The 70,002-nt window shown below is 46.1% G+C and overlaps 6 protein-coding genes, 1 long non-coding RNA gene, 1 other non-coding gene and 2 pseudogenes across 9 annotated transcripts; 4 read left to right on the forward strand and 6 right to left on the reverse strand.

The window, feature by feature from the left end:
• Window positions 1–7,401: 7,401 nt before the first annotated feature.
• On the reverse strand, window positions 7,402–10,450 carry LOC123068087 (uncharacterized). Its single transcript, XM_044490582.1, has 4 exons — window positions 10,439–10,450; window positions 8,715–8,993; window positions 7,796–7,863; window positions 7,402–7,702 (listed from the first exon to the last, which is right to left on the reverse strand). The coding sequence occupies exons 1-4, from the start codon at window positions 10,448–10,450 to the stop codon at window positions 7,645–7,647; spliced, it is 417 nt and encodes a 138-aa protein (XP_044346517.1). The 3' UTR covers window positions 7,402–7,644.
• Window positions 10,451–13,216: 2,766 nt separating this feature from the next.
• LOC123068088 (Werner Syndrome-like exonuclease) lies at window positions 13,217–13,902 on the reverse strand (annotated as a pseudogene).
• A 13,332-nt stretch (window positions 13,903–27,234) lies between these two features.
• On the reverse strand, window positions 27,235–28,963 carry LOC123066974 (uncharacterized). The gene is made up of 2 exons (XM_044489944.1): window positions 27,637–28,963; window positions 27,235–27,498 (listed from the first exon to the last, which is right to left on the reverse strand). Exons 1-2 carry the CDS (start codon window positions 28,947–28,949, stop codon window positions 27,429–27,431), a joined length of 1,383 nt encoding a protein of 460 aa, XP_044345879.1. The 5' UTR covers window positions 28,950–28,963; the 3' UTR covers window positions 27,235–27,428.
• Window positions 28,964–35,714: 6,751 nt separating this feature from the next.
• LOC123066975 (Werner syndrome ATP-dependent helicase homolog) lies at window positions 35,715–36,486 on the reverse strand. The gene has a single exon (XM_044489945.1). The coding sequence runs from the start codon at window positions 36,408–36,410 to the stop codon at window positions 35,727–35,729; it is 684 nt and encodes a 227-aa protein (XP_044345880.1). The 5' UTR covers window positions 36,411–36,486; the 3' UTR covers window positions 35,715–35,726.
• Window positions 36,487–36,940: 454 nt separating this feature from the next.
• On the forward strand, window positions 36,941–42,401 carry LOC123068089 (uncharacterized; annotated as a pseudogene).
• A 2,162-nt stretch (window positions 42,402–44,563) lies between these two features.
• LOC123066976 (Werner syndrome ATP-dependent helicase homolog) lies at window positions 44,564–45,408 on the forward strand. Its single transcript, XM_044489946.1, has one exon. The coding sequence runs from the start codon at window positions 44,607–44,609 to the stop codon at window positions 45,291–45,293; it is 687 nt and encodes a 228-aa protein (XP_044345881.1). The 5' UTR covers window positions 44,564–44,606; the 3' UTR covers window positions 45,294–45,408.
• Window positions 45,409–48,262: 2,854 nt separating this feature from the next.
• LOC123072799 (protein FLX-like 3) lies at window positions 48,263–50,462 on the forward strand. 2 transcript variants are annotated; one of them, XM_044496440.1, is made up of 5 exons: window positions 48,289–48,518; window positions 48,703–48,801; window positions 49,152–49,680; window positions 49,845–49,984; window positions 50,063–50,462. In XM_044496440.1, the coding sequence occupies exons 3-5, from the start codon at window positions 49,160–49,162 to the stop codon at window positions 50,203–50,205; spliced, it is 804 nt and encodes a 267-aa protein (XP_044352375.1). In that variant the 5' UTR covers window positions 48,289–48,518; window positions 48,703–48,801; window positions 49,152–49,159; the 3' UTR covers window positions 50,206–50,462. The 2 variants fall into 2 exon arrangements, with proteins under 2 accessions (XP_044352374.1, XP_044352375.1); XM_044496439.1 differs by lacking the exon at window positions 48,703–48,801 and having other exon boundaries at window positions 48,263–48,518.
• Window positions 50,463–52,100: 1,638 nt separating this feature from the next.
• On the reverse strand, window positions 52,101–55,512 carry LOC123066977 (uncharacterized). Its single transcript, XR_006431485.1, has 4 exons — window positions 55,346–55,512; window positions 54,299–54,822; window positions 53,739–54,188; window positions 52,101–53,641 (listed from the first exon to the last, which is right to left on the reverse strand). It is a non-coding gene; the product is annotated as an uncharacterized lncRNA (long non-coding RNA).
• A 1,149-nt stretch (window positions 55,513–56,661) lies between these two features.
• Window positions 56,662–56,732, forward strand: TRNAG-CCC (transfer RNA glycine (anticodon CCC)). The gene has a single exon. It is a non-coding gene; the product is annotated as a tRNA-Gly (tRNA).
• A 4,234-nt stretch (window positions 56,733–60,966) lies between these two features.
• Window positions 60,967–62,977, reverse strand: LOC123072801 (2-oxoglutarate-dependent dioxygenase 11). The gene is made up of 4 exons (XM_044496441.1): window positions 62,689–62,977; window positions 62,295–62,542; window positions 61,862–62,186; window positions 60,967–61,688 (listed from the first exon to the last, which is right to left on the reverse strand). Exons 1-4 carry the CDS (start codon window positions 62,920–62,922, stop codon window positions 61,446–61,448), a joined length of 1,050 nt encoding a protein of 349 aa, XP_044352376.1. The 5' UTR covers window positions 62,923–62,977; the 3' UTR covers window positions 60,967–61,445.
• Window positions 62,978–70,002: the final 7,025 nt, after the last annotated feature.

Here is a 70,002-nt window from a genome sequence, read left to right on the forward strand (position 1 = left end):
TGTGTAAGCCCGACCGAAACACAACCCGAGGCCTGAAATTTACTCCTTTTCGACACAACCACATGTAGGCCCGACCCAAACACAACCCAAAGCCTGAAAACTACTCCTTTTCAACACCACCACGTGTAAGCCCGACCCAAACACAATCCGAGGCCTGAAAATTACTCCCTTTATTCCAAAATAAATGACCCAACTTTGTACTAAAGTTAATACAAAGTTGAGTCATCTATTTTGGAACGGACGGAGTACTCCTTTTCGACACCTCAACATGTAAGACCGGCCTGAGGCCCAAAAATTACTCATTTTCGACATCTCCACATGTAAACCCAATCCAGACACAATCCGAGGCCTGAAAATTACTCCTTTTCGACACCACCACGTGTAAGCCCGACTATCGAGGCCTGAAAATTACTTATTTTCGACACCACTATGTGTAAGCTCGACCCAAACACAACTCGAGGCCTGAAAATTACTCCTTTTCGACACCACCACGTGTAAGGCCACCCCGGGGCCTGAAAATTACTCCTTTTCGACACCTCCACGCGTACGACCAGCCCGATGCCCAAAAATTACTCCTTTTCGACACGTCTATGTGTAAGCCCGACCCAAACACAACCCGAGGCCTAAAAATTGCTCCTTTTCGACACCACCACATGTAAGCCTGACCCAAACACAACCTGACTGGGTTTCTAAGTCATATACTTACCGGACAAGAAATAATTAACTTTTCTGCCCAGACATCAAAAAATAAAACGACAAAAGGATGCTACGCCCTGCAAGACAACAAACCTGACTTCGGCGAACCATTCACACGCATGTCGCGTGCGCGCGCCACCCCGACCCGAGCCAGGCCAGGCGAGCGAGCACGCACATGAGATCTTCTATTCTCTCCTTCACACATCATTAAGTGTGGTGTAGAGAACCCGCTATATAAGGAGGTCCAACTCTTCCTGAACGTCTCGGATGCCACTAAAGTTAGAGCCACCATTTGCTATTTTATTTATGGGCCATTACTTGAGATTTCAGAAATTGCTATGGGCCTAGCCCATTTATTTCTAACAATCCCCACCGGATCTTAAATACCCATTTAGAGATTTTCCTTTTTCTCGCCACTCATTTAATATACTAATGTTTCAGCCGATACTGTTAAGTTAAACTTCTACCTAGAACTTTAAGCTACATCCATCCAGAACCTGACAATAGACTATGCCTTGAATTGCTTTTTTTGTGTGAACATGTCTCACTCAAAGTCTTAACTAGTACTTGGCTGCCAGTAGGCCATCCCGCGGTTTGGAGCATATATATGGTACTTCCTAGTCTCTTTGTGTGCTTACTAGAGATCATCCAAGTCTCATAGAGTGCAACGTTCATAGCCAAAGCTCTATATAGGTCGTTCTTTTAAGACTGCTATGTAGGACAACATCTTTGCTAATCATAGTCAATAGAATTACATTAAGGCATGTTGCCAACCTACCTTACAGCTCTGAGAGTTTTGCATCTTCACCTAGAGACAGTCACATATTACTCTCCTCAGTTAACCAATAGTTTGTTCTTCCCAGGTCCTAATTCACGGGATCTCCAATCACAAATATTGGGTTACTAGTATCGTGTAACATATATGGGTCTCATACCCATCTCCCTCGATGCAATATCTATCACATTTCGTGATAGTCCCTTTGCAAAGGGATTTGACAGCTTTTTGTTTGTTTGAATATGCGTAATAATTATTATTCCAGAGTTTCTCAACTTCTTGACAGACTTCAAACGTCTCTTCACGTGTCTTGATGACTTTGCATTGTTATTAGAATTGTTCACTTTAATGATAACCATTTGGTTGTCACATTTTTTAAGAATAGCATGTATAGTTTTTTCAACCACGACAAACTTGATCAAGAGCTCACGCAGCCATTCTGCCTCAACAGTGGTTCTGTTTAAAGTTGTTAGTTCTATTTCCATAGTTGACCTCGTCAATATGGTCTGTTTGCAAGATCTCCATGACGCCGCGCCGCCTTCATGAGTAAATACATATCACTTGTGGCGTAGAGTACATCAACATCGGAGATCCAGTTCGAATCACTATATCCTTCTAGCACAGCAGGATGCCCTGAATAGTGAATTCCTTAACTCATAGTACTTCTCAGATAGCGCAAGACCCTTTCTAGTGCATGCCAATGATCATCTTAGACATGAACCTACTAAGTTTTCTCATAGCAAAAGAAATATATGGCCTTGTTGCACTAGCTAAATACATGAGTGAACCAACAATTTTAGAGTATTTTAATTGATCTCTGGTGGGCACCGGGACTTGAACCATGATGGGATGGGGATACCACTGTCCCTCTAACCATCCAACCACAAGTTAGTTCGCAACACCTGTAACTTTATTGATACTTATAAAAATTAAAGGTACACTGATTTGGATCTAAGATCCAAGAAAATATACTGTAACTCCTATCACTAAGAATTAAAATGAAATAACTTGTAAACATCTTCTTCGCGGTATCAATCTCTGCTCAAAGAAATACTCCAAAGACTTCGGTGAAGAGACTGCAATTAGACTGGAGCAACGTTGTTGTCACTCTTTCATCCGCGCGAACATTATCAATAATGATTTTTGAAAGTGTCTTGAGTCTCCCATTTAAAAAGATGGGAAGCCTTGATCGATGAACGTTCTTGGGCCGGGGATGATCCTTTAGAAGTGTTGGTCATCGAATCACTATATCTTCACCATAGTGTCGATGAAAGATTTCACCTCCACAAAGAATCAAACCAACAAAAAAGGTTTAACACAGAACATAAACTCATCATATCTGGATAACCGAATCTGCAAGGACAACCATGGTGTTTACCTTGAGTTTACGCTCCCATGATTGCCACGTAGATTTGTAATGTATACCTATCAACTTTACTTTGTGTTACCATTTCATTACTCAACCTTTTATGCTCTAACTATGGAGATTTGTTTTCCCTATATTGGTTTATGACATATCTCGCCCTTTTCAATGGTGTGATGAGTGATGACTGCCTTAGTGAAAAAATGATGTATGAAGGTTTTCTTTGTACTGGCATGCAAATAAACGAGTTACTGATGCTTCTTTAAACCATCATACAAATAATAGTAAAATCATACCATGGGCAATGTACCCATGCTAAAAAGGGTTATTTTTTATTTTTATTTTTTGTTACATTTATGTAGCAAATGTTCAAGCGGTAACACTGTTTCTTGGTAATGGTCATATATTTGCCTTTGATTCACATTCTTATTTGCTAACTTATATTATGAGATCCTTGGTGATTGCGGTCAATTTGTGACTCAAACACTTAACTGCACCAATGCCTTACTACTCTCCTGTATTTTAGTGTTTCAATATATAGTTTGTTTGTATTACAATAGTCATATTTTGCCTACAAATTCTAGATGTAATAAAAAGAGCGCAAAGAATGATATTTTCTTTGTCAGCATATATAGGTCTTAAGTAGAAAAGCTGGACATTATACATATTTTTGTTTTGCTTTGGATTTCAATTAACTTGGAACTGAGGGAGAAGTTATGCTTTTTGTTATTTGAGCCTAGCAAGTAATTCTCTACTTAGTCAAGGGGGGTCTTGCACCTTGTTAATATGCCTTCAAATATGTTATGGTATTTTTCTACTTAATTAGTTTGACGTTTCTGGTAGGCAAATATATTCCCACGGGCGTTTCCAATTCGAATTGGAGGAAAGGGTCAACTTACCTTATGATAAGGTATCATAACTATTCACTTGGCGAGAATATGGAAGGGTATATAGCAAGGCAAGTCTTGTTTGACAAGAATAATGAAAAACCAAGCGCAAAAGAAGATAAATGACGAATGAAGATACCATTTTTCGCTTGAGGGTGGGGATGTAAAGAATATGTGGTGCCGTTAAACAAAAATCATCTTGGTCACCATATAGAAAAATGATAGAAAAATGGAATAAACGTGTTGGTTGGACATGACACATTCATGGAACATATAATAATCCATCTAATTAGTCTCTCAATCTTTATTTTGCTATATTCCCTTCCATTCCCGATCTCCTTCCCACTGTCAGCCCAATATTCCTTTCCAAACCCGCCTCCACCTGATTTGGATCTTGAGGGATTGCCTCCTGTCCAGAGAGGAGGGAGAGCAGAGCAGTGTCATGCCCTTAATAAGAGCATCTATAGCAAGATGTGTGATGTGTGTGTCCGTTTTGAGCCTCTATTTTGTGCATGCATGCAACCATGCTCCTCATTTTCTTCCTTATATATCTGGTCACCTGCATGTGATTGGTGGATATGAAGAGAGAGAGAAAGAAAAAGGTGGTTCAGAGTAAGCCGCATTCTACACAACGGGCTAATCGGACGTGTTCTTGGGCCCTCATATCCTTCCCATATTTGGTGTCAATATGATGGTCCATGAACAGTGTAGACGTTTAGGGATGATATGAGGGGTCCAGTTGGGTCTCCTTTTTTCCTTCTCTCTCATGTCCAGTCAGTGATCGGTCGCGCCCGCGGACATTTGAGGAGGATTTGAGGGGACCGGATATAGATGCTCTAACATTATTGTGTTTGATAGTATGATGTGTGTTAGCTGATTGTCAAAAAAATGTATTAGCTGAGACAACATTATTATTAGTTATATTAGTTTGACGAGTACCATCTATTTTTTTTCAAAAATCCGTCGCAACGACACGGTCGTTCTACTAGTCTAGTGTAGTAAAGAACAAGGACACATGCAAACATTCTCGCCATACAAGACTTTGAAAACCGAAATAGCCACTTGCCACCAACAAAACACACACAACCTAATATTAATTCCTCTATTTGCTGCCTAGGCATGGCTGCGATTCTTCCTACCGCCTTTTCCCTTTCGCCTTCTTCTTCTTGCAGCTTCCCCTCCACTGGGAGATGAGAGTGTTAGTCAAGGATTCACCAACAAAATAAAAAAAACACAAGCAACACCCATATATCAATCAACCATGATAAGAAAAAAAAAGGAAAGGAAGACATATGTATAATCATGGGTAGCTATACCTGTCAGTACCAAGACGTGAAACGAAGAACGCCGGCCAGTCCATCTCTAAGAGCACGGCATCGAGAGGGCTGTTGGGGCGTGCGTAAGGCCCGTCAGCCACCTCCTTCATTGCTCCGGTCTCGAGGTCGGCGGTGTACACGCGCCCACGCCCATCCATGACAAGCAATTTGCCACACTTCTCTCCCAGTATGGAAAGTGTGTCTTTTACTTGGGTCGTCTTCTTCCATGGTTGTATCAGCTCGATCGTCTGAGGATGGAGCCATCGTGAGGAATCATAGAAACTCTCTTGGCCCTCTTGTCTCCATATCTGTAGCTGGGAACCTGTCTCTTGCATCTGTAGCACCGAGAGCGTGCCGTCGCTGTTCAGGCGAAGGCACGGGCGGTGATCTCGGTCAGGCAACATCTCAGCCGGGAGCCACATGAATGTGAGATAGTCGTGCTGGCCAATCATCAGTTTAACAATTCGGAAACACTGTTCTTTGTCATCACGAAATAGCCAGTACGCGACGCCGTGGCAGACGACGGCGTCGGTTTGACAGAATGACCCGAGGGTATTGCCCCACATACTTTGATGGGAGCGCGTTGTGCTCCAGCTCGGTTTCACAGTCGACAAGGTGTGGATATCAAACATAGTCCACTGTCCCTCATGACCGGCTGTGATGATTAACGCTTTGTGGAAGGGTGAGTTGCCCGGTGGCTGTTCGGGGCCGCCGCCGCCGGAGCGACAGTCGTCACCGGATAGAACGGCACAACAGTAGCATCCATAGTCACGGTACCCGACAGAGGTGGTGCGCATTAGAGGAGGGAGTTGGTGGCACGTGCCGAGGAGCAGGTTGCACACGGCCAGACGGAGGACCGTCTGGTCCAGGTCTGCCTCGTGGGGCGGGATGAGGCGCACGAGGAGCAGGCCGCGGCGCGAGGCCAGCGGCACCGCGCGGTCCGGCACGGTTGGCACGAAGGAGTGGAGGCTGCGGCAACGGCGGCCCAGCGGCGACCGTGGCGTCGGGACGAGCACCTTGGCCTCTTGATCACGGGCCCGGTTCTTGATAAAGAAGCCGGCGAGGGAGGGGCACGCGTCCTCCGGCCACCGGCGGCGGAGCAAGGTGCGATCGGCCACAAGGATCGCACCACTGCCTGCAAGCAGCGGCACATCGGAAGAGCGCGGTCGCGTCATCCACGCGGAGAAGGATGTCGAGGAGGAGGTCGTGCGGGAGCGAGGCCACCATGGCCGCCGCCGCCGTGTCTTTCGTTTGGACGATCTGATCTGAGGAGGAACCTCGAGTCGTCAGCGTAGGGTTTGGGACTTTGGGTTTCGAAACATACTGTATATGCTTGGAACTGGAAGTCGTCGTGATGTCCGTAATCCTAGATCAAAGGTCTCAGGGGATACCGGCCGTATCGGTATCGCATACTTTACGGCAACCAACGCTGGCGGGACATACATCATCAAACAGCAAACAACAAACGAGTTAGCCGAAAAAGGGATTCCCCCACTTTGTATTCCAAAGTAACCGACCGCAGCAGCACAGTCACGCCTTAGGTGGACGCGGTCCGGTCCGGTCCGGGCTTTGACCGAGCCAGCCTTTGGACCGGCCGCGGCCGGTCCGGTCCGGACCGGACCGAGGTGGCCAGCAAGCCAATTTTCCAGGACCGGACCAAGAGGAGCAAAGCTCGATCCGGTCCGGACCGGACCGAGGTGGCCAGCAAGCGTCAGCCTGACTGGACCGAACGGGACCGATGGCTGGGACTCTGTTTAACAGCCTGGGAATGCTTTGTTGGCCACTGTTTAGGCTGTTTTGACGTATTTAGACTGTAGCTGTCCCTGGGAGTGCTCTATTAAGCGTTTTGGCCATTATTTAGCAGTGCCCTGTTGCGCTTTCTTGCCACAATTTAGACTGTCCAAATTTAGTGAGTGCTCTGTTTTTGTATAATGACTAGTATGTCATAACTAAATTTGGACAGGATTTTATTTGTATTTTGGACATCAAAACAAATGATTTTGAGAGGAACAATATCACAAAAATCACATGCACAAACATTGATCAGTACAGTTTTTAGATAAGTTTCTTCACATAATTTTGGACCGAAACAGCAGGAATATCACATCCACAAACAACTAATTGGACAGCAAGCACATGACTAAATTTGGACAGCAAGAATAACTAAATTTGGACAGCATTTCCTTTGTTTTTTGGACATCCACAAACTGATTTTGACACGAAAGATGGCACAAATCAGGTTAAGCACAATATCACATCCACAAACATAAGGTCTTATCATCATTGAATGACACGATTACAAACTTGCTCTAACAATTCCAAGTCCATGGCAATTGACAAGTTGAACATAACACAAATGAGAGGTTCATCTCCAAGCTAGCAGTGACAATTCATAGTTCATGACTTGAAAGGTTTCAACATAACAGAAATGCAAAAGTAGCCTTCACATGAGAAAGATCATTTTGACATTCATCTCCAAAATAGCAAGATCAACATCCACATGATGAATGTCTACAAGTAAGATAAGCAACATTCACATAAATAATATTTGGTATTGTATGACAAGTGAAACATGTAGGAAGAATAGTTATCAATCGTTGATCTCCTTCACCACAGTGGGTAACTTGATGTTCTCAACATCATCCTCTTCATTCTCATCCCTCGGCTACAAGTGTGGAAGTTAGACAAATGCTCACATCACATACAACAAGACCAAAAAAGAAATAAAGAAAAGGTAAGGAAAAGATGGCAAACATACCAGCACCCTTTCGCATTATCCTTACCAGCACCCTTTCCCTTCTCATTCCCCTTCTCCTTCACCATTATCTACAAAAAACAGCACATAACTCAGATTATCAGGTTACAAAAAACAGCAAATAACTCAGACCATGGTACACATGTCACCAACAACTAAACCATTCGAGAAGTGGACAACATGCAGCCTTTACTGTACTAACAGTAACAGATCACAAATAAGCTGTGGACAGGATCATGTAGACATCGTTACGATCTGTACAGAACTCATCTACTCGCCATCACAGGGAACGAGTATGAACAAAATACGCACAAAATCAGGTTGCATCATACAAAAATGAACAGGAACAGGCTTTTGTAGCATAGAAAATCATCTACTAGTAGTGCAAATGAACATAATTATCTCCTGAATCCTGACCATTATCTAAAAAAAACAGCAGCACCAGGGGATCACTAGCGGCATTCTCGAACCTGCGGCTGCTGGTGTCTAAGAATTTAGCTGAAAAATATATCTCGTCACTGTGTCGTGCTTGCATTTTTTTTTGCTAGAGTTCGAGAGGGTGACTATTTTTGACACGTCCCTTTAATTAGCTCGAACTGGGTGCAGGAGCAGTCATTCCTTTATCAAAGCAAACCTCAGCAACCTTCTCCTAATCTGGGATGGAGAGGATAATGTGCTGGAAGCAGACATAATCACCCTTTGAGTGGTCACACCAGCATCCGCAGGTTCGAGAATGCCGCTAGTGATCCCCTTTGAGTGCAAATGAACACCAGCAACACATAATTCCCCTCTCATTCCCCTTCTCCTTCACCAATCACCATTATCTCCGGACCAAACACTACATCTCCAGATCTCCTATCTAAGTTTCTCTGAATCATCTCAGTTTGGCGAGGGCCGAGGGTTACAGGTTAGGGACACATACCTTTTCCTCTTCGTGGCGCTTGGTGAGGAACCAGGTAAGGACGGACCGACGGCGTGCTGGCCTTGCTGCCTCCCCGACGTAGATGTGCTCCTCCAGCTCGGACTCGGAAGAGATGGCGCCGTCGGTGAAGGGAGAGCCGCGGGCAACGGCACCATCGCCTTGGGTTAGGGTTAGGGATAGAGCAGAGGAGGAGGCGCCTCTATTTGTGAGGAGGGGGGGAATCGCGCGAGGGAGGGGATGGAACGAGGGGAAGGGGTGCTCGGCAGGGCCTCGATCGATCTGTTACATTAGATGGGCTGGGCCTTGCGCCATCGGTCCGCTCGGTCGGCCCGGTTAGAAACCGGACCGGACCGAACTTTTTTTGGTCTGCTTTTCTGGGCTCCGACCGGCACACTTTTCTATCGGGCCTGGACCGTACGGGCCGGTCCTAAACGGGCCACGAGCGGGCCGGAAAGCCCGGCCGTCCAGGCTGAGTCACGCCCAAAAGAAGCGAAAGAGAAAACACAAAAGAAATGAATGACAACAGAGTCGGATCATCAAAAACAACGATGATCCGCAACCGATGGGCCCTCCAAAGACATCAACCACACTCGTAGCGCAGCGGACCCACGCATACCAAGCAACACCTTAAGAAGGAATGTGACGATGCTGCCCGGACAGGTCCTAGGGTTTATCCTGGTACGCGAGGGGGATCCCCGACGCCCTTTAGGAAGGAACGACGACGCCCACGGGCGTCGTTGCGTCGGTGCCGGCCAAGCCAACATGGATTTCTTCTATCCACCACACATCCACGACCCCGACCCAGGGCCGTCTCCAGAAATTCGGGCCCCGGTGGGAAATGCAAAATGAAGTCCTAAAATTTTAAAAATTCTTGTAACTAAAATATTTATATACAACTAAAGAACACTCTCGTTTAAGCCATTACCTTTAAATATGCGGTATTTTGTACAACATTATGGTATCAAATACACCAACTATCTTCTATAAAGAATACATCGATGAAGCAATAAACATAGAACGGTTTATTAAGTAACTTATTACTTAAGAACTGATGCACATATACAGTATACCCATTAATCATTAAATTATTGAACATGAAAAATGTCCTAAATAATACTTCTTGGTCTTGTGGCCACCTGATGGACATGGACTGGTCGGTGATTCATCAAATAAATCTCCAAATCAATCTGGCCTAAGCCCGAACGCTTGACCGCCGGCTAGCAGCGGCTGCCTTGTGCTTTTCCTGGCTATGTTGGACCTTGCTGGGGCTCGTTTCTGCTCGAATTTGTTAGGCGAATTCAGGAAGGCTGGAAAGAATAGTTGGGCAGAAGGCTGACCGAGAGGGGGTTGGGGAGAGGCTCGGGGCGTACGATCCATCGATTGAGAGGAAGCGCTTGGGCGGTCAGACCATGCCGCAGGCCCAAAACAGAGCAAAGAAATGAAATAGCCTGATAAAAAATATACAACGTTGGCCCAAAATTGAGGGTCCTTGGGATTTGGGGGCCCGGTGCGGTCGCACTGCTCGCACAGCCCCCTGGGTCCAGGCCTGCCCCGACCGATCCATCACGCTCCACCAAACTCGTCGCCCGTTCAACATGCGCCAACACGGTCTTGGAGCCACCTCCGCCATCTCTCCATGGGGATCGAAGCGGGACCGATGGATTGAGAGGAAGCAACCGAGAACAAGGAGCGGCAGAGTCCGTCGTCACGCGGGAGGAAATCACCTCCACCGCCATCGGCACCCGCAAGCAAACGAGGTCTCCAAGTTAACCCGATGCATTTTTTTAAAAAAAATAGGTTAACACAAACAAACCTGTGATTTCTTAGATGATTTAGAAGAACAATGGTATTCCAGTCAGCAGAACAGTGGCGTGACTTAGCTACACACGTGACTACGTCAGGTACGTACAAAGTTCACTCCTTCCACGTTATATATCTGCATGTGTCATCTACACCCTCCTAACTATTCCCTCCGTTCCTAAATATTTGTTTTTCTAAAGATTTCAACAAATGACTACATACGAAGCAAAATGAGTGAATCTACATTCTAAAATATGTCTACATACATCCGAATATGGTAGTTCATTTGAAATGTCTAGAAAGACAAATATTTAGAAACAGAGGGAGTACATGCATGCATGCATCAACCTACCTAGTTAGCTATATATCTACATGCATCATCTACTACTCCCTTCCCTTGTCCTCCTTCCCGTGGGTGACAGGGAACCCTAGCGGCCGCCGCTGCAAGTAGCTTCCCATTCCCGTCCATCCTCCCTCGCCGCAGCTAGAGGGCGAAGCCCACCAAGTGGCGGGGCATCTCGCCTCCTCACGTGGGGGTGGGGGTGCCAGTGCAGGACAACGCCGTTAGGCCGTGGCGCCGCAATGGCAAGGGTCATGGAGGCCCTTCTCAGCGGTGGTGGCACACAGGGTCTTCAGCGGTGTGGGAAGTTTCCAGGTGGCTGTCGCGAGTTGCGTGGTGGCCACAGAGGAATCAGAGGCAGGAGAATTCGATCTCGTGCCGCCATAGATGCACACAATATGGACTAGAGTGCAAACATATTAATTGTAACACAAGAAAGAAGCTGATCCCTTGCTCAAATAAACCTGCCGTCACGTGTACTGTGTCGTTGCCACGAGTAAGGATCAAGGTCCACTTTTACCACCATTAGCCCCGTTGACCCCTCGGCCAGCCCCTTTGGTGAGAGGACATGCCACACATGCCAATGTTAGCCATACATCATACTCATACTCATGCTCAGCAAGGCCACGGCAGCTTCGACATGTAATCAAGGAGATTGATCGAGCTGGCCTTTACAATGAAGAGTATTTTTGTTCTTTGAGGCCACTATCAGCTATATTGCATCATTAAATGTGAAAATTGTGATGTCAAGAAGTATTTATGTCCAGGGATACTGTTGCGTAAGAATGCTGACTGTGGATTTTTTTTCATATCTTGCACGTGCAACGGCATGAAAGAATTCACATTATTGCCAGTTAAAATGTGTGTATTGTTTGTTTGAAGGTAATTTTGGTGACTTTCTTTTATTTCTGAGTAAACCATGTTTTTTGGGCTGCTTTCTTTTCGAATACGAACGAGTGTGCGTATCATATATTATAGAAGAGAGTAGGAGGGGGGGGGGGGGGGGTTAAGAGCCCCAAAATAAGTTTTACAATGGAGGTCATGCCAACTCCACAGTATGCGAACTACTTGTTGCTCACCCAGGTTGATGCCTCGGCCAGGATACCTCGTCCAGGAGTAGGAGGTGGTCGATCGACTCCTCTTGTTCATCACACATGGGGCACCTATCCTGGTGCGGCAACCCTCTTCGTGCCAACCTATCCGATGTCCAACACCTGTTCTTTGGTTAATTAACTCACTCATTCAAGTCTAGGGTTCCCCTGCCTCCCACCGGCGCCGCCAACGGTCTGCCTCGTCTCCGGTGGCCATAGGACCATGGAGACGCGGTGGATCTTGGCCCTTGCCGGCGGGAGGGCTCTGTTTTCAGTGTTTTGTTAGGGTTTGTGTCCTGCTCGGGAAGACGAGGTGGCAGCGGCTCCTTGAAGATGGAATAAAATTCTCCCCGCCTAGCCCTTGTTTCGATGTTGTGTCTAGCATCATCAATGGGCAGGTGGAGGGTGCCTCCGGAGGATCTGTTTTTGGTGGATTTTCTCGGATATGATTGTAGTTCGTCTACGTTCATGTGTATTCAGGTTGGATCCTATGGGGCTTTAGCACGACGAATCTCCAAATGTCTACTACAACAAGTTTTCCCCGGCTTCGGCGAGGGAGGAGCAATGACGGCGGCGCTCGGCTCGCTTTAATGCTTGTAGTCATCGCTAGGTGGTCTACGAAACTGGATGCACTTTTTATTATTTCTGGTGTTCATTCAACTGTCATGATTGAAGATAAGTATAGCTGAAGTTTTTTGGCAAAAAAAAAACTCAGTAATTATCATGTTTTTCTGCAATTTCCATCGAAAAGCACAATTGCTCAATAAAAGCACCACCATCAATCACAGATGACAATGAAGCCACATCTAATATTCACTGGAGCTAAACAAGGCAGCCGCCCATGTGACAACAGAGCAACACGGAATGGAAAGAGTGACAAAGCCAAATCAAGGGTTGAGGAGGAGCGTGTAGTGGTGATGAACAACATCGAAATTATGTGCAATGGCTGTTAGAGTTGTACGAAGTGAGTGGAATGCACTAGATTTTGTCACGAGACATTAGGAAGCCACAAAGGTTGTCCACACAACAAAAACATTTATTAGACAATAAATTTTGTATCAGTGCATTTGTAGTTGTGGTTTTGCACAGTAGCAACGCTCGCGCGGTTAACTAGTAAATTCACAAAGGTATCACACCAAGAGTTGGCCGAACAACTAAAACACATACTAACACTGAATGTTAGAATCATAGGGGAAACAAAACACACATGATGATTATAACAGAAGACACATTACATACTAAAATAAATCGAAGTCTGCTACTTCATGTAATCACGCTAAATTGAGGCGGTCGCCAGGGAGATCATAGCAACCAGACCGAAAGTGGCTCCTAGCGACCTCGAAGCTCAGATGAGCATCAACCGCCGCATATCTGATCCGCTCAAGGGTCAACGGGAACACACCCCATCCCGACCTCCTCAACTTCTCGCACTCCCCGTCTTTGCTGAGCTTCGTTCCCAGCAAGTAGTTTGCCAAATCAATCAACGATGGTGTAGGCTTGGTGCAGATGTTCTTCAGAATCTCGACGCGCTCCTGCAGGTCCATGGAACACGCGATGTTCAGCCGTAGTAGCCCAGCATCTCCCGGTCCTGCTTGATCCAGGCTCCGCAGAAGACGATGTCCTTGTCGGCCAGAAACCTCCTCAGCATTGCCGGCACGTGCCTCGCGTGCACGATGTGGTACACCAGGCACTCGTTGGTGATGCAGAGCTGGAGCACGGCAGCGCGCTGCCTCTGCTCCTTTGGTAGGTCCTTCTGCCTCTTCCCGAAGGCGGCGTTGGTGAACTCGGTGTCTAGGCCGACGAGCTTCCTCTCGGCGTCCCGGAGGAAGTTGGTCCACACGCGTGATATCCACGCCTTTACGATGGATGGTTGGATTGTGACGGTTGCTTTGGTGTCGATGCCTTGAGTGGCGAAGTGGTACGGCCTTTCGTCATTGTGCGGCGGCTGGCGCGCCATTTTTGGAAATATGTAAGCAGCTAGGAATAGATCGATCCCTCCATTGGACTCCTTAAACAAACCGGGCGAGTCGGAGGAAACATAAATCGAAGATCGATTTCTTTGCTGGACATGTACCTTACCCCTTTCTCTAAGGTTTTTTTTGAGAGAAATCCCTTTCTCTAAGTAGAGGAATTTTGTAATGTTTAAATCCTATATGCAACTTATATTTTGTGCAAAGGAGTTTGCTGGCCCAGTTTGTTTTTTATATTTTTGAGAATCTTTTCGCGGGCTCAATTGATTACCGAGGTACAAACGAAGAGATCCGTTTGACGGGATCCTATTTGATGCCCGCGTATGTCAAGGAGCTGGGGCATCGCTAAAGCGGAGTAAGCGACAATGCCACGGGCCGACCCACTTCAAAGAGCCACCGGTTTTGGAACCTTCTAGAAGGTTCCTTGGACAGGTTTTCTCTAGTTTTTTTCCATTACTCGGTTTTCTGGTTTTCTTCATCTTTTTCAATTCCTTTTTTCTTTTTATGTTCTTTCTTATTTCTTCCTTTTCTTTTCATTTTTTCCTATTTCTTTTTGTTTTTCTCATAAATCCAAAATTTTCAAAAGTTGTTCACATTTTTCATAATTCGTTAAACATTAAAAAATTGTCGAAAATTCCAAAAAAAAACATTTTAAAAACGTGTTCACGTTTAAAAAAAACACGTTTCAGTAATGTTCGGCAAATGTTCACCCTACATTACAAAATTGTCCACTATGCATAAAAATGTTGCTCATAAATTGAAAAATGTTCGCTGTGTAAACAAATATTCACCGTTCAAAAAACATATTCACCATACAGTAAATACTTCTCTAAAAAAATATTGTAGTTAGAAAAAATTGTTCGCGAATCAAACTTCGTTCACAATTTCTCAGAAATTTTGTTCACCATACAATAAATTCACTTTTCTAAAAATTGTTCATAGTTGAAGAAAAATTGTTCAGGAATCAAAATTTGATCACAATTTTTTGTTCATGTTTTCAAAATGTTCTTCACTTTTTTAAAAACAATACACGTTTTAGAAAATTCTTCATTTTTACAATTTTATTAACTTTCTCGAAAATGATTCATCTTTTAAAAATATCATGGTTTTCAATTTTCATCACTTTTCAAAAAAATAGTTCTCGTTTTAAATTATTTTTTAATTTAAAAACTTCTTCATTATTTTAAACATTATTCGCATTTTGTAATAAAAATGTTTACATTTTTACAACAAATGGTTGATTTCTTTTATTTTAAAAAAATTGCCGCTGCCGATAGTTCATAAATGTTCGCGCTGCATATTAATGGCTCACAGGCAGCAGCTCAAGTTGTAAGGGACACTGTGTCTCCTTCGAGGTATTGCGAGTTTGAATCCATTGAGGTGCACATTTTTTTGATTGATTTTCTCCTCGCATGGTGCCACTAAATGGGCCGGCCCTTTAAGATCACGCCCCGTGCTCTGGCTTTTGACGGGCCATAAGGTTTTTTCGCTATGGGCCAAAAGCTGACTTGACCTAGGCGAGTGGCACGAACAGACTGAGGGGAGCAAACCACCACTAGTAGAAAAAGGGCTTTTAGTCCCGGTTTATAGAACCGGGACTAAAGGGTCGTTACTAAAGACTCCCCCTTTAGTCCCGGTTCTTACACGAACCGGGACTAAAGGCTATCCACGTGGCCGCTGCCTGGAGGTCCACCTTTAGTCCCGGTTGGTAACACCAACCGGTACTAAAGGAATTTTTATGATTTTTTTTAAAAAAATAAAGTTTTTTTGGATTTTTTTTGATTTTCAAATTTCTGAATTATTTTAACCTCTCATCTCTAATCACCCCTCATCACTGCTTAATTTAACCTCTAATCACCCCTCATCATCTAACTTCTTCCCGGACGGTCACCCATCCTCTCACTACTCCAGCCTGAGCACGCCTAACTTCCGGGTTCTATTCTCCCTCATTTCCAAGTCTGCACTTGTTGTTTTCCTGACAATAGTAAGATGTCAATCCTATTAACCTCAGTTAGCTTGAGCATGAAGTCACACATTTCACTGTTTGAGTTTGAAACTATTGTTCTAAAAAATAACACTAATATTTAGTAACAGTAATATTTCTTGAATAATTAGTTTGACCATTGTTTGACAGTTTGACCATAATTTGACCATAGTTTTGTTGGAAATATGCCCTAGAGGCAATAATAAATTGGTTATTATTATTATATTTCCTTGTTCATGATAATCGTTTATTATCCATGCTATAATTGTATTGATAGAAAACTCAGATACATGTGTGGGTACATAGACAACACCATGTCCCTAGTAAGCCTCTAATTGACTAGCTCGTTGATCAATAGATGGTTACGGTTTCCTGACCATGGACATTGGATGTCGTTGATAACGGGATCACATCATTAGGAGAATGATGTGATGGACAAGACCCAATCCTAAGCCTAGCACAAGATCATGTAGTTCATATGCTAAAGCTTTTCTAAATGTCAAGTATCTTTTCCTTAGACCATGAGATTGTGCAACTCCCGGATACCGTAGGAATGCTTTGGGTGTACCAAACGTCACAACGTAACTGGGTGGCTATAAAGGTGCACTATAGGTATCTCCGAAAGTGTCTGTTGGGTTGGCACGAATCGAGACTGGGATTTGTCACTCCGGTTGACGGATAGGTATCTCTGGGCCCACTCGGTAGGACATCATCATAATGTGCACAATGTGACCAAGGGGTTGATCATGGGATGATGTGTTATGGAACGAGTAAAGAGACTTGCCGGTAACGAGATTGAACAAGGTATCGGGATACCGACGATCGAATCTCGGGCAAGTACAATACCGCTAGACAAAGGGAATTGTATACGGGATTGCTTGAATCCTTGACATCGTGGTTCATCCGATGAGATCATCGTGGAACATGTGGGAGCCAACATGGGTATCCAGATCCCGCTGTTGGTTATTGGCCAGAGAGCTGTCTCGGTCATGTCTGCATGATTCCCGAACCCGTAGGGTCTACACACTTAAGGTTCGGTGACGCTAGAGTTGTTATGGGAATTGGTGTGCAGTTACCGAATGTTGTTCGGAGTCCCAGATGAGATCCCGGACGTCACGAGGAGTTCCGGAATGGTCCGGAGGTAAAGATTTATATATGGGAAGTCCTATTTTGGCCACCGAAAAATGTTCGGGATTTTTCGGTATTGTACCGGGAAGGTTCTAGAAGGTTCCGAAGTGGGGTCCACCAGCATGGGGGGACCCACATGAACGTGGGTAGTGGGGGCAAGGCCCCACACCCTTGGTCAAGGCGCACCAAGATTCCCCCTTAGAAGGAATAAGATCATATCCCGAAGGGATAAGATCAAGATCCCTAAAAAGGGGGATAACAATCGGTGGGGAAGGAAATGATGGGATTTCTTTCCTCCCACCTTTGCCAACGCCCCAATGGACTTGGAGGGCAAGAAATCAGCCCCTTCCACCCCTATCTATAGTGGGAAGGCGCATGGGAGCTTCACCCTTGCCCCTGGCGCAGCCCTCTCCCTTCCCAACACCTCCTCCTCCGTAGTAGTGCTTGGCGAAGCCCTGCCGGAGAACTGCAAGCTCCACCACCACGCTGTTGTGCTGCCGGAGCTCTCCCTCAACTTCTCCTCTCCCCTTGCTGGATCAAGAAGGAGGAGACGTCACCGGCTGTACGTGTGTTGAACGCGAAGGTGCCGTCCGTTTGGCGCTAGGATCTCCGGTGATTTGGATCACGACGAGTAGGACTCCTTCAACCCCGTTCTCTTGAACACTTCCGCTTAGCGATCTACAAGGGTATGTAGATGCACTCTCCTTCTCCTCGTTGCTAGTCTCTCCATAAATAGATCTTGATGACTCGTAGGAAAATTTTGAATTTCTGCTACGTTCCCCAACAGTGGTATCAGAGCTAGGTCTATTGCGTAGATTCTTTGCATGAGTAGAACACAAAGTAGTTGTGGGCGTTGATTTTGTTCAATATGCTTACCGTTACTAGTCCAATCTTGTTTCGACGGTATTGTGGGATGAAGCGGCCCGGACCGACCTTACACGTACTCTTACGTGAGACAGGTTCCACCGACTGACATGCACTTGGTGCATAAGGTGGCTAGCGGGTGCCAGTCTCTCCCACTTTAGTCGTAACGGATTCGATGAAAAGGGTCCTTATGAAGGGTAAATAGCAATTGGCATATCACGTTGTGGTTTTGCATAGGTAAGAAACGTTCTTGCTAGAAACCCATAGCAGCCACGTAAAACATGCAAACAACAATTAGAGGACGTCTAACTTGTTTTTGTAGGGTATGCTATGTGATGTGATATGGCCAAGAAGAATGTGATGAATGATATGTGATGTATGAGATTGATCATGTTCTTGTAATAGGAATCACGACTGGCATGTCGATGAGTATGACAACCGGCAGGAGCCATAGGAGTTGTCTTAATTTATTATATGACCTGCGTGTCATTAAACAACGCCATGTAATTAGTTTACTTTATTGCTAACCGGTAGCCATAGTAGTAGAAGTAATAGTTGGCGAGACAACTTCATGAAGACACGATGATGGAGATCATGATGATGGAGATCATGATGATGGAGATCATGGTGTCATTGCCGGTGACGATGATGATCATGGAGGCCCGAAGATGGAGATCAAAAGGAGCAAAGTAATATTGGCCATATCATGTCACTATTTGATTGCATGTGATGTTTATCATGTTTATGCATCTTATTTGCTTAGAACGACGGTAGTAAATAAGATGATCCCTCATTAAAATTTCAAGAAAGTGTTCCCCCTAACTGTGCACCATTGCGAAAGTTCGTCGTTTCGAAGCACCACGTGATGATCGGGTGTGATAGATTCTTACGTTCACATACAACGGGTGTAAGCCAGATTTACACACGCGAAACACTTAGGTTGACTTGACGAGCCTAGCATGTACAGACATGGCCTCGGAACACAAGAGACCGAAAGGTCGAGCATGAGTCGTATAGTAGATACGATCAACATGAAGATGTTCACCGATGATGACTAGTCCGTCTCACGTGATGATCGGACACGGCCTAGTTGACTCGGATCATGTAATCACTTAGATGACTAGAGGGATGTCTATCTGAGTGGGAGTTCATAAGATGAACTTAATTATCCTGAACATAGTCAAAAGATCTTTGCAAATTATGTCGTAAGCTCGCGCTTTAGTTCCACTGTTTAGATATGTTCCTAGAGAAAATATAGTTGAAAGTTGACAGTAGCGATTATGCGGACAGTAGAAAGCTTATGTCCTTAATGCACCGCTCAGTGTGCTGAACCCCAAACATCGTTTGTGGATGTTGCGAACATCAGACATATATGTTTTGATAACTACGTGATAGTTCAGTTAAACGGTTTAGAGTTGAGGCACCAAAGATGTTTTTCGAAACGTCGCGGAACATATGAGATGTTTCGAGGGCTGAAATTGGGATTTCGGCTCGTGCCCACGTCAAGAGGTATAAGACCTCCGACGATTTTCTTAGCCTGCAAACTAAGGGAGAAAAGCTCAATCTTTGAGCTTGTGCTCAGATTGTCTGAGTGCAACAATCACTTGAATCGAGTGGGAGTTGATCTTCCAGATGAGATAGTGATGTTTCTCCAAAGTCATTGCCACCAAGCTGCTAGAGCTTCGTGATGAACTATAACATATCAGGGATAGATATGATGATCCTTGAGGTATTCGCGATGTTTGACACCGCGAAAGTAGAAATCAAGAAGGAGCATCAATTGTTGATGGTTGGTGAAATCACTAGTTTCAAGAAGGGCAAGGGCAAGAAGGGATACTTCATGAAACGGCAAATCAGCTACTGCTCTAGTGAAGAAACCCAAGGTTGAACCCAAACCCGAAACTAAGTGCTTCTGTGATAAGGGGAATAGTCACTAGAGCGGAATTACCCTAGATACTTGGTAGATGAGAAGGCTGGCAAGGTCGATAGAAGTATATTGGATATACATTATGTTAATGTGTACTTTACTAGTACTCCTAGTAGCACCAGGGTATTAAGATACCGGTTCGGTTGCTAACTGTTAGTAACTCGAAATAAAAGAGCTACGGAATAAACGGAGACTAGCTGAAGGTGAGCTGACGATATGTGTTGGAAGTGTTTCCAAGTTTGATGTGATCAAACATCGCACGCTCCCTCTACCATCAAGATTAGTATTAAACCTGAATAATTGTCATTTGGTGTTTGCGTTGAGCATAGACATGATTGGATTATGTCTATCGCAATACGGTTATTCATTTAAGGAGAATAATGGTTACTCTATTTATTTGAATAATACCTTCAATGGTCTTGCACCTAAAGGAATGGTTTATTAAATCTCGATCGTAGTGATACACATTTTCATGCCAAAAGATATAAGATAGTAATGATAGTACCACTTACTTGTGGCACTGCCATGTAAGTCATATTGCTATAAAACGCATGAAGAAACTCCATGTTGATGGATCTTTGGACTCACTCGTTTTTGAAAAGTTTGAAACATGCGAACCATGTCTATTGGTGTATACGCATGAAGAAACTCCATGCAAATGGATCGTTTGGACTCACTTGATTTTGAATCACTTGAGATATGCAAATCATACCACATGGGCAAGATGACTGAAAAGCCTCGTTTTCAGTAAGATGGAACAAGATAGCAACTTGTTGGAAGTAACACATTTTGATGTGTGCAGTCCAATGAGTGCTGAGGCATGCAGTGAATATCGTTATGTTCTTACTTCACAGATGATTCGAGCAGATGTTGAGTATATTTACTTGATGAAACACAAGTCTAAATTATTGAATGGTTCAGGTAATTTCAGAGTGAAGTTGAAGATCATTGTGACAAGAGGATAAAATGTCTATGATATGATCATAGAGATGAGTATCTGAGTTACGAGCTTTGGCACGCAATTAAAGACATTGTGGAAATTGTTTCACAATTAATACCGCCTGGAACACCATAGTGTGATGGTGTGTCCGAACATCATAGTTGCACCCTATTGGATATGGTGCGTACCATGATGTCTCTTATCGAATTACCACCATCGTTCATGGGTTAGGCATTAGAGACAACCGCATTCACTTTAAAATAGGGCACCACGTAATTCCGTTGAGATGACACCATTTGAACTATGGTTTGGAGAAACCTAAGTTGTCGTTTCTTAAAAGTTTGGGGCTGCGATGCTTATGTGAAAAAGTTTCAGGTTGATAAGCTCGAACCCAAAGCGGATAAAATGCATATTCATAGGACACCCAAAAGAGTTGGGTATACCTCCTAATTCAGATCCGAAAGCAATAGGGGTTGTTTCTTGAATCGGGTCCTTTCTCAAGGAAAAGTTTCTCTCGAAAGAATTAAGTGGGAGGATGGTGGAGACTTGATGAGGTTGTTGAACCATCACTTCAACTAGTGTGTAGCAGGGCACAGGAAGTTGTTCCTGTGGCACCTACACCAATTGAAGTAGAAGCTTATGATAGTGATCATGAAACTTCGGATCAAGTCACTACCAAACCTCGTAGGTCGACAAGGATGCGTACTGCTTCAGAGTGGTACATAATCCTGTCTTGGAGGTCATGTTGCTAGACAACAATGAACCTACAAGCTATGGAAAAGCGATGGTGGGCCCGGATTCCGACGAATGGCTCGAGGCCATAAAATCTGAGAGAGGATCCATGACTTTGGAAGAAATACTTGATGGTTGTAAGGCCATTGGGTAAAGATGGACTTTAAAAGGAAGACAGACAATGATGGTAAGTATCACCATTAAGAAAGCTCGACTTATCGTTAAAGATGTTTTCCGATGAGTTCAAGGAGTTGACTACGGTGAGGCTTTCTCACTCGTAGCGATGCTAAGAGTCTGTTGGAATTGGATTAGCAGTTACTGCATTATTTATGAAATCTTGCAGATAGGATGTCAAAACATTGTTTCCTTGACAGTTTTCTTAAGGAAAGGTTGTATGTGATACAACCAGAAGGTTTTGTCAATCCTGAAAGATGCTAACAAGCATGCAGAGCTCCAGCAATCCTTCTAAGGACTGGAGTAAGCATCTCGGAGTTGGAATATACACTTTGATGAGATGATCAAAGATTTTGGGTTTAATACAAAGTTTATGAGAAACTTGTATTTCCAAAGAAGTGAGTGGGAGCACTATAGCATTTCTGATGAGTATATGTTGTTGACATATTGTTGATCGGAAATGATGTAGAATTTCTGGAAAGCATATAGGGTTGTTTGAAAGTTGTTTTTCAATAGAAAACCTGGATTAAGCTGCTTGAACATTAAGCATCAAGATCTATGAGGATAGATCAAAAACGCTAAATGGTACTTTCAAATGAGCACATACCTTGACATGATCTTGAAGGTGTTCAAGATGGATCAGTCAAAGAAGGAGTTCTTGCCTGAGTTGTAAGGTATGAAGTTAAGAGTTAAAGCTCGACCACGGCAGAAGAGAGAGAAAGGACGAAGGTCGTCCCCTATGCTTCAGACGTAGGCTCTATAGTATGCTATGCTGTGTACCGCACCGGAAGTGTGCCTTGCCATGAGTCAGTCAAGGGGTACAAGAATGATCCAGGAATGGATCATTGGACAGCGGTCAAAATTGTCCTTGGAGTAAATAAGGACATGTTTCTCGATTATGGAGGTGATAAAGAGTTCGGCGTAAATGGTTACGTCGATGCAAGCTTTAACACCTATCCGAATGGCTCTGAGTAGCAAACCGGATATGTATAGTGGAGCAACCATTTGGAATAGCTCCAAGTGGAGCGTGGAAGCAGCATTTACAATATGACATAGAGAATTGCGAAATACATACGGATCTGAATGTTGCAGACCCGTTGACTAAAACCTCTCTCACAAGCAAAATATGATCAAACCCCAGAACTCATTGAGTCTTCATCACATGGTGATGTGAACTAGTTTAGTGACACTAGTAAACTCTTTGGATGTTGGTCACATGGTGATGTGACCTGTCAGTGTTAATCACATGGCGATGTGAACTAGATTATTGACTCTAGTGCAAGTGGGAGACTGTTGGAAATATGCCCTAGAGGCAATAATAAATTGGTTATTATTATTATATTTCCTTGTTCATGATAATCGTTTATTATCCATGTTATAATTGTATTGATAGGAAACTCAGATACATGTGTGGGTACATAGACAACACCATATCCCTAAAGCCTCTAATTGACTAGCTCATTGATCAATAGATGGTTACGGTTTCCTGACCATGGACATTCGTTGATAACGGGATCACATCATTAGGAGAATGATGTGATGGACAAGACCCAATCCTAAGCCTAGCACAAGTTCGTGTAGTTCATATGCTAAAGCTTTTCTAAATGTCAAGTATCTTTTCCTTAGACCATGAGATTGTGCAACTCCCGGATACCGTAGGAATGCTTTGGGTGTACCAAACGTCAGAACGTAACTGGGTGGCTATAAAGGTGCACTACAGGTATCTCCGAAAGTGTCTGTTGGGTTGGCACGAATCGAGACTGGGATTTGTCACTCGGGTTGACGGAGAGGTATCTCTAGGCCCACTCGGTAGGACATCATCATAATGTGCACAATGTGACCAAGGGGTTGATCATGGGATGATTTGTTATGGAACGAGTAAAGAGACTTGCCGGTAACGAGATTGAACATGGTATCGGGATACCGACGATCGAATCTCGGGCAAGTACAATACCGCTAGACAAAGGGAATTGTATACGGGATTGCTTGAATCCTTGACATCGTGGTTCATCCGATGAGATCATCGTGGAACATGTGGGAGCCAACATGGGTATTCATATCCCGTTGTTGGTTATTGGCTAGAGAGCTGTCTCGGTCATGTCTGCATGATTCCCGAACCCGTAGGGTCTACACACTTAAGGTTCGGTGACGCTAGAGTTGTTATGGGAATTGATGTGCAGTTATCGAATGTTGTTCGGAGTCCCGGATGAGATCCCGGACATCACGAGGAGTTCCGGAATGGTCCGGAGGTAAAGATTTATATATGGGAAGTCCTATTTTGGCCACCGGAAAATGTTCGGGATTTTTCGGTATTGTACCGGGAAGGTTCTAGAAGGTTTTGGAATGGGGCCCACCAGCATGGGGGGCCCACATGAACGTGGGTAGTGGGGGCAAGGCCCCACACCCTTGGTCAAGGCGCACCAAGATTCCCCCTTAGAAGGAATAAGATCATATCCCGAAGGGATAAGATCAAGATCCCTAAAAAAAGGGGATAACAATCGGTGGGGAAGGAAATGATGGGATTTCTTTCCTCCCACCTTTGCCAATGCCCCAATGGACTTGGAGGGCAAGAAACCAGCCCTCTCCACCCCTATCTATAGTGGGGAGGTGCATGGGAGCTTCACCCTTGCCCCTGGCGCAGCCCTCTCCCTCCCCAACACCTCCTCCTCCGTAGTAGTGCTTGGCGAAGCCCTGCCGGAGAACTGCAAGCTCCACCACCACACCGTCGTGCTGCCGGAGCTCTCCCTCAACTTCTCCTCTCCCCTTGCTGGATCAAGAAGGAGGAGACGTCATTGGGCTATACGTGTGTTGAACGCGGAGGTGTCGTCCGTTCGGCACTAGGATCTCCGGTGATTTGGATGACGACGAGTACGACTCATTCAACCCCGTTCTCTTGAACGCTTCCGCTTAGCAATCTACAAGGGTATGTAGATGCACTCTCCTTCTCCTCGTTGCTAGTCTCTCCATAGATAGATTTTGGTGACTCGTAGGAAAATTTTGAATTTCTGCTACGTTCCCCAACAAGTTTGACCAGATATGACCAAAATTCAAAAAAACTGAAATAATTATTTAGTAACACTAATATTCTTGAATAATTATTTAGTAACACTAATACTTCTTGAATAAGTAGTTTGACCTGATTTGATGAATTTTTTTGCCTCCAGATCTTAAAAGCCCCATAACTTTTTTTCTGTTAGGTTTTTGAGGATTTTGAAAATGTTTAACGGGGTTTCCCCAGTTAAATTTGGATGTAACTTGTCGAGTAGATGATTTTCCATATAAAAAACTTTTTAATCCGAGTTCGTATGCAAAAGTTATGCCCATTTTACTAAATTCTAGAGAGATTTTGCAAATAAAGTCGAAATTCATATTTGTAAATTTTCCCAACAACTAGACCACATATCACATGGGATCTTTAGTATCGGTTCGTGCCACGAACCGGGACTAATGCCTCAAACCCCATTAGTACCAGTTCGTGGCTCGAACCGGGACTAAAGGGTCCTTTAGTCCCGGTTCGAGCCACGAACCGGTACTAATGGGGTTTGAGGCATTAGTCCCGGTTCGTGGCACCAACCGGGACTAAAAGGTCCAGACGAACCGGGACAAATGGCCCACGTGGCCCGGTCGGCCCCTGGGCTCACGAACCGGGACTAATGCCCCCATTAGTCCCGGTTCTGGACTGGACTGGGACTAATGGGCTAACCCGGCCTGGACCAAAGCGCTCTTTTCTACTAGTGCACATACGAAGCTATTTCCCCCCACATCAAAAAAGAAAAAAACGTACGAAGCTTTTTTTGGACGAAAAAAGTGGAGAAACAATCCTTCTTTTAATATAATACTAGCAAACATGCCCGTGCGTTGCGACGGGGAAAAATCCCCCAGACGCCCTTACCCATTGAACATGCCTAAAGGCCTCACCCTTATGCCCATAACATAACAAATATGACTAATACCTCATCCTCAGGTCCACATCCTTCATTTGAATCTGACATTAGACCGGTCCGACGAGCGAAAGCTAATCTGGGTCCCACCGTAAACCAAAAAAAAATAGAGAAACAATTCTTCCTTTAATATTAAAAAAAAGTAGAGAATAGAGATAGAGATATATATAATTAGGTAGAGATATGCATAGCGTTGTTCTTGTATGCGAATTCCAACTCAGTTCGACCCAAAATCCTATTACATTTGCTCTCGGATACTATCTCCCGTTAGTACGTGGACTAATTAATGCATTTTTCCCCTCAATAAAAAACAATGTTTTTTTTTTCAAAAATCCAAGTAGTTGACCGGTCCTGGCAATGCACAACAGCTGTATGACCATAGGTCGTTTCAACCTCAATCTCCTTACGTTCAGAGGCTTTTGGAAAAAAAAAATACGTCGGCCTTTTCCCTTTTAAAGGCAGAGTCCAGAGTTTTTTTTATAAGAAAAGCACAATCCGTGTGTTTGATTCCTTTTCTCAACGGGTGATTCTCTTTCCAGTACGTGTTTCTTTTTTTTTAGCATCAGTACAGACATAAGCGCTCATATACACACGCATACACTCATCCCTATGAACGCACACACGCACACCGTAGGTGCCTCGTCGTCGACGGGAACGTCTCCTCCCACTGAAAGCGCATCGCCGAAAATCCTGAAATAAATCCAGGAATAATGCGAGCACCAGGATTTGAACCCTGGTGGATTAAGGATACCACTGTCCACCTAACCAACTCAACCACAGGTTGATTCGCTCCAGTACGTGTTTCAGATTGTGTTTTTTTACATGTACCATACATGCATAGGCACAGACGTGACAACATGCTAGTCCATATAAGTTGGTAAATACATGTTAGCATGTTATGTAAATACTTTTAATCTCAGCCATTATTACTCAGATCAAACGGTGCAAAAAATATTAGCATATGTGGATAAACGTGATAGCTTATTTATCTTTTGTTTTAAGTATATAATAGATAGATGTCAACATGATGTTTTGTTCGACCCAACAACTCTTTCCAACTAACATTTCCACGGAGTACAAACTTGTATCCAAATCATCCTCCCTCTCTTGGAGAAATGTCATCTTTGACTTTATTCGGTCTACAAAATTATAGCACGAGGACAATACAAAAAATTAGGGAAAGTAAAATTTGAAGAATTATGTGTGGGTCTTAAGTTTGCCAACTACTTTGTTTTGTCTTCATGGTTGAAAATTTTATAATGATAGACTGATGGTGTGCTAAAAGATGTAACCAATCATTTTTCTCTTATTTCATTTCCTCAATGTTTCAAGAGTTCATATGTGCATACCTCGGCGTGCATCAAAATGAAAGATCCTTTGTTTACCTCATTAAGTACTTCAATGCCAGTCTGAAAATCGTTCAAATGGTTTATCTAATTAATTTCTCAATTGTTGTTTTCCTGTTGCAGTTACTAGGTGAGGACAACCAAGCATCCAAAAGAAATCTTAGAGTATATTCATCTGCTCAAGAGAATGCCTTATGTCTTGCAGTAAAAAGTTATGAAATTTTCATCACCAGGCAATTATCAATAAGGTACAACCATAATCATTTGCAGACAGTTGAGAAAAAAGTTGTTTAAATAGTTCGCTTAACTTCTAGGCTAAAGTTGGTCTCTGTGCCAATTGGCACAACGGGTCATCTAGTGTAGTAAAGAATAAGGACACATGCAAACATCCTCGCCATACAAGACTTTGAAAACCGAAATAGCTACTTGCCACCAACAAAACACACACAACCTAATATTAATTCCTCTATCTGCTGCCTAGGCATGGCTGCGAGTCTTCCTACCGCCTTTTCCCTTGGGCCTTCTTCTTCTTGCAGCTTCCTCTCCACTGGGAGACGAGAGTGTTAGTCAAGGATTCAACAATAAAATAAGAAAAACACAAGCAAGACCCATATATCAATCAACCATGATAAGTAGAAGCGACCTACAAATAAAAAGACACATGTATAATTATGGGTAGCTATACCTGTCTATACCAAGACGTGAAACGAAGAACGCCGGCCAGTCCATCTCTAAGAGCACGGCATCGAGAGGGCTGTTAGGGCGTGCGTGAGGCCCGTCCGCCACCTTCTTCATTGCTCCGGTCTCGAGGTCGGCGGCGTACACGCGCCCGCGCCCATCCATGACAAGCAATTTGCCACACTTCTCTCCCAGTATGGAAAGTGTGTCTTTTCCTTGGGCCGTCTTCTTCCAGTATGGGTGTATCAGCTCGATCGTCTGAGGGTGGAGCCATTGTGAGCTACCATAGAAACTCTCTTGTCTCTCTTGTCTACATATTTGTAGCTGGAAACCTGTCTCTTGCATCTGTAGCACCGAGAGCGTGTCATCGCTGTTCAAGCGAAGGCACGGGCGGTGATCTCGGTCAGGCAACATCTCGACCGGGAGCCACGTCAATGTGAGATAGTCGTCCTGGCCAATCATCAGTTTAACGAGATGGAAACACCCTTCTCTGTCATCACGAAATAGCCAGTACGCAACGCCGTGGCAGACGACGGCGTCGGTTTGACAGAATGATCCGAGGGTATTGCCCCACATAATTTCATGGGAGCGCGTTGTACTCCAGCTCGGTTTCACAGTCGAGAAGGTGTGGATATCAAACATAGTCCAGTGTACCTCATGGCCGGCTGTGATGATTACCACTTTGTAGAAGGGTGAGTTGCCCGGCGGCTGTTCGCCGGAGCGACAGTCGTCACCGGATAGAACGGCACAACAGTAGCATCCATAGTCACGGTACCCGACAGAGGTGGTGCGCATTAGAGGAGGGAGTTCGTGGCACGTGCCGAGGAGCAGGTTGCACACGGCCAGACGGAGGACCGTCTGGTCAAGGTCCGCCTCGCGGGGTGGGACGAGGCGCACGAGGAGCAGCCCGCGGCGCGAGGCCAGCGACACCGCGCGGTCCGGCACGGTTGGCACGAAGGAGCGGAGGCTGCGGCAACGGCGGCCCAGCGGCGACCGTGGCGTCGGGACGAGCACCTTGGCCTCTTGATCACGGGCCCGGTTCTTGATGAAGAAGCCGGCGAGGGAGGGGCGCGCGTCCTCCGGCCACCGTCGGCGGAGCATGGCGGGGTCGGCGACGAGGCCGCGCCACTGCCTGCAGGCCGCGGCGCATCGGAAGAGCGCGGCCGCGTCGTCCACGCGGAGCAGGATGTCGAGGACGAGGTCGTGCGGGAGCGAGGCCACCATGGCCGCGCGCCGCCGTATCTTTCGTTTCGACGATCTGATCTGAGGACGATCCTCGAGTAGTAGTCTGCGTAGGATTTGGGTTTCGAAACATACCATATGCTTGGAACTGGAAGTCGTCACGAACTCACGATACGGACCGTATCCGTATCGCTATCGCATACTTTACGGCAACTAACAAGGACGGCACATACCTCAAACAGGAAAACAAACGAGGTGGCGACGTGTAGGAGTTTTTCCCCCTAACCCTAAACCCCTCTGGCGGCGCCCGAGGCGATCTAGGGTTTGGACGTGGAACAAGCTTCTCGCCTGCAGATTATCGGCGGGGCGAGAGAGAGCGAGTGAGCGGGGTCGGCGATGGCCACGCCGAGCGCAAGCGCGGGAGCGGGGGCGGCGGACGATCAGTCCGCCCGCGCCGCCTGACGGAAACTGGAGGAAGCTCTGGGCAAATTGGATATCTCTCAAGAAGAAGCGACTCCTCTGGTGATCGATGATCGAGTTGAGAGCGGTCCGGCAAAGTGGTTGGTGGCTGGCAAAGTTCTTCATTGCAATCATCTCCACATCAAGACAATCACCAACGCCCTTCGGCCGGCGTGGGGCAATCCACGAGGCTTGCAGTTTCGTTCCGCAGGAACCAACACGTTTGTTGCGGAGTTTGAGAATCAGCGAGATAGGGATCGGGTGTGGAACGGGTCTCCATGGCACATCAACAAGAATGTCGTGGTGCTCGCAGATTTTGACGAGTGCATGAAAGCCAGACGAGGTGAAGTTTGATCGGTTGCATATTTGGGCTAGGGTTATGAATTTGCCCTATAATTTGAGGGATGAAGCTTGGTGGAATCCTATAGCAAAGCAGATGGATCAACACGCACAATTTGTTAAGTTTGATCATGATGAGGGATTTCTGCGGGCAAGGATCACCATTGATGTTGAGAAGCCTCTCAGAAGGTGGATTCTCATTTATTCTGCAAGGAGGAAGAAGGTTGATATGTATGATATCCAGTATGAGCAGTTGCCGTATTTTTGTTTCTCCTGTGGCAGATTGGGACATTCAGAATTATATTGTCAGACGTCGGGATCCCGTGATGAGCAAGGGGAACTCCCGTTTGGTCCTAAGCTTCGCGCCCCGGACGAGTACAGGAGACAGGCGACTAGCGAGAACTCCTCGCGTGATCCCAAGCAGGGTGCCAGTAGCAAGTCAACCACTAGAAACTCGAGCACCAACAAGGATCCAAGCAAGGAGGTGGTTTCCCCCATGAAGCACAAACAGCCGCCAAAGAGGAAAGATGCTCCTTCTCGAGTCTATAGGCCGGTGGCCAGAACTTTGTTGCTCACAAATGGGGGAGCGGGTGCTTTGGACGGCGAGGCTGCCGCCCTAAAGGAGGACTCAACCTCGGCTAGTAACCATGGTGAGGGCAGCGAGTTTGAACGTGTACCGAAGAAAAAGAAACCAACCCCAGAAAATTCGGCAGAGACTGCGGCGCGGTCCTGCCTGTCTCAATGAGTGTCTTGAACTGGAACTGCCGGGGGCTTGGGAATCCCGAGGCAGTTCGGGAGCTTCACAGCATTGTGAAGCAAGAAGGCCCCATTCTACTCTTTGTAATGGAAACGAAAATCAGAGCGAAACGAGTAGAGGATTTAAAGCACTCTCTAGGTTTTGGAGGATGCTATGCTATGGACAGTGCTGGCCTTAGTGGCGGTACTGGTCTATTTTGGTCTCGTGATGTTATTGTGGAGTTGAAAAACTACAGTCAAAAACATATTGATGTTGTTGTTCGGAACAATGATCAAAACAATTCGGTATGGCGCTTCACAGGTTTTTACGGAGCACCGCGAGCGGAAAATCGTCACCACAGTTGGCGGTTTTTGCGCAACCTTTAGTTACCACACTCAGCTTGGATGTGTGTTGGTGATTTTAACGAGACCTTGTTTGCGTGTGAGCACTTCAGTAGAACTGCTCGTTCCGAGAGTCATATGCGAGCATTCAGGGAAGTCGTTGATGATGTTTCCTTCCAGGACCTGGGCTGGTTAGGCACAGCTTACACATGGGACAACAATCAGTCCGGAGAGGCAAACGTGAAGGCAAGGCTGGATCGAGCCTTTGCAAATGAGGAGTTCAGACAAATATTCCAACATACAAGGGTCAGACATCTCCCTTCTGTCGAGTCCGATCATTGTTTTGTTGTGACAGAGTTCCGCAATAGCTTGTCAGAGAGAACAACAAACAAGAAACAATTTCGTTATGAGAATGTCTGGCAAACGCATGCCGATTATGATCGGTTGGTGGCTGATACGTGGCGAGGTATCCAACGTGTCCCAGGGCTGCGGGGTATATCCAACGCGCTGGGTACACTTCAGGCCACCTTAGAGCCATGGGGAGCAAAGGAGTTTGGCTCCCTGACACGGACCGTTCGCAACCTTCAGAAGAAGCTCGAACACATCAGGTGTCATTCTATGGGCAGGGGCCCTTCGGACGAAGAGAGGAGGATAGTACAGAAATTGAAAGAGGCACTCCATCAGGAAGAAGTGTGGCTCCGGCAGCGCTCTCGCGTCCCTTGGCTCCGAGAAGGGGACCATAACATGTCATACTTCCAAGCGCAAGCCTCCCAGCGGAAACGCATGAATAAAATTCAGGGTCTGACGAGGGCTGACGGATCTGTGTGCGCGAACGAAGGCGAGGACAAGGCTGAAGTGCAAAGTTTCTATCAAAATTTGTATTAGTCACAAGGCTATTCGGACGCTGAAAATCTGTTATCATACGTTCCAGTCAAAGTAACAGAGGCCATGAACGCGGAGTTAACAAAACCCTACACCGCCGACGAGGTTAGATCGGCGCTGTTTCAAATGGCTCCGTCGAAAGCTCCCGTGGTGGATGGCTTTACTGTTGGGTTCTACCAAAGACATTGGGATTTGCTGGGGGCGGCAGTGACCCAGGCAGTTATGGATTTCCTAAATGGAGGTGAACTACCATCTGGCTTGAATGATACATCCATCACCCTTATACCAAAGGTCAGCCACCCCCAATTGATCTCCCAATACCGTCCCATTGCTCTCTGCTCGGTTTTGTATAAGATAGCAGCCAAGGCTATCACTAATCGCATGAGAGGCATCATGGATAGCGTTATTAGCGAGGAGCAAAGCGCTTTCGTGCCTGGACGACTCATTAGAGACAACGTTCTAGTTGCATATGAAAGTGTGCACACAATGAAGAGAAGGAAGAAAGGCAAAAACTATTCTTGTGCGGTCAAGCTCGATATGATGAAGGCTTACGACCGTGTCGAATGGCATTTCCTTGAAGCAATATTGATAAGGTTGGGCTTCAATATTTCTTTTATCAGGCTGATTATGAAATGTGTCTGTTTTGTCCGGTTCTCCGTGCGGGTTAATGGTGAGCTACTTCCTTACTTCACGCCTTCTAGAGGGTTCCGGCAAGGAGATCCAGTATCGCCATACCTATTTCTTCTCTGTGCAGAAGGATTTTCCTCATTGCTTAAGTACTACAATGGGGGAGTTGTCGACAGAGGCTTGAGGGTGAGCTACAGATCACCTTGGGTAACCCATCTACTCTTTGCTGATGATAGTCTGATTTTCATTAATGCAAGCAACCCAAGTGCACTCCATCTCAATGACATACTGTCAATTTATGGTGAGGCTTCAGGTCAGTGTGATCGTGAAAAAAGTTCTATCTATTTCAGCACTAACACACCTGACTCTTTGAGGCAACTTCTGAAGTCAACTTTGAATATCCAAGTTGAAGCTTTCAATGCAAAGTATCTCGGTCTCCCAACTACTATGGGGCACATTACAAGTGGCACATTTGAACACATCAGTGAGAGAGCTCGTGGTAAAATTCAAGGATGGTCAGAAAAATTACTAGCTTGTGCCGGCCGTGAGGTCCTGTTGAAATCGGTGGTTCAGGCTATCCCGACCTATCCAATGAGCACTTTCTTACTAACAAAGAAAGTTTGCAAGAGTTTAACTTCTCCTATGGTGAAATATTTTTGGAGCAGTTCTCTGGATAAAAACTCTATGCATTGCGTGTCCTGGAAAGAGTTGGCAACACCAAAATGCAGGGGAGGGATGGGGTTTCGTGACCCGCATCAGTTTAATCTTGCCATGTTGGGCAAATAGGGTTGGAGATTAATGACAAACCCTACATTGTTGTGTGCTAGAGTTCTCAAGGTTCGCTATTTTCCCGACAGCGATTTTATGCATGCTTCTGCTCCAAAGTTGGCCTCGGCCACTTGGAAGGCTATCATGGCGGGAAGAGAGGCTCTAGGGGCCGGGCTGATCGCTCGAGTGGGAGATGGCAGCACGATATCAGTTTGGAATGACAAATGGATTGCTGGTACCATATCGATGAAACCAATCTTCAAACCGCCAAACAATACCATTGAAACAGTGGACGAGCTTATTGACACGACCAACTGGTCTTGGCGGCAAGATTTGGTTAGGGAAATTTTCATCGCCCCAGATGCTGAAGGCATTCTAAACATTCCCATCGGGCAAGGGGGGGGCGAGGATTCTTTTCCTTGGGCATTCGAGAAATCAGGCAACTACACTGTGAAGACATCGTATCGTGCTCTAATGACTCAGAAAGAGCGTTTGGCTCTAGAGGAAGGGACGGCTACCGGAACCTCAGTAGACGATCAACAGCTGTGGAAGGCCTTGTGGAAACTGAATGTCATACCGAAAGTGAGGGTTTTCTGGTGGAGAGTTCTTCATGGGATTCTTCCGGATGAATCTACTCTCAACTATCGTCATATTGCACCAATTAATCGGTGCAAAGTCTGCTTAGCAATGAGGGAGAATCTGGAGCATGCTCTCATTCATTGTTCCCATGCACAACGTTTCTGGGACGAGGCTTGTGCTTGGTTTGGTATACGTCTACCCCGACTCCACCCGGACTCATGGGCTCGTGACATCACATGTGACACCAGGTTCTCGGATGATGACCGAGCCAAAATCACCACTGTCATGTAGTCAATATGGCACTCTCGGAACCGAATCAAACACGGCGAAGAGGGGAGGGACCCAACATCGACGATCAGAGCAATCAAGGAGGCCTTTGCTCTACTGCAGCTTCCGCGTAAGGCAGCCGCTATTTTACCTGGTTATGGCTGGAGACCACCTGATGATGCTACTGTAAAAATCATGACGGACGGTGCACTGAACTTTGCCGAGGGGCGGGGCGGTGCAGGTGGTGTCACACGTTCTTCTTCGGCTTTGATAGGTTCTTGGTGCAAGCCATATATGGGGATTTCAGACCCCCTAATCATGGAAGCTTTCTCTATGCGAGACGGAGTTTTATTCGCCACCCTTCGAGGACTCTCGCATGTGATAATGGAAGTGGATTGCGTGGAGTTAGTGACACTCTGGAACACTTGCCACAATTCTCGCTCAATTGTGGCTCCGATTCTGTTAGAAATAGGACAGCTTAGTAATCACTTTATTTCCTTTGATATTCAGCACATTAATAGGTCAGCAAACTTACCGGCGCATCTCTGTGCGAAGCATGCTTGCACTCTGAATGTGACCGAATGTTGGCTTGATGTAACTCCTAGCTTCCTAGTGATCAGCCTTATGGCTGACTGTCCTAGGAATGCTTTCTTTTGAATAAAAGCTCTCTGAATTGCCCGAAAAAAAAGGAAAACAAACGAGGTTAACGCACACACTTTACTATCTACCTCCCTAAATTTAGATTATAGGGTTAATTAGATAAATGCCACTCCAATTCGGTGATTCAGAAAAACCACTGCAATTTACAAACTCCGAAAAATGTTACATCATTTTTTCTTAGAGTACGACAAAGGCGTACCATATCATGATAAGCATTCTGAAATTGCATTGAAGTGGCATTTTTCTGAATCACCGGAACTGGAGTGGGATTTATCCAATTAATTAATCCTAGATTATACCGATGATTTCACTAAGGTTCATGATAAGCTTTCTAAAATTTACGGTAAGGACCTCCACCAGCACCAACTGTAGGGAATAAGAAAGGAGCTAGAGCAAAATCTTTGGTTCTTTGTCCTCTACCGGCGACTCAAGCTCTGCCACAACACCTTCTGTGCTTCAAGGTGGCGGGGAGTTAGCGAAGTACCTTAACAGTGACAAAGTCATGTACTATGAAGACACTAACGAGGATTTCAACATACTGCAGTGGTGGCAGGAACACAAGATTATATATTCAATGCTTTTCATATTAGCATGTGATGTGTTATCAGTAACCGTCTCAAGGATAACTGAGGATAGAAGAACTAGTCTCACCCTTGATACGGTGTAAACACTGCTGGCCATGAAAGATGGGGTGCTATCAAGGAGGGCCCAACACGCCGTAGAAAAGACAGAATTGCTAGCCACGTTTGAAAATCTTACACTTGAAAAAGATGAACCGGAAGAATAGTTATAGTGTGTAGTCTTGTAACTTGTTGGAGTGGTACGAAGCGAGTGAAACACGCTAGCTTTTGTCACGAGAAATGGGAAAAACACAAGGTTGTCCACACAACAAAAACATTTATTTAGACCATAAATTTTGTATCAGTGCATTTATAATTGTGTTTTTTGCACCGTAGCACCGTATGTACAGTTAACTACTTAACTCAGGGGCGGACCCAGGATTGGGCCAAGCCCAGGGCCCAGGCTGCTACAATGTTGCTACAGTGCATAATGGGCTAGAGTCAACGAAGTAATTCAATCTCAAACCCCGGGCACAGCCCCCCCCCCCCCCCCCTCCCGGCCTGGGTCCTAGATCCGCCATTGACTTAACTGGTAGTAACACCGAATATTAGAAGCATATGGGGAAATAAGACAACATGGGATCATAAACGAAACTCACGTTATATTAGAAAAAAAGGAGCCTGCTACTTCATCTAATCACGCCAAATTTAAGCGGTCGCCGGGGCGATCATAACAGCCAGATCGGAAATGCCTCCTAGCGACCTCGAAGCTCAGCCGAGCGTCAACTGCCGCATACCTGATCCGTTCAAGGGTCAACGGGAACACACCCCATCCGGACCTCCTCAACTTCTCGCACTCCCCATCCTTGCTGAACTTTGTTCCCAGCAAATAGTTTGCCAAATCAATCAACGACGGCGTAGGCTTGGTGCAGACGTTCTTCGGGATCTCGACGCGCTCCTGCGGGTCGAAGGAAGACGCGATGTTCAGCCCGTAGTAGCCCAGCATCTCCTGGTCCTGCTTGATCCCGGCCCCGCAGAAGACGATGTCCCCGTCGGCGAGAAACCTCCTGAGCATTGCCGGTACGTGACTCGCGTGCACGATGTGGTACACCAGGCACTCGTTGGCGACGCACAGCTGGAGCACCGCGGCGCGTTGCTTCTGCTCCTTGGGCAGGTCCTTCTGCCTCTTCCCGAAGACCGGGTTGGTGAACTCGGTGTCTAGGCCGACGAGCTTCTTCTCGGCGTCACGGAGGTAGCTCGCCCACACACGCGATATCCACGCCTCCACCGTGGATGGTTGGATTGTGACGGTCGCTTTGGTGTCGATGCCTTGAGTGGCGAAGTGGTACGGCCTTTCGTCCTTGGGCGGCTTACGCGCCATTTGGAAGCAGCTAGCAAAGGCTGGATTCCAAGGTAGCGACGACGATGATGATCCCTCTACGGTGGCAGGCTCGAGAAATCAGCGTACGTCGAAATAATGAAAGAAGATGATGGATTCGCCAGGTATATATATATAGAGAGAGAGAGAGCATATGCATGGTCTCACGTACGCGTAGGTAGGCGTACGAGTCGGATTGGGACTAGTCGCACACGAACGCTTGATTCGGACACGTATACGAGTTGGATTAGGAGTTCCCTCCGGATTCCGTCGTCCTATGCTCTACGTGCTCCCGAAATAAGTAGTTATTGTGTCCTTGATCCATTTCGCTCGCTGCTGGACGACTGGTGCACGCCTTTCATTCCTGCATGCGACGGTGGCGCTCCTCGGGGCCATGCACGGCAACTCACACGCCTTGGTGGGCCCTGACATCCCGGCCTTCGACATCGTGGCCGGCGAACGGTACCGCATGGACTGCCGGCTGCCCCTCCTTGTCTCCTTGGCCGGCTAAGGCAAGCTCTTCCCGTTCAACGATGTCTCCTCCTGGAGGATACTGGCCGCCATTGTACCCGTGGGTCTGGACCACCGTCCGCTGCTCGAGCCGTTCAACGATGTCCTACCGCGGCATCCTCTGCTACGCCCTGCACCCCAGCGGCCACACCTTGTTCGTGTCCGCCCAGAGGTTTGCCGGCGGCGAGGACGGCACCTTCTCCTCTTCCTTCGACCAGCTGGAGTGGAGGCGCCACGATGGATGGCCCCTCCTGCTAGTGCTGCGGATGCTGCCGTTCCACGGGAAGCAAACAAGTATAAGGCCATATTTGTTTCGGCGGCCAAAGTGAAAAAGTTGCAAAAGAAGAAGCAAAAGCCCAAACAAACATGGCCTAAGTCCCTTTTCAATTTATTTTGCAGCACACATGCATGGGATTGTGACAACACCTTTCTAACTAATATGATTGACGCTTTGATGTACCAAGTGGTCAGCTTGGTAGGCCACCAGCAAAATAAAATTGCAATCAATGATGGACGCTTTGATGTCTTTTTCTTAACACAGTACAATACAGACTACAGACACAGACGCTCAATTCATCCATATGAACGCACGCACGAATACCCTACCTCTATATATGGGCACCTCCAACTGAATGAGTCAGCACATTATCTTGAGATTGACGAAGCCGCCACACACACTTTTGTAGTCGACGGGAACGTCTCCTCCCACTGAACATATATCGCCGAAAGGCCTAGAATAAATCCAGGAAATTGCGAGAAGTAGTGTGAAGTCTATGACTTAAATCCTGGCGGACTAGGATACTACTGTCCTTCTAACCAACCACAAATTGGTTCGCAAGTCTACGTTTGGTCAGTTTGGTCTTCATCATAATTGTCAAAATTGCAAAAGTTTGGCCCCTCATGTTAAGCTGAATATGTTGGGACTTCTATCTATTTACACTTAGAAATAATTGGCATTGATACCCGCCTGATCGAGTTCTATCCAATCCTTTTCAACTAGAAGGATTTTCATGTTCGAATCACATTATTTTTTTATAAAAAATGACTCGGATCTATTATATAGGTTCATTAGAATTACAAAGAACCCATAACGTAATAGAAATTACACTGAGGTCTCTAGACGAACAAACAACCATCGCCGCCACCAATATGAATATGAGCCGTTGACACGCCAAAGTCACCGCTCCTATACTGGAGTCGACTGGCAACTGAAAAGTCTTCGTGTATGTGCCCTTAAGGACTGGTGCCCAAGGGCCTCAATTGCCACCGTTGAAGGCTTGTCCCTGGACGACATTTTTTACGGAAAGGAAAGAGTCACGTATGTTTTGAATGGTAATGTTTTGAATCGGTAGAGGACCAACAGTCATCCACCTATTAAGATTGTGCAGGCGTGCAACAGAGATGAACGGACGATCAATTGACACCAAGGTAAAAACAAGCACAACAAAACAATCCGCCGCCCAGAAGGCCTAGCGCGCGCATGGTGCTCCCAAAGGCCGGGTAGCACAACCATGTTTATAAGTAGAATGATAGTTGTTGATGTGTATCTGAACTGTATCTTGGCTTAAAACTTGAGGCTGGTAAGTGCACGATTGAGTTTCTTTGTTGTTTGGCATCCAATACGGACTCGTACGACTTCCACTGCTACGCCTTCCCTCATCAGATAATTTCTCTGCATGTGTCGTTTAGTCCTCGCGCAGCCACTGCCACCACATGTGGCTTAGTGCTGCCAATGTTGGACGCCCGCCAACCGGCGCTCACGTTCTGAGTCAGCGAGCGTTAGATCACCACACCTATAGGAGGAGAAGGCGACGGCACCCATGTCCATTTGATAAAATTGATGGGAGAGTTAGGCTGGTCATAATGGGGAGTAACTTAGAATAATAACATGCATACGTTACTATTCTATGTTACTACCCTTATAGTGGGAAGTATCATATGTGTAATAACATATACATGCTCATTTATTGTCTGGTAGGCTCATTTTGCATTGGAAAACGCTATGTGATGGTACCATATTAGGTTACTCTATTTGCCTCTCTCCTTATTAACTATTTGCCACATCAAATTTTTTACTTATATGGCATCTATGTTACTACCTCCGTCCGGGATTAGAAGTCCGGTCAGGCATCTTGCCCCGTCCGCATTTGCTAGGCCCGTGCCTTAAAGCTGCTGTGTTTTTCTCTTAATATGTGACATCTCTGGCGAGTTGATTGGGCATGCATATGCATGCATGCAAGGGAGAGAAACAGGTTGGTGCATGCACGATATTCATTGGCTGCATGCGGGTAAGGTAGAGAAAGCCTGCACGCTTTGGGGGGAGAAAAAGAGGACGCCTTGGTCCTAGAGAATCGGTCGGCCGGTCTTAAAAACCCGGATGGAGGTATTATCTATGTTACTCTCATTATGACCAACCTTACAAATGAGCTGGGTCGTAGCCTTGTACTCTCTCAATTAATATTCCTTAATATAAGACCTTTAGCTATTTGAAAATATTGACAACGTACATAATAAAGTAAGTGAACATACATACTAAAATTTGTCTAGATACATATGAATAAAAGAAAAAGCTAAATGGTCTTATATTAGGGAACAGAGGGAGTAAGTAGTACATCCATAAGTTTGGACATGATTTTATCACCTAATAATTATAATAAAAATTCTACAGCAAAAAAAAAAACATGGATGGTGTAGAACAAATATTGAACATCAGTTGGCTTTTGGCGATGTTGGACATCATGTTGGTTCGGTCTACCTCTCTGGTTCGGGCTTTGGTAGGTTTAGCCGTGTTGTAATCTCTGTTTGGCCTGAGCATTCCTTGTTTCCATTGCTCCAAGCATCCCTTATTCGTTTTGACATTAAGAAAATTTAGTGTAGATTGTTGAAACTAGCCAGCAGCTCTAGCTGGCACCAAGGTGTCTGTGTCCGACGAGAAGGTGTCTTCCAAGACTACGTCATTGTGACAATATAGATGAGTTATATATTTTTATGTCAAAATGAACATATGTGGACATCTACTTATTGAAGATGTTACACTATATTACGACAATAAGGGATATTTTGGGAATGACATTGGAAGGCCGGTACCCGCCCGATTGTTGATGAGCACACACCCATCCATTTGTTTATTATTTTTGAACATTAGTACAGACACAAGCGCTCATATACACGTGCATACACTCATCCCTATGAACGCACATACGCACACCCTACCCCTATGAGCACCTCCGAAAGACTGAGCCAACATATCATCTTGAAATTTACGAAGTCACCGTAGGCACCTCACACGCATCCATTTGTTTTTTGCGGTTGAAGATGCCTTTCCTGTAGAAAGAAGATCAGTTTGGTTAGTTGGCTTAACTCTAAAACTGGCCCAAATGTATAGAAAGAAAACACTTTCACATAAAGGGAATTTCGACTAATTCGATAGAGCTGCCATTCGGCATGAATGATGAGCTAGATATCAAAATGGAACTAAGAAAAAGACAAGGAACCAAACCAAACATTTGCTCGGCAAAAGAAGAATAAGAAAAGCAATCTCAACATTCATATGCGTCCACGTGTCACGGTCTCTACCAAAAATAATGACACGATGTGTGTGCCCGTAGCAAAAGGCCACTAGGCGGGCAGGCAGCCGGTGGAGGAGTCAAAGGCCGAAGCTTTGGCAGCCATGGCCATGCCGTCCACCGCGTCTTGCTGCTTCGCCTCCTCCTCCTCCTCCCCCCATGGCCGCCCCATCCGCCTCCGCCTCCTCCTAGCCCACACCACCACCAACTGGACCCCCGCGCGCATCCGCCTCGTCTCCCGCCCGCCCCTTCCCGGAACCCCCTCAGGCGCTCCTCCGAGCCGGCGCCCGGTGTCGCCGGCGACGAGGGAGAACATGTGGACAGGGAGGTGGAGGAGGACCGAGACGAGCGGTACGGGTTCGAGATGGAGGTGCGGAAGCTGCCGGGGAAGAAGAACCGGCGGCTGGTGCGCGCGCGGGTGCGGGTGGGCGCGCCGCTCCAGGCCGTCTGGGCCACGCTCACCGACTACGAGGGCCTCGCCGGATTCATCCCCGGCCTCTCCGAGTGCCGCCTCCTCCACCAGGACAAGGCCTTCGCCCGCCTCTACCAGGTTTCTCCTCTCCTCTCGCCCAAGCAATTCGTCGAGCAGGTCGTGTGCGATGGTCTGATGCATGATGTGGTTTGGTTCCTGTGCAGGTCGGGGAGCAGGATCTGGCGCTGGGGTTCAAGTTCAACGCCAAGGGCACCATAGACTGCTACGAGGGCGAGATGGAGCTGCTGCCGGAGTCCCGGGCGCGCCGCCGGGAGATCGACTTCAACATGGTCGACGGCGATTTCAAGGTCTTCCAGGGCAAATGGTCTGTCCACGAGGTAACATGATCATACTCTGTTGTTCTTGCTCAGAATTCAGATTATCAAATCAGTGGTTAGCGAGTCGAATTTGTGTACTGCTATGATGCCATCCTGAATTCATCAAGCTAGTGTATCTTTATTGATTTATCGTCCCAAGCAGCCTAGGATTGCATTAATCCAAAAAAGGCAGCTAAGTAATCTTGTTCGCAATTCGATACCATGTAGGTTGATGGTGCCACTGATGAAGGTGCAGAAGTTTCATCGGGGCAGGAATTTCAGACCACGCTTTCGTATGTGGTGGAGCTGGAGCCTAAGCTCTGGGTTCCGGTCCGGCTGCTGGAAGGGAGGATCTGCAAGGAGATCAAAACCAACCTTATTTGTATCCGAGAAGAAGCAGAGAGGATCCAAAGGTTACTGGACGAGGTAGTAATTGTGACAATCGCAGCTGCTCAATTTTTTGTCTTGCATGTGCAAGGCATTTCATTACGTCAAATGTCATTCAATATATCATCTAGTACAATACTAGAAAGAATCTTAATAACCGATGCAAACATTTTGGATTGAGATGTGTACTTTCCTACTCCACTTGTATTTTTCCTTCTTGGAACCACATCCATTTTTTTCATACACTGTTGCCACATCGTTTTTAATTTCAGTGTCATGTATTTTCAGTGATAACTAGGATGAACCCTGAAGGCTTTCTTACAATGCCGTTATTGATTATAGTTCTGTGTATGCTCCTTAACAGAGGTATGTTCAGCCCGACTTCAGTTATGTTGTTCGATCCTTGTGATTGAAGTGCCATGAGTCTGATGGATGTCAGTCTCACAGGGAATCAGGTAAACAAAAATCAGCATGCTTCTTGCATCGAGGTGATGTGGAAGGGCCCCCAGTTGTGCTGACATGGCTGGATAACGAATGGAGGGACCTCACCTGAACCGAGTCTTGCAGTTTAGGATTTGTTTTTGCTACTTAATTGAAGAGTGGGCCACTCAGCCTAAATAATTTTGTTAGAAGATGTTGGCAGGATAGTTGACTGTAATGTCATCTCTGATATGATTCTACGTGTATGAAAATTCATTCTGTAATATAATACAGCGGATACATTATCTGTTCGTTTGATACAGTCCAACAATAAAGCAGTTCAGAACCAGTTACCAATCCGACCATGGGATAACTTGTTGTCCCCAAAACATATGCTAGATTGCGCTTTTTCTTTCTCTATTTTCTTTTCATTTTCTCATGCAATTTAGTACCTAAATTTATATACGTATTTCACTATTTTGCTCGGTCTAACTTTTGTTGTTCCATGTGGCTTTTTCTTCGGTCTGGCCATAATGCCTCTCCTCAGATCAAGAAAAGAAAAGTAACTAATCAGACTTCAGTGAGATCCCACGACGAGGTGACGAGGACGAGTCCTGTGCAGGTCAGGGAGCAGGATGTGACGCTGGGGCTCAAGTTCAACGCCAAGGGCACCATAGAGTGCCACAAGGGGGAGCTTGAGGTGCTCCTGGAGTCCCGGGAGCGCCGCCGGGAGATCGCCTTCAACATTGTCGACGGCGATTTCAAGGTACTCGAGGGCAAATGGTGTGTCCAGGAGGTAACATGATCATACCCTCTCCCTGCTGGTCTTGCTCATAATTCAGATTCCCAAATCGGTGTTGCTGAGTTGAATTATACTGCTATGATGCCAGGCACGGAGACGAGCCTAGTTGATAGCCTAGCAGAAGCCTAGGTTCATTGTTATTCTGGAATAAGCAATTTGACTTCAAAGCAGGATCACCTGATTTCATAGAGCAGCCCAGGGTGTATTTGTGGCAATGAACCATGTCAAGCAGCCCAGGGTGTTAAACAGGATTCTAGATGCACTATTCTTTGGTCGACTGATGTTTCTGTAATTTCCTGGATCATGGTATAATTTATGGTCCCTCATGACTCTGAAACTCATCTAAGTAATCTGGTTCGCACTTTGATCCCGTGTAGGTCGATGCTACTACTGACGAAGGCGGGGAAGTTCTGATTGGCCAGGAATTTCAGACTAGGCTTTCTTATGTGGTGGAGCTGGAGCCTAAGCTCTGGGTTCCAGTCCGGCTACTGGAAGGAAGGATTTGCGAAGAGATCAAAACCAACCTTGTTTGTATCAGAGAAGAAGCAGAGAGGGTCCAAAGATCACTGAAGCAAACTGAGCTGTCGGTTTTCTTGTTCCAACAGTGACGGATTGTCATATACTATAATAGTAGAAACTTCAAAACTGACACGAACATTGAGAATTTCTATTCTAATTCTGTTTTTCTTTCTTGGAACAACTCCAACTGTTTTCTCTTTCCCTGTCATCGTTCTGTTCATTTCAGTGTCATGCATTTTCGGTGGTAACATGAGATGGATACCGAGAGCTTTGTTACAACTTGAGTTCTTGATTATTGTTGAGAGCTCACTTGCTAACAGAGGTGTGTTTAGCCCGAGTTGAGTTATATGCTGCTGGGTCCTTGTGATTCAAGTGCTGTTAGCCTGATAGTGACAGGTGTGCAATCTCACAGGGGATTCAGTAAGTGAAAATGGGCCTGCGTCAGGGGCTGAGGAAGGGCCCCAAAATGTACTGACATGGGTGGGTGACAAACGGAGGGACCTCACCTTAACCCAATCATCATGTAGTTTAGGACCTGTTTTTGCTACACAATTGAAGAGTGGGCAACTCCAGTTTTGTTAGAAGATGGAAATATTTCTGCGAAATCATGGCGTTTCTGAAACTGAAACTGAAACGGAACCCAATCATGGCGTTTCTGAAACTGAAGTATTTCTGCGAAATCGAAATATGAACGGCCATGTGATATGCCGGCCAAGGCAGGACTTCCTCCCACGGCGGCCGTGGCTCACGTTGTGGGGCTTCATGGCCACGGATCTTGCCGACGCGCGCCACCAAGGCGTGTGACTTGCTGGCCAGCGAAAGGCTCCAGCTCCGGTGGTTCGGGGCCGGAGCCGTCGCAGGAATGGAAGGCGTCCACATCCATCTTATGGACGCTGTACCCTTTCGATCTCCCAGTTGTCCATACAACTTTCTGCGTGAATAACTACTTTCTGCGTGAGCACGTAGTGCATACATGATGATGGAATCCGGAGGGAGCTCACAACCACGCCTTCTTCGTGTCCGATTCAGGATTGGACTGGAGAGCAACTCCCAATCCGGCTCGTATACGGTATACCTAGGCGTACCTGACAACATGATTGGATTGGACGGCCGCACTATATATGTATACCTGGCTGGCGAATCCATCAGGACGCATACAACCATCTTCTTTCGACGTACAGGGATCCTGCCGCCGCAGCTTCCAAAATGGCGCGCCAGCAGCCGGACAATGACGAAAGGCCGTACCACTTCGACGCTCAAGGCATCGACACCAAAGCCACCGTCACAATCCAACCATCCACCGTAGAGGCGTGGATATCGCGCGTGTGGGCCAACTTCCTCCGGGACGCCCACAAAAAGCTCGTCGGCCTAGACACCGAGTTCACCAACCCCGTCTTCGGCAAGAGGCAGAAGGACCTGCCCAAGGAGCAGAAGCAGCGCGCCGCCGTGCTCCAGCTCTGCGTCGCCGACGAGTGCCTGGTGTACCACATCGTGCACGCGAGGCACGTGCCGGCAATGCTCAGGAGGTTTCTCGCCGATGAGGACATCGTCTTCTGCGGAGCGGGGATCAGCCAGGACCAGGAGATGCTGGGCTACTACGGGCTGAAGATCGCGTCTTCCTACGACCTGCAGGAGCGCGTCGAGATCCCAAAGAGCGTCTGCAGCAAGCCTACGCCGTCGTTGATTGATCTATCGAATTACTTGCTGGGAACGAAGCTCAGCAAGGACGGGGAGTGCGAGAAGTTGAGGAGGTCGGGATGGGGTGTGTTCCCGTTGACCCTTGAGCGGATCAGATATGCGGCGGTTGACGCTCGGCTGAGCTTCGAGGTCGCTAGGAGGCATTTCCGATATGCTTGCTATGATCGCCCCGGCGACCGCTTCAATTTGGCGTGATTAGATGAAGTAGCATATGCTCCGTTTCTTTAGAATACTGTTTTTGTTGCGTGGACAACATTGTGGTTTTCTACTCTCTTGTGACAAAAGCTAGTGTGTTTCACTCACTTCGTACCACTCCAACAGCCTTTGTACATAATTTCAATCTTGTTTATCACCACTACACGCCTCTCCTTGACTCTTGATTTGGCTTTGTCACCCTATTCCACTCCGTATTACTCTGTTGTCACATAGCCGCCTTGTATATAGAACCACAGTGAATATTAGATGTGGCTTCATTGTAATCTGTGATTGATGGTGGTGCTTTTGTTGAGCGATTGTGCTTTTGGATGCAAATAGCAGAAAAGCACAATAATTAATGAGCTATTTAACCAAAGAACAGGTGCATGACATCGGATAGGTTGGCACAAAGAGGGCTGCTGCACCAGGATAGGTGCTCCCTGTGTGATCAACAAGACAAGTCGATCGACCGCTTCAATTTGTCGTGATTAGATGATGCAGGCTTTGATTTCTTTTAGTATAATGTGAATTTCGTTTATAATCACCCGTGGGTGTTTTATTTCCCCTATGGTTCTAATATTAAGTGTTAGTATGTGTTTTTGCTTGGCTAATTGTTTTTTTGAAAAAGGATATTTTATTGATTCGGAACGAAACATCAAGCCCGACCACTGTATAGATAGGATGCACACAGTCAACGTCAACACACACATACCTTAAACATACCGAAAAAGAGCAAAGTCATATACGACCAAAGCTACGCCTAAGCGAGAAAAAAAATCTGGCAAACTACAACAATGACCATATCGGCACCAACCATCTTTTGACACCGCAAGGACGACGATGTTCTTTAACAATAACGCCTTTAAGAAGGAAATGATGCTCAAGCACAACCGACACCGGATCCAACTACGAAAGGGGAGATTCTAGGTTTCCACCTTGAAGAACAAGTCCGAGAATATCGGAGTAATGCCTGATGACACAAAAACATCGACATTGCCACGTACAACCAAATAGGATCACCTAAGTTTTTCACCCCGAAACTTAAGATAGGGTACTTGAGAAGCACCACCAAATCGAAGTCAATCATGTGTTATCGCCGCCACTTTTTCAAAATCCGAGCAGCTACATGTGATGGGCTAGAAATCCAATCGCAACTCCTGCACAACCATACCTTCTACATGAAGTCATCGACCATAGATTCTACGAGCATAGGTAGGTAGGGCATTGAATAGAGCATGTGCGAGCACCAGATATTCTAGTATACTGGAGATGGTTGTACACGAGAGCGTCTTTGGACCATGGTAGGTCGTATGTACCGGAGGTCCGAAGGGGCGGGATGGTGTAGTTTGACGGATGGACCGCTGATACAGGACCTACATCAGGCATGTACCGTAGGTGGACCAATGTCTCACATAATGCTACCATATGGTAGTACGACCCACACTGGATTTTTGCTATTCACCCGTGTTCACATTCTATTCGTTCCTATGACAGAGAGAGAAGTTCTTATGACCTTTGCTCTTAGTACCATGACCTCGAAACAAGTTTGTAGCCGGATCTTGAGCATCTACAACCGTACCGAGCAAATCTGTGGAGGTACCATATGCAAGCATCCTCATAGCAGTCATGCATTTCTGCAGAGGAGAGAATGCAGGTGTCCACAGTAATCCTTCCTCAACTTGAAATAAGGATCATTTGCCTCCACAACATTCACTATGCGCAAGAACAAATGTTTGCTTATCCGGAACTCATCATGGTATGCAAGTGCATCCTCGATCTTATCCCGGGGAATAACTCCCCTGCCCTTTTTTTATCGAATCCTCTAAGCTCAAAACATATGGTTCACTTGCCTCTCCATTTCTTCTTGGATGCTCATCATCAACATCATTTCAGCATCTCTGTCATCTGAATCCGATGAATTGACGAACTCTTTGTATATGAATTAATGAAGCTCCTTGTTCTCATATTCAACATTCGACGAATCCATTGTTTTCCTACGGAAGAAAATAATAGTCTCAGGCATTTCATCGAACACATAGGTGGTGAGGTGTACGTCCAGATGAGTAGGACATCCCACGACGGGTCTGGGGCAGCGACCATGTCGGGGGCGACAAGGATGGTCGGGTGGGTGGGGCCGATGGTAACATGCGCTATGGGTTTGGGACAGTGGCGGAGATAGGGAAGGGGCGGCACAGAGGAGGCAAAAGAAAGGAGAGGAAAAGAGCAGGCCGGGCTACGGCTGGGGACGATTTGGAAATTTGAGATGTGTCTGGACTGTTGGATCTAACATGGAAGACACGTCTGTGTGTCCCCTTATACGCCGTAGATATAAGTTAGGTGTGAATGGTGCCGGACAGTCAGGACGTTTGGATTGTCTTTGGAGGATCCAGTTGGGTGTCTATTTTGCGAGCGGGCGATGGCCGGGCTGTCCACCCAGATGTTTATAGAGGGGTTGAGGTGTTCGATTGTAGATGCTCTTACGACTATATCATTGCTTCAAACTCATATTGTTCGCGAATTAAAGTCGTCTTTCTCTTTTTTTGTATCTCCCACTCGTCCAACAAATTGTTGAAACCAGGAAGCTGCTCATACTGATGACCTGTTCGATTGCTCCTTAGCCCTGAGATCCGTCAAATTTGCGGTTGGGCTATCCACCCAGATATTTATAGAGGGTTTGAGGGGTCTAGTTATAGATGACCTTACGACTATGTAATTGCTTCAAACTCATATTGCTCATGAATTAAAGTCGTCCTTCTTGTTTTTTATCTCTCAATCGTCCAACAAATTGTTAAAACCAGGAAGTAGCTCATAGCGATGATCTGTTCGTTGCTTCTTAGCTCCGAGAACCGTCGAATCTGGTTCCCAAATAAGCGGAGGCGGATCGCAATGAGGAAATAAAATGGAAACCTGGTGTTTTGGGGATCCCAGGAATTGCAAAAGTTTGTGTTCTAGAAAAAAAAATGGAATAGCAAAACGTGGAGTTCGCGATATTATCTTTTGTTGAGGGGGAAAGAGAAAAAAAACGAGGGGAGCAGTCGGCCATTCCCCACCACCGAGCTCATCGCGTCCCCGCCGCGGCCGCACACCCTAACCCTAGCGCCGCCCCGCCGTCGCCGTCCCCCTGACCGCCGCCTCCATCACACCCTCGCCCTCGCTCCTCCGCCACTCCCACGAGACCAGCGCTGTCCCGAGTCGGTGCTCGCCGTCGCCCGCCCTTGTCTCGAGGTGAGCTCAGCCAGATCCTCTCCCCCCTCTCTCCAAATCTGTCGACGCCGAGTTGTTCTGCTGCATCTGATTTTGATATGATTTTGATGTCGAGCTAACGATGCTCTCTGCTATGCTGTGATCACCGAGCTGTGATGTGATGTGTAAATTTATCCACTGTTCTGTCTCTCACCGATCTGTGCAGAATTTGCTGTGTCCCTCTCGAGTTGGCTATTGTGCTATGCCGAGCTGATTGCTTACTCCAAAACTGCAAACAAGTGAAGCTCTGTTATGCTCAAAAGAAGTAATCATTTATGTCTTCCGAAGTTATTTTGCAGTGGAGGTTATGTTTCCTTAAATTCTTGCGCAGAAATGTTAAAATAGTATGAATTAAGTTAATGACAATCTTACTGCCAAATTGTCACCATTCACAATTAGAAATTGGGACAGGCGCTGACTGTGTGTGTCACTTGTTTCATTTATGGCAATGCACTTGTGTGTCGGATGTTATTTTTTGAAAAATTATAACATCAGAAAACCAAATAATTAAGGACAAATACGTAGTGGAATGCGTCATGTTTCACCAAACAAACCAATCAGAAAACGTGCTTGAGCTCTTATTCTCTTGTCTAACACTCTGGTTATTCTTTACAGGGCTATAAATGGCAGGGAGACAGCGCATAGGTCGCCAGTACTATGAGGAACCACGAGGATTTCGTGATGGCCCTCCTCCTCGTCTTGCACGAGAAAGGTCCATCTCTCCACGACGCATCGAGGGAGAGCTGTCTAGCCGCCGTGGTGAGATACGCAGAATCCATGATGACAACCAACATCTGGCGGATGAAATTGTTGGACTCCGGCAAGCAATGTCTCGTTTGAAAGAAGATCTCCATTCCTCAAGTCAGGTTATACCTAAGCTACGTGCAGAGAAAGAAATTGAATCGAGGGAGCTGACTCAGAGGAACCTGAAGCTGGAAGCTGAGCTACGCTCCTTAGAACCCCTTAGGCAAGATGCCTTGCATCTACGATCTGAATTAGGTACGCTAGAGTCTTTGAGTCAAGAGCTGAACGCAAAGGTGCAGGGTCTGACAAAGGAGCTTGAGCAACAGAGCTCTGAAAACCAGCGCATACCTGCCATGATTGCTGAACGTGATGATCTGCGGCAGGAACTAATTCGTGCTAGGTACCAAACCATCCTGGATTGTGTTCCTGCTACAGTAGGCACATCATGCTGAGTCTACGTTGGTGGCCCACATGAGGAAATTATTTTAGTGTTTCGATGCATTCCCCCCTTTTTATTTTATTTTATTTTAGTGGAGGAGTAGCTAACTATTAAGATCACTGCAGGGCGGCTCTTGATTACGAGAAGAATGCAAAGCCAGAGCTGATGGCACAGGTGCAGGCAGTGGAGAAGGATCTTGTGACTATGGCTCAGGAGTCTGAGAAGCTTAGGGCTGAAATTGAGAAGAGAAGGGCACCACCACCTAGTAGGTTTCATTCCCTCACTTGCATCCAAGTCACTGAAAATCAGTTGTGGCTAACCTGTATGTTTAATGCACTTTTAGGGGTCAGCGGCTATGGAGCTTACGGACCGCCTCCTGGGATGGGCGTGCAAGGCATGTACGACGGCGGCTACAATACCTACACAGACAGGCGCTACGGTACGGGTGCTGGACCATGGGAACCCCCTAGCTACCCGCGCCCTTGATTTACAAAGTTTCTGATATCTCTCGTACTGAAGCTTGTGGTGCTGGTGCCTTGTTCAGAAGATTGTAACCATGGATGCCCGTGGGCCATTTAGGGAATTGTACTTAACAGGCTGTGGACCCTTTTGATTCTGTTGCTAATCTTTTTGATTGGCGAACATTATTGCCTGCGAAAAGTGAGGGCTGCTGCAAGCCTGCATTGCTGCTTTGTTCATGCTGAAGGTAGTGAATAAGGATAACAGCAACCTAATGTTTCGCATTCGCCAAGCTCGCCTTGTTTTTGTTTTCTTAGTACAAATTCGAATGGAGAAATTTTGTGGTACACAGCACAAGTTTTCTCGGTGGAGGGGTGGTCCCTAAACAAGTGTGGAGAGGAGATGAAGCACAAGATGCTCTGGGTGCCTCAGAATTGCGTGCAATATGGAGTAGTTAGGTTTGTTACCGAAAGTGCTATTCTGAGCTCGAGCTCAGATGTACCCTTTATCTCAGCCGTTGTCTAGCGTCAAGATTCACACCACCGCTAGTATTTTACTCTGTATTTGAAGTAGTATGTGCGGCTTTTTCACAGCATGTGGCCCACCCAACTACCGCATTCAATGTAACGGCCGTCATCCTCGCAGCCATGACTCAGATGGAGCGTTGCGTCGTAGGCCACGGCTCAGTCGTTAGCCAGCAAACGGACGTCGTCCCTCGTCCCACAGCTCCCATTAATTTAGCTACTGCATCCTCCCACTCCCAGATTCCTCTGCCACCCTTGCTCGCCCCCTCTCTTCCCTTATCCCCTTCATCCTCGCCTGAAAGAATTAGATCGGAAACGATGGCGGCCTCCTCCTCTAGCTCGCAGGCCGACGAGGTGCTCCGCTGATTCCTTGCCCAGCTTGTGGCGACAAGGTGGTCACCATCGTATCCCGAGCTGGCAACGCTTCTACAAGTGCGTCAGAAAGATGTAAGTACTCCATGCTAAGGAAAATCAAATGCCTATCCCTTTTATCTCATGATCAAATCACTCTTCCTGCAGGCTAGTATATGGAAGTTTTTGACATCGACCAAACACCTACCCGCCTGAGCTTAGTCGCCGCGGCTTGACCCAGCCGTACTCTGTAGCTGTGCACCCGTCCGCTTCCCTTCAGCATAGATCCAGGCGAGACCACCAGTTCATGGACGACAGTCAGGCTAAGATCCAAGCAGCGCATGCACGCATCCAGCCGCAGATGTAGCAAGCTAGCCCTCCCTACGCCGCTGCACTTCTACGCTGCTCCGCCGATAGCCAACACACGGCGGTGCTGTTGGCCGGAACGAACTTTATCCTTGTCCTGGGTCTGCTCTTCTTAATCTTCGTGCAGCGGAGCAGCTAGTTTCCTGTGCAGGAGGCTTGTAATAGGGATAGCCATCTAGTTTGGTGTACTAGTTAATTTCATAATCCCAGTTTGTAATCCGGAGTCGTCTATAACCTGGCAATCACTGCCAACTACTAGTGTTCTCTTTCCAATCATCTGATCCTTGTTAGTCCATTTTGTACGCAATCATGGTTATCTATGAATTATTTTAGTAGTAAGATTATTTTGTTAAATACCCATGCTCCCCACCTATTTGTCAATTTCTGTCGGTGGCCACTCTTCTTGGCGTGGCGCACCCGGAGACGCACGCCTTTTTCCCCCGCCTTCCGGTTTCCCCTCTTCATCTTATTTTCAATCTGCCTGTCCAGGGTGATTTCCATTCATGGAATTTTTGCAGATGCACTTCTTTTGCAGATCAAAAGCTATTTAGCTTCACAGATTGAAAGGTCCAGTTTGACATTAAGATTTTTTATAGATTCATAGGTTCACAGATTCATTTTTCTTTAGCAACAAAAAATGCATGCATTCATTCATGGATTATACGATCCAGGGCACGAAAATCATTACAAGTCCATAATGTTTTATTGATTCATATATATTACATCCAGTTTTTGCAATGCAGCAACACTGTCCTACATGATCCATTTTACCTTACATGCATAGGGCGACATTGATTCAGTCTGAAACTTCAGTTCAGAACTATATTTCTAGTTTCAGTCTCTAGGAATAAAAAGTTTCAGAACTTTCAAATCCACACTGTCTACACATGCATTGTGTATTGGATTCAGTTGTGGAAAGCACCGGAATTTTATATAGGATCCATTTGATAACTGTATATCAGAGAAAAGGCAATATGTTTTTTGAATTCTCTGAAAGTCTGAATCCCAGGTTTATATTTTTTAGTCCACAATACCAGGCTTATTTTTTTCCACCAATGCTGCAGCATAAAATGTCAGTTGGAGGCAGCTGTGAGGGAGAGATGGGCGACGAGAACCTGCAGGCAGCTAGCCAAGATTCAGGACAGAGCAGTGACCCAGCCGTGCCCCCAGCACCAACCTCTCGTATATCTGTCAAGCACGTTGTCGATGTCATCTGGACATTCAATGAGTTCAAGCGATTTCTTGTTACGAGCATTGGGTTTGGTGGTATGCTTGACCTTCAAATGCTGCAGAAACTAAACCTGAAATTCAGTGCATGGACAATGAGTAAGGTAAGCACCACCCGCTGCACCATTGTCCTGGCAGAGAACAAGATACTGAAATTTTCAGAAAGCATGATATGACATTATTGATTTCTAGGGAACACTGGCTAATACTGAGACGATTAAGCAGTTCAACTGGTGTGAGTATGTGATTCAATGCCTGCTCGCTGGTGTTAGGAGGCTAAATAATAATATCCGGTCAGGCAACCCCGCCACCAACTTAGTCGGATGCTACTTGTTTCTCCAGGTAATACTGTGTATGGAGGCCCCAAATTCATGACACTAGTTACTTTCATGTTTTGGGAGCTAACAAACTGTTGCACTCACAAATATTCCTGCTGGACAACCTCGCCCTTGGGATGTTCAACAAGAAAATGCGGAGGATGCCAACCATGGCTACTGATGTTGGAAAGCCGGTCACATCTTACAGTGGCACATCAGTAAGTGCTGGTCATATCTCATGGTAGTGCCGCTTAATTTTCAAATGTTTTTTTGCTGGCCCTCATGCCACTGCACACATCGTGTAGTTATGCCACCACTCCACTGTGTGCTATGCCCGCTCCAAGCGCTCCGCCGCGGAGCAGTCATCGTCAAGGAACACAGCAAAATCTTCGTTCTAGCAGCTCCGTCCGGTGGTGGTAGCATAGCCAAACCATCTCAGAGGGATCTTCCCAGCCCTTCATCTGCACATTGTGTAGTTACCTTGTATGACATCTGCACCACTTCTCTCTCTTTTCTGCTTCACTATGGATTGCATGATATGTCTTGTGTTTCTCGACCTCTTCCACCTGATAAGCTCCACATTGTACAATATATGCCCAAACTGTTGGAACATGGCCCTTGTATATATCTTGCTAGCATGCCTCTCCACTGCCAGGTTTGCCCTCATGAGTGGCCTCCCTGCACATTTTATCAAACACCACCACATAAAGTAAAGTTTCTATGCAACAAGTATCACAATGTTGTAACTAGAGAACACATTATAAAAAACACTTACAATTCACATTCTTTTTCTTCATAGTTCTCCGATTCCCGGTCGAATTGTAGCCTTGTGTACTTCTGCACAAACATGTGCATTGGGCACCCAGGAGGCACATAATTTTTCAGCATATGGTTCGCGCTCTCACTCCTCTGTGTGCTGGTCATCTTTGCACAAAAACACCCTTAAAATAAGGTTTAGCCCATTTCTTCTGAATCTCAAACAGCTGCGTCATGTATGGGTGTGCCCTTAGCTTGTATTTGTCCAGCAACATTTCCTACCCTTTCTCAAATTCATCTTCTTTCAGCATATGGTTTATCACTTTATAAAATTCAGCCCTGAAATCGCTCTTCTTTGTTACAGAGCACCCAATGACTCTTGCTTTATTCAGGACGTGCCATTTACACCATCTGTGTGTTGTCCCCGGCATAATGTTTTTGATAGCCAGCTCCATGGCACGGTTTTCGTCTACAAAACAAGTGAGCAAAATGTATACAATCACCACTCTGTACGATGACAAGATATACATCAGCTAACAACTGTAGGACAATTGATCAGTTTCCAAACATAAATAATACCTTTGAGTATGGTCATGGGTGGAGAACCACCTATCATTCTTAGGAATTCTGAAAAAAAAACTCGAAACTCACTTGGGTCTCATCGCGAACAAGAACACCAGCCAGGATCATGCTCTGAAAGTGATTGTTAACCCCAACAAAAAGGCCGAAAGGTATGTCATATAGGTTGGTCCTGCATGTCGTGTCGAATGTTATGACAACCCCAACTAAATTGGGACTATCGAAGCAGTAACACTAGCAAAATTTTGTACTCACGAGCATCCATAAACTATTTCTTGCGTGCATTTTGTCCTCTTGACATTCAGGCGGCTCTTACCGTATCGAATACCAAATCCTTTCTCCCACGAGTAAAAATTGTAGTAGTCGTATGCCTCACCCACTGAGTCAAATGTAGTGCCAACAACTGGGGTAATAACACTCTCAGTTGGGTTCTCGGCAAAACTCCTGCCAGCCTTCTCAAATGCACTAACGCGGTTCAGACAAGGTGCTCTGCTAGGGGCTGCAGCTCGAATGCGTAGCCTTTTCTGCAAAAACAGCAAGTATGATATTAGCTTACAAAGGTTCAGCAACCATTAGTTAACACTAACTAGATGCGCTTTTTTTAATTGACTTGTTTGCACTCATCATTTTACCCTACAGGAACTAACCATGTTGGTCTGTGGTTGTCCTAATCCATCAAGCAACATTTTTACTGCCAGCAAGTTTATGTAATCCTGTACATTTATTTTTGTAAGTCTTGATACATTTTTTCACCTTAAGCAAGCATAATGTGCACTAACTAGATGCATGTAATTCACTGGTTCCGCAAGAATCTTTTTTACCTGCAGCAAGTGAATATAAATTATGTACTTGTTATAATCCACAGAATCATTTCTCTGAAAGTCTCGGTACTTAACTGATGGTAACCACACAAATCATTGGATACATACGCATACATGTATTTTGTCAGGGCCACAAATGCACACACTAATTCAGCCAATTCAGGTCATCTATGCCAGAACAGTACTGCCCCAATTTATCAGCATTACCAGCTCTAAAAACACTAACCTTTTGTTCCATCTAGGAGGCCGGGGGTTCATCTTCCCAGTTGACAGCTCCGAAGCCGCGGGAGAGCTCTCCTCTTTCTGCCGCCGCTGAGCCACCGCCGCCAGCTCCTCAACAACCTGCTCCGTCGCCATGAAATCCGCCATCACGAGAGCTTGTTCGGCCGCCAGGGAACCTGCTCCGCTTCACCCGCTCCTACCAATTGCTGCTCCGGCACCTTTATATCCCCAATCGCCCCTGCCCGCCCCACCGCACCATGTTCTGCCGCAGGAGCCAGCACCATACTCTCGCTGACCTCCTGCACAAAAGTAGATCTGATGGATGACGAACGAAATCCGTTCCAAACTGTCAATCCATGAACCTAATCCAAGAAGTCAACCACAAGAAAAGGGAAGATTTTACGAACCCGCTTATCGGCTGCATCAGGAACTTCATGGCTTGCCGCCGCCTCCACGTCCTGTCTCGATGACTCACTACCCAAGCACCCAAAGTTTGGAGAAGGCACTAGAATAGTACATCCATCTGACCCCATGACCCCACTGGCAGGAAAAAACAATGCCCTGAGCCACGGATCAGACGTCAACGACTATTCTGGGCCACGGCTCGCATCGTCTCCGTCCGCTCTCCGGTTAATTTATGGCCCACCATTCACCTGCAGTGCGTACGTATTACTGAACAGTGCACCTTTTCCAGCAGCCCACGCCCTCCTGTATAAAGAAATGGCACAGATCTTCACACAGAAATCAACGCCCACGATAAAGAGCTCATTTGAGCTCGAGCTCAATAACTCCGCGTCCGTTTGTTACTCTCAATGCAATCCGATAGCGCAAGTTTCGCATGTATGCATCTATAGGGATAAGCCCCGTGGAGCTATCAACTAAAGCCCCACGCGCCCCAAGTGAAACTTTGATTTTCTTGATGTCAAAATCTGAATCTATGTATCCCTCAGTCCGAAAATACTTGTCGGAGAAATGGATGTATCTATACGTAATTTAGTTTTAGATACATCCGTTTTATGCATTTCTCCGACAAGTATTTTCGGACGGAGGAAGTACATGTATCATATATGGTTTTCATGAAGAAAAGGCAAGGTTAAGTTATGTAGTCTCTTAAGAGAAATGATACTTAAAACAGTTACCTTTTTCTATAACACTGGGATTTTTTATTTCCAGAGTATACCTTTTCATTAAAATTTACAGACGGGTATAAACAAAGCTGAGTCAAAACGCTGGCCCGTGCGTACCTTTCTGTATGTTTCATATTGTATTGCTCACTCCACACAGTATAAGAGAGTTACTTTGTCCAGACCAAACAAAGCAGCGCATCTGGTGTAGTGGTATCATAGTACCCTCCCACGGTACTGACCAGGGTTCGATTCCCTGGATGCGCATTTATTTTTATTTCCTTTTTTTTCTTACTTACGAAAGTTTTAATTGCCTATGATTTTAATGAATGAATGATGGAGCAGAACACATAATAGTTTGTCGTTCATTATTTGTCGTGGAGGCTGTAGAAGGCGACAGTATTAGTTACCTATGATTTTAATGAATGATGGAGCAGAACACATTGCATTTTTGTTAAGTTCTATTCCACTTCAGGCTCAGTCACGACACAAAGATAGTTTCTCATGCACCTTTGTCGCAGAAGTCGAGAAAGAGCGAGGAGACTGTTGGATATATTATCAATTTTTTATAAATTTAATCCAGATGAAAAACACAACGAAAATACTCGCAAGATTAATGACATATTCTAATCTAATATATACATACCAATGCGTACTAGACACGGAGTGTGTGAAACTAGGATATACTCCTTCCGTTTCATAATGTAAAACGTTTTTTGACACTACACTAGTGTCAAAAAACGTCCTACATTACGGGACGGAGGGAGTACTTATAAGTATTGCACATACATGAAACAGTAAAAAGATGAACATATCATACCTTCCAATCAGGAAGGTCAGGTATGTGGCGGTTGCAACAGCCTTCTTCGCGGCACCACTATTGTTACCCACGGCGTAGTCGGGGAAGTAGTCAAAGTCGTGGAAGAGGTCGCAGTCATGGAAACTTGTGGACGGAAGTGAACAGTTGTGAAGACGCTCCCAAAAGGCTTATCACTCTTCTTCGGTGCAGGGTCTCAGAGGGCGTGGCTATGAGGCCCGCTCTCCCGCAAAATCATGCACGCGGCTGTCGGGATGGAGCCACCAAAAGCAGCAACAGCGAGAAGAAAGACAATGGTGTGCGTTGTGATTGATGTGTGTGCATAGAAGAAGTCTTGGGATTGATACCGTAAGTTTGTCTCTTAGTTTTTTTTTCTCTTAGACACTAAACTGTTGAATGTAGGTTTTAAACAACTGCATCTTACAAGTTAGAATGTGCGAAACTGATTGTTTTCCTTGCTGGTTAGGGTTCTCATTACTAATCTGCATTTCTTAATTTAGTTGTAATTTTATCAATAACTCATTGTTCTTATTCTGTGATTTGAAGTGTAACATTGCCTTTTTACTTCTAATTTCTTGCTGACATTGGAGTCTGGGGTTGTACTGTCTGTTTGGTTCATAAAAATTTAATATTGAAAGGTGGTTCATGGTTATATGTAGCTACCTAGCATACCATGATGTCATGATCCTGCTGTAAACTTAGACCTGGCTATATTTATTTATTTTTCTACCAAATGATAGAAGCTTTCAAGGAATTTTGAAGGGAAGTTGATGTTAATCATCATAAGGAAACTGTTATCTTAGTTTTGCTATTTGAAATGTGAATCGGTTCTTTGAACGTATGTTGCGTCTGGAGGCAAGGATTCAAACGAAGGAGGGGGAGCAGCCGCGCCCGGAGGAGGTCGTCCCCGGTGCCCGCATCCTCCTCGAAGAGGCCGTCCCCGATGTGTGGACATCAACCTTAGAAGTCACGCTGGGAGACAGGAGGATAGGCAAGTTCGTCATTGCTGAAGGAGCACCGGCACCAAGTCTTTAACAAAAAATGTAATAATGAAAAACAGTATGAGGTCTTATGATTTTACTCACACTACAATACTAGAACACCACTTACAGTCTCTTGTTCTTCCTGCGGATATTACTATATCTGTATGGAAAAAATTATATTTCGAAAAAGTGTATACAAAGTGGTGCGCCCCAACAGCTAGTACTTTTATTCAAGTGTACGTGCTGGCCGTGCCCGAATGCACAAGTTAATAAAAATTGGTGTTTGATTAGTTCCCGTCGTCGTCGCCGCCGTGTCCTGGTAGCCTACGATCATGTACCGGAAAACTTGCCAGGTTACTAGTAGTAATTATATTGGATACGTACGTTACCCTAGCCGCCTAGCGACGGCAGATCTCGATGGAAGAGACGACGGCGGTCTCGCTCCCGGCGGACGTGCTGCTCGAGATCCTCTTCCACGTCAAGGACGACCCGGCCGCCCTCTTCCGCTCCGCCACGACGTGCAGGCAGTGGCTCCGCCTCATCGTCGACCCCTCCTTCCTCCGCCGCTGCTGGCCGCCGGAGAACGCGCCCTGCTGCGCCTTGGTCGGCTTCTTCACCCAGGAGGAGCGTCCGGGCCCCAGTGAAGTTACCTTCAAGACGCCATGCTTCGTCCCGGCGCCACGGTCCGCCATGGCTAGCCTCGGCCGCCGCGCCCTCCGCTCCTTCTTCCCGTCCGCCCCCGCCAGCCTCTTCGACCAGGCGGTGCCGGCCGCCGCACGCCACGGCGTCCTCCTCATGCGCCTCGTCGACCCTGAGGACCCGAACAGGGCAGTCGTCCACCTTGCAGTGTGCGATCCGCTCTCCGGCGCGTACGATCTGCTTCCGCCCGTGGAGTGGTGCTCGGCCTCCACCGCCTACAACGGATACGCCATCCTAACCGGTGCAGACTGCCGCCCCCGACGGCCACCCATGTCGTGCTTCAAGGTGCTAATTAATGGTCGACATTGACTACAATCGTTACACACACCTTCTCGTCGGAAGAAGCGAGCTGGACCCGTGTGCCTCACCTGTGCCTCGGTCATGCCTGTGCCAGAGCACACACGGTGTTTCCTCGTAACGAAGCGGTCGTGTACCACAGAGCAGCGCACTGGCTCAGAGGATTGTCCAGAATAATGGACTTGAACCCTGAGACCTGCTTGTCCACAGTGGACATGAACGCCGAGACCGGCCACCTCTCCCGGTCGGAGCTCCCAATCCCAGGGCAGAACACAACCAGACGCTCTTATGCTAAGCTATGCCTCAGCACCGCTATCATTGACGAGGACGAAGAAGAAGCACCATCTTTGCTCTGGATGCGACAAGGAAGTCTCGAGGTAGAGATCTGGGAACGATGCGGCCAGGAAGACGGCGTCGATGACGATACTTTAGCATGGCAATGTGCTCGGGTGCTCGAGATAAAGCAACCGAAAGATATGACGGAGACTCAAGTAAGTACGCTACACATGCTAGCAGAGAAATGTGGCACGTTGCTCGTCAATGCCGACGGACGTTTTTACGTTGTTGACCTCAAAACTGGGACAATGGAGGAGGTCAGGGGCTGGCCTCGACACTGGAGGAAGGTCGTACCTTTTGAGGCGGACTGGCCGTCAATCTTCATTCATCGACTTGGCAGTCCCTAGTAGTCAAGGAAGAGTTTTTACAGTAATGAGTTTTGTTTTAGTCCCATTGTAAACTTATTAATAAAGAATAATGGGAAATTATTGCGCCAATACAATGCAAAGGTGGATCGCGATTGTGCTGGTATGGATGCGCTAGCAAATATGGTTTGCCGACTGGAAGCTGCTGTATAAGAATTTAGTATCTTGCGAAGGGAGTTCACTTGCTTTGATGATCCAAAAATAAAATCAACCTGACAAAACAACAAGGTTTTTTACATTAGCTAACCTCTTTTCAAGCAAAAAAGCATGGCGTCGTACAAGATATGTAGACACTGCATATGAAATTGTTGGCTTGGGGATGAAGAATAGATGAATGGTCACCTCGTCGATAACTAATATTTTGATTGATCCAAGACTGAAAGCATGCTTCTCAACCATTTTGACCCAAGCTTGCGACAGTAGCTACAAGCATACAATTGCTGCAGGTGGCTCTGCCTGAAAACAGGACGACATTGTTAGCAGGTTGACAGCACAGGAGATAACAGAACTACATCAATAACGGCACTCTTTATATGTTGAGTACATAGAAATTATACATGAATATGCATATCTGCCAAGCAAATTTCCCTTCCTAACTGCCTATGCAACATAAGAGGGACCGTAAACTTACTATCGACATGAGACTAGATCTAAAAATGCCATGTACCATAATGTTTTTGGGATTAAGAACTGATTGGCATAACCACAAAATCCACCAAGAGATGGCCACTTACCTTTACCCAGCTCTTTTGCTTCCTGAGCATCCCACCACCAAGCAAGGTCATGACGTTGCAAGCCTTCGCTGGGAGAAGCCTAGCGCATGACCACGAGAAGCCTAGCGCTGCGAGAAGCCTTCATGGATGATATGATAGGCTGGTAGATCCTAGTTTTGATCAAATATGATTAGGTGACATAATAAAGGTTTGCAAAACACACACTGAAACCACAATATGCTTGACAAGTTCAGATCTCTTGTGCTCTAACAAGACTATTAGCTAGCTATATACATGAAACTAAAATTTCGGAGCATGATTTTCTGTCTGCAAGCCGATACCCGATACATGTGTCACCCTATCTGATCATCTGATACAAGGATGATGCCTGCAACAACATGGTTCCTTACCTGCTATGGTAGCATAGCATTCAGCTGCCATTTTTTATTTTTGAAACAGAAAAGTAGCTTTATTAACATACGGATGCAGCTAGATCACTAGCCACCAGAGGAGATAAAGGAACAGCGTCATGCCAATACAAGGTACCTCCCTGCACCATGGGTAGCCAGGACATGCGCCACCGAGTTACGGGCACGCTTGCACACGAGCACTTTAAAATCAACAAAGGTAGTAAAAAGAAGAAATTTTGCCTCCCGAGAGAGAACTCCGTTGCGAGAAGTGTCCATTCATTGGAAAGAAGAGCTGAAGCAAGCACTGTCGAGTCCATCTCAATGATGATACGCGCAAGCCCAGCTTCAGCCGCTAGCTAGCTAGTTTAGCTTCATCTGCTCCAAGAAGTTCTTCCCCTCGAGCTTGGTCGAGAAGAAGGTCCTCATGAAGCTCTCGAGGTCCAATGTCTTGTAGGCATCGTCTTCGTGTGCGGTCAACTCCTTCATAGGACCTATCATGGTGTGGATGTTTGGGAATTGGAACGCCGCAATCGACAACCGTTCTTCCTTCGGGTCGACAACAGCCCGGTGCTCGATGCTCCTGTACCTCCCGTTCGTCAAGACCTGTCCCCGTCAAAGCAAAACAAACAACTCAAATGCACAGATTTATTTGGTTGATGATATGTCAATTCTGCAAAATCTAGCTAAGCATATGACGGCGCCATACACTCTGTAACATCTGATCATCGGCAGACAGAAGCACCAAATCGGTGTTCACTCTAACTGCGCGTGCTCACCTCAAACATATCTCCGATGTTGACGACGAAAGCGCCCGGGACGGGCTTGACAGGAAGCCAGCTGCCGTTCCTCTTGATCTGCAGGCCCTGGACATGATTCACTTGGAGGACAAGTGTCAGGAGATTAGCATCAGAGTGCGGGGACAAGCCAACGACTTTCTCTGGTTGGGCGCATGGTGGGTAGTAGTTTATTCTGACTTTCTGCATTCCACGGATGCATTTGTCAGCAATCGCCTCTCGTTTCAGACCCAAGTTCTTGGCCATCGTAGCCAAAAGGGAGTCTGATACATCCTTCACCGCATCAGAATATCTATCCAGCGCCGATCTGAATGAGACGACCAAAAAGCATCATTCCGTTGTAACTAAGAAGCTGAAGAAGAGCATGACAGACACAAGCAATGAAGAAGAATATCATCACAATCTAGCTACATACCTGAAGGCAGCAGGCTGGTCAGGCCAGAACTTGGTGTTCCTCATCTCAGGTGGCTGTGTGTAGAGGAAGAGCATGTCGGCCCAGTCGAGCTTCTGATCCTCAGAGACGACGAACAGTTGACCGTAGCCTTCTAGCTGCCCTTGCTCCTGAGCGAACCGCTTCTTCGTCTCTGCGGATAGCTGGAAGAATTGCTGGATGTTGGCCTTCATACTCTCCACCACATCGTCTGGGACACTGTGGTTAACTAACTGCAAACAAACAGGAGAACAATTCTAGCTACTATCAGGATGATCATGCATACATATACCAGCGGAAGTCAAGTGTCTTTGCATAGCAGTAGAGGCCGGAGTGCAATGGAAAATGTGAGCCAAGCCAACGAACGAAGCGAACTAACCTGGAAGAAACCCCAGTCCTGGCAGGCTCTGTGGAGGCGTGCAGACTCCTCGCCGCCATGGTCCAGCTCCAGCAGCAGCCTTTGGTGGTCGATGATGGGGATCTGAGCCTCGCCGTCGGCGTCGCCGGTGACCGCCTCTGCTGCCGCCTCTGGCCGGAGATACCTCAGCGGCACATCGTCTCCGCCGGTGGCAGCCACCAGGGCCTGCACACTCGGGACGGGGAGAGATCCCATCTCTTGCCGCTCTTGATAATTGAGATGCTGCTGGTTCCCTGAATATTGGAGTCTTGTGTTCTGGCTACCACATGTATCTTCTTTTGGCATATATATAAGAGTTATAGACAGATGGTAGCCAACGACACGCATCATCCAGTGATATAATATTCAGAAAATCAGTCCAGCTGCAATCATAGAAATAGAAAACTGCCAACTTGCAAGTTTTCTCATACTTTTATTTTCTGGGGATCAACTTTCATTCTTGTCTTATTTTCTGGGAATCAACTTTTTTCACACTGGACAGAAACTACTCCCCCGTTTCAAAATAGATGACCCAACTTTATACTAACTTTACTATAATTATATACATACAACAGGATCTGGTCCGCTAGAATTGGAGAGAGAAGTAACCAAAAAGGAGAGCAATCAGAGATGACAAGATTATTATTTTTATCAATTTAAAAAGTAAGCATATGCATATACAGACACAAAATCAGTAAATGTGCTGTATGAAAGCAGCATGCATACATATAAGATTGCTTCTGAGGAAAACGGAAACCGCGGGTATTGACTTTTTGGTAGGGGTGGCGTGTGGGGGGCAAGTCGGTGTGCTTGCTTGCTTCCATCGATCACCACAATATAAATTGGTGGTTGTGCTTAATAAAATACTTCTACCGACAAGTAGAGCTTGATCTGCACTTCTTCCACCGATCGCAAAGTCCAAGTCAACTGTCCAATACACTGTTTTAAATAGCCCGCTATAGCTCCGCTATAGCACGCTATAGCGTTTATAAAAGGTCTTACGCTAAGAGACTTTGATCCAAACAAATGAACAAACATTTTAAATAGCGCGCTATAGCACGCTATAGCATTTGGAAGAGGTCCTTTTTTCTGTCAAGGACGCCCGTACCTGGATGGTACTCCACCGATGTGATAGCCCGAACGGCCTCTACCCGGTGAACTCCACCAACACCTCCACATCCGCTCCGGTCGCTCTCTCCGCCGCGGTGGACCTTTGGCATGCTCGGCTGGGACATCCAAACCCGGCCACCCTCCGTCATATTCTTAGGACTTTTTCATTCACGTGTAATAAAACCGATGATCATACTTGTCATGCTTGTTGTCTCGGCAAGCACGTCCGTCTTTCGTTTAGTGCGTCCTCATCGGTGGCGTCGTATCCATTTGAGTTGATTCATAGTGATTTATGGACATCTCCTGTTGCCAGTAATACGTGTTTTTATACTATCTTGTCATACTTGATGATTTTTCTCATTATGTGTGGACCTTCCCGTTGCGGAGAAAATCTGATGCACTCTCCGTTCTCACTACCTTTTACTCCTATGTCGCTACGCAGTTTTGGCGCCCCATTCATGCCTTGCAGACCGACAACGGGAAGGAGTTCGACAACATCGGGGTTCGTACCCTTCTTGCCACACATGGCACGATTCTTCGTCTCACTTGCCCATATACCTCGCAACAAAATGGTCGCGCCGAACGGATCCTTCGCACTCTCAATGATTGTGTGCGCACTCTTCTCTTCCATGCTAATGTCCCACCCCGGTTTTGGCCAGACGCCCTCTCCACCGCCTCTCTCCTCATCACCATTCGTCCGAGTCGTGCTCGTGGGAACTTTGCACCACATCATCTCCTCTTCGGTAGCCCTACCTTCTATGACGACCTTCGTGTTTTTGGGTGTCTCTGTTATCCTAGCATCGCCTCCACTACTCCTCATAAACTCGCACCTCGCTCCATGGCATGCATCTTTCTCGGATACCCACCAAACACCAAAGGTTATCGTTGCTATGATTCGGTTTCCCACCGAGTTTTCACTTTACGGCATGTTTACTTTGATGAGAGGTCTTTTCCCTTTCACCAGGTACCACCGGTCGACTCGCCATCGTCACCCGCGCCTCCTGGCGCCCCTCGAGGCGGCCGCTCACTTGCACTCGGGTGAAGGAAATATGCCCTAGAGGCAATAATAAAGTTATTATTTATTTCCTCATATCATGATAAATGTTTATTATTCATGCTAGAATTGTATTAACCGGAAACATAATACATGTGTGAATACATAGACAAACATAGTGTCACTAGTATGCCTCTACTTGACTAGCTCGTTTATCAAAGATGGTTATGTTTCCTAGCCATGGACAAAAGAGTTGTCATTTGATTAACGGGATCACATCATTGGGAGAATGATGTGATTGACTTGACCCATTCCGTTAGCCTAGCACTTGATCGTTTAGTATGTTGCTATTGCTTTCTTCATGACTTATACATGTTCCTGAAACTATGAGATTATGCAACTCCCGTTTACCGGAGGAACACTTTGGGTGCTACCAAACGTCACAACATAACTGGGTGATTATAAAGGAGTACTACAGGTGTCTCCGAAGGTGCATGTTGGGTTGGCGTATTTCGAGATTAGGTTTTGTCACTCCGATTGTCGGAGAGGTATCTCTGGGCCCTCTCGGTAATGCACATCACTATAAGCCTTGCAAGCAATTTAGCTAATGAGTTAGTTACGGAATGATGCATTACGTAACGAGTAAAGAGACTTGCCGGTAACGAGATTGAACTAGGTATTGGATACCGACGATCGAATCTCGGGCAAGTAACATACCGATGACAAAGGGAACAACGTATGTTGTTATGCGGTTTGACCGATAAAGATCTTCGTAGAATATGTAGGAACCAATATGGGCATCCAGGTTCCGCTATTGGTTATTGACCGAGAATGGTTCTAGGTCATGTCTACATAGTTCTCGAACCCGTAGGGTCTGCACGCTTAACGTTACGATGACAGTTTTATTATGAGTTTATAAGTTTTGATGTACCGAAGTTTGTTCAGAGTCCTGTATGTGATCACGGACATGACGAGGAGTCTCGGAATGGTCGAGACATAAAGATTGATATATGGACGGCTATATTCGGACACCGAAAGTGTTCCGGGCGTTTTCGGAGAAAACCGGAGTGCCGGAGGGTTACCGGAACCCCCCCCCCCCCGGGAGAGTAATGGGCCTTATGGGCCTTAGTGGAGAAGAGAGAGGGGCGGCCAGCATGGGTCGCGCGCCCCCTCCCCCTCTGGTCCGAATTGGACTAGGAGGGGGGCGCCCCCCCCCCTCTTTCCTTCTCCCTCTCCCCCTTCCTTTCCCCCTCCTAGTAGGAGTAGGAAAGGGGGAGTCCTACTCCTACTAGGAGGAGGACTCCTCCTCCTGGCGTGCCCTCTAGGGCCGGCCGGCCTCCCCCCTTGCTCCTTTATATACGGGGGCAGGGGGCACCCTAGGACACACAAGTTGATCTACGGATCGTTCCTTAGCCGTGTGCGGTACCCCCCCTCCACCATATTCCACCTCGGTCATATCGTCGCGGAGTTTAGGCGAAGCCCTGCGCCGGTAGAACATCATCATCGTCACCACACCGTCGTGCTGACGGAACTCATCCCCAAAGCTTTGCTGGATCGGAGCCCGGGGGTCGTCATCGAGCTGAACGTGTGCTGAACTCGGAGGTGCCGTACGTTCGGTGCTTGGATCGGTTGGATCATGAAGACGTACGACTACATCAACCGCGTTGTCATAACGCTTCCACTTACGGTCTACAAGGGTACGTGGACAACACTCTCCCCTCTCGTTGCTATGTCATCACCATGATCTTGCGTGTGCGTAGGAAATTTTTTGAAATTACTACGTTCCCCAACAGTGGTATCAGAGCCTAGGTTTTATGCGTAGATGTCATATGCACGAGTAGAACACAAGTGAGTTGTGGGCGATACAAGTCATACTGCTTACCAGCATGTCATACTTTGGTTCGGCGGTATTGTGAGATGAAGCGGCCCGGACCGATATTACGTGTACGCTTACGCGAGACTGGTTTCATCATTACGAGCACTCATGCTTAAAGGTGCCTGGCGGGTGTCTGTCTCTCTCACTTTAGCTGAATCGAGTGTGGCTACGCCCGGTCCTTGCGAAGGTTAAAACAGCACTAACTTGAAGAACTATCGTTGTGGTTTTGATGCGTAGGTAAGAACGGTTCTTGCTAAGCCCGTAGCAGCCACGTAAAACTTGCAAACAACAAAGTAGAGGATGTCTAACTTGTTCTTGCAGGGCTTGTTGTGATGTGATATGGTCAAGACGTGATGCTATATTTTATTGTATGAGATGATCATGTTTTGTAACCGAAGTTATCGGCAACTGGCAGGAGCCATATGGTTGTCACTTTATTGTATGAAATGCAAATGCCCTGTAATTGCTTTACTTTATCACTAAGCGGTAGCGATAGTCGTAGAAGCAATAGATGGCGTAAACGACAACGATGCTACGATGAAGATCAAGGTGTCGCGCCGGTGACGATGGTGATCACGACGGTGCTTCGGAGATGGAGATCACAAGCACAAGATGATGATGGCCATATCATATCACTTATATTGATTGCATGTGATGTTTATCCTTTATGCATCTTATCTTGCTTTGATTGACGGTAGCATTTTAAGATGATCTCTCACTAAAAATTATCAAGAAGTGTTCTCCCTGAGTATGCACCGTTGCCAAAGTTCGTCGTGCCCAGACACCACGTGATGATCGGGTGTGATAAGCTCTACGTCCATCTACAACGGGTGCAAGCTAGTTTTGCACACGCAGAATACTCAGGTTAAACTTGACGAGCCTAGCATATGCAGATATGGCCTTGGAACACGGAGACCGAAAGGTCGAGCGTGAATCATATAGTAGATATGATCAACATAGTGATGTTCACCATTGAAAACTACTCCATCTCACGTGATGATCGGTTATGGTTTAGTTGATTTGGATCACGTGATCACTTAGATGACTAGAGAGATGTCTGTCTAAGTGGGAGTTCTTAAGTAATATGATTAATTGAACTTAAATTTATCATGAACTTAGTACCTGATGGTATTTTGCTTGTCTATGTTTGTTGTAGATAGATGGCTCGTGCTATTGTTCTGTTGAATTTTAATGCGTTCCTTGAGAAAGCAAAGTTGAAAGATGATGGTAGCAATTACACGGACTGGGTCCGTAACCTGAGGATTATCCTCATTGCTGCACAGAAAAATTACGTCCTGGAAGCACCGCTGGGTGCCAGGCCTGCTGCTGATGCAACTGACGACGTTAAGAACGTCTGGCAGAGCAAAGCTGATGACTACTAGATAGTTCAGTGTGCCATGCTTTACGGCTTAGAACCGGGTCTTCAACGACGTTTTGAACGTCATGGAGCATATGAGATGTTCCAGGAGTTGAAGTTAATATTTCAAGCAAATGCCCGGATTGAGAGATATGAAGTTTCCAATAAGTTCTATAGCTGCAAGATGGAAGAGAATAGTTCTGTCACTGAACACATACTCAAAATGTCTGGGTATAATAATCACTTGATTCAACTGGGAGTTAATCTTCCTGATGATAGTGTCATTCACAGAATTCTCCAATCACTGCCACCAAGCTACAAGAGCTTCGTGATGAACTATAATATGCAAGGGATGAACAAGACAATTCCGGAGCTCTTCGCAATGCTAAAAGCTGCGGAGGTAGAAATCAAGAAGGAGCATCAAGTGTTGATGGTCAACAAGACCACTAGTTTCAAGAAAAAGGGCAAAGGGAAGAAGAAAGGGAACTTCAAGAAGAACAGCAAGCAAGTTGCTGCTCAAGAGGAGAAACCCAAATCTGGACCTAAGCCTGAAACTGAGTGCTTCTACTGCAAGCAGACTGGACACTGGAAGCGGAACTGCCTCAAGTATTTGGCGGATAAGAAGGATGGCAAGGTGAACAAAAGTATATGTGATATACATGTTATTGATGTGTACCTTACTAGAGCTCGCAGTAGCACCTGGGTATTTGATACTGGTTCTGTTGCTAACATTTGCAACTCGAAACAGGGACTACGGAATAAGCGAGCACTGGCCAAGGACGAGGTGACGATGTGCGTGGGAAAATGTTCCAAAGTCGATGTGATCGCAGTCGGCACGCTACCTCTACATCTACCTTCGGGATTAGTTTTAGACCTGAATAATTGTTATTTGGTGCCAGCGTTGAGCATGAACATTATATCTGGATCTTGTTTGATGCGAGACGGTTATTCATTTAAATCAGAGAATAATGGTTGTTCTATTTATATGAGTAATATCTTTTATGGTCATGCACCCTTGAAGAGTGGTCTATTTTTATTGAATCTTGATAGTAGTGATACACATATTCATAATGTCGAAGGAAAAAGATGCAGAGTTGATAATGATAGTGCAACTTATTTGTGGCACTCCCGTTTAGGTCATATCGATGTAAAGCGCATGAAGAAACTCCATACTGATGGACTTTTGGAATCACTTGATTGTCAATCACTTGGTACTTGCGAACCGTGCCTCATGGGCAAGATGACTAAAACACCGTTCTCCGGTACTATGGAGAGAGCAACAGATTTGTTGGAAATCATACATACAGATGTATGTGGTCCAATGAATGTTGAAGCTCGTGGCGGATATCGTTATTTTCTCACCTTCACAGATGATTTGAGCAGATATGGGTATATCTACTTAATGAAACACAAGTCTGAAACATTTGAAAAGTTTAAAGAATTTCAGAGTGAAGTGGAAAATCATCGTAACAAGAAAATAAAATTTCTACGATCTGATCGTGGAGGAGAATATTTGAGTTACGAGTTTGGTTTACATTTGGAACAATGCGGAATAGTTTCGCAACTCACACCACCCGGAACACCACAACGAAATGGTGTGTCCGAACGTCGTAATCGTACTTTACTAGATATGGTGCGATCTATGATGTCTCTTACTGATTTACCGCTATCGTTCTGGGGTTATGCTTTAGAGACGGCCGTATTCACATTAAATAGGGCACCATCAAAATCCGTTGAGACGACGCCTTATGAACTGTGGTTTGGCAAGAAACCAAAGTTGTCATTTCTTAAAGTTTGGGGCTGCGATGCTTATGTGAAGAAACTTCAACCAGATAAGCTCGAACCTAAATCGGAGAAATGTGTCTTCATAGGGTACCCAAAGGAGACAGTTGGGTACACCTTCTATCACAGATCCGAAGGCAAGACATTCGTTGCTAAGAATGGATCATTTCTAGAGAA

This window comes from Triticum aestivum, chromosome 3B (assembly GCF_018294505.1).
Source record: "Triticum aestivum cultivar Chinese Spring chromosome 3B, IWGSC CS RefSeq v2.1, whole genome shotgun sequence".
Taxonomy (NCBI): domain Eukaryota; kingdom Viridiplantae; phylum Streptophyta; class Magnoliopsida; order Poales; family Poaceae; genus Triticum; species Triticum aestivum.

What these genes read in the sequence shown, in the direction of transcription:
- LOC123068087 (XM_044490582.1), bottom strand. An exon ending in AGCGCCACGAAGAGGAAAAG is followed by an intron (nt 7,864 to 8,714) that starts GTATGTGTCCCT and finishes TGTTTTTTGTAG; the next exon opens with ATAATGGTGAAGGAGAAGGG. An exon ending in GATAATGCGAAAGGGTGCTG is followed by an intron (nt 7,703 to 7,795) that starts GTATGTTTGCCA and finishes CCACACTTGTAG; the next exon opens with CCGAGGGATGAGAATGAAGA.
- LOC123066974 (XM_044489944.1), bottom strand. Translation starts at nt 28,949, where the DNA reads ATGGTATGTTTCGAAACCCAAATCCTACGCAGACTACTACTCGAGGAT. An exon ending in TCACGTCTTGGTATAGACAG is followed by an intron (nt 27,499 to 27,636) that starts GTATAGCTACCC and finishes CTCGTCTCCCAG; the next exon opens with TGGAGAGGAAGCTGCAAGAA.
- LOC123066975 (XM_044489945.1), bottom strand. Translation starts at nt 36,410, where the DNA reads ATGGCGCGTAAGCCGCCCAAGGACGAAAGGCCGTACCACTTCGCCACT.
- LOC123066976 (XM_044489946.1), top strand. Translation starts at nt 44,607, where the DNA reads ATGGCGCGCCAGCAGCCGGACAATGACGAAAGGCCGTACCACTTCGAC.
- LOC123072799 (XM_044496439.1), top strand. Translation starts at nt 49,160, where the DNA reads ATGGCAGGGAGACAGCGCATAGGTCGCCAGTACTATGAGGAACCACGA. An exon ending in CAGGAACTAATTCGTGCTAG is followed by an intron (nt 49,681 to 49,844) that starts GTACCAAACCAT and finishes AGATCACTGCAG; the next exon opens with GGCGGCTCTTGATTACGAGA. An exon ending in GAGAAGGGCACCACCACCTA is followed by an intron (nt 49,985 to 50,062) that starts GTAGGTTTCATT and finishes ATGCACTTTTAG; the next exon opens with GGGTCAGCGGCTATGGAGCT.
- LOC123072801 (XM_044496441.1), bottom strand. Translation starts at nt 62,922, where the DNA reads ATGGGATCTCTCCCCGTCCCGAGTGTGCAGGCCCTGGTGGCTGCCACC. An exon ending in AGGACTGGGGTTTCTTCCAG is followed by an intron (nt 62,543 to 62,688) that starts GTTAGTTCGCTT and finishes GTTTGTTTGCAG; the next exon opens with TTAGTTAACCACAGTGTCCC. An exon ending in GACCAGCCTGCTGCCTTCAG is followed by an intron (nt 62,187 to 62,294) that starts GTATGTAGCTAG and finishes CGTCTCATTCAG; the next exon opens with ATCGGCGCTGGATAGATATT.